The sequence below is a fragment of the Vicugna pacos genome, unplaced genomic scaffold (genome assembly GCF_048564905.1).
Source record: "Vicugna pacos unplaced genomic scaffold, VicPac4 scaffold_118, whole genome shotgun sequence".
NCBI lineage: Eukaryota > Metazoa > Chordata > Mammalia > Artiodactyla > Camelidae > Vicugna > Vicugna pacos.
In genome coordinates this window covers 49,685-121,773 of record NW_027328798.1, presented here as the reverse complement: position 1 = coordinate 121,773, position 72,089 = coordinate 49,685, and positions in this window count along the sequence as shown.

Sequence of the window (72,089 nt, the reverse complement as noted above, 5' to 3'; positions counted from 1 at the left end):
TGCCAACTCCACTCCATACATATATATGGGCAGGTACAAGCTCCAACTCGGTTTTACAGTGAAAACGGCAGGCACTTCAAACCGGCACTAGGAAACAGACTGAGAAACCAGAGTAAGGGTTTCTCCTGCAACCCTTTCCCTTTGTGCTGGATGAACGAACGTCTCTCCACATGCTCTGTTCTGATAGATAAGTGTGTGTTAAAGCCATACTTCACCTAGCTTGAGGGGAACACAAAGTTTCTTTTCAGTTGCAAACTCCACTCCATACATATATATGGGCAGGTACAAGCTCCAACTCGGTTTTACAGTGAAAACGGCAGGCACTTCAAACCGGCACTAGGAAACAGACTGAGAAACCAGAGTAAGGGTTTCAGCTTCAACCCGTTCCCTTTGTGCTGGATGAACGAACGTCTCTCCACATGCTCAGTTCTGAGAGATAAGTGTGTGTTAAAGCCGTACTTCACCTAGCTTGAAGGGAACACAAAGTTTCTTTTCAGTTGCAAACTCCACTCCATACATATATATGGGGAGGTACAAGCTCCAACTCGGCTTTACAGTGAAAACGGCAGGCACTTCAAACCGGAACTAGGAAACAGACTGAGAAACCAGAGTAAGGGTTTCTCCTGCAACCCGTTCCCTTTGTGCTGGATGAACGAACGTCTCTCCACATGCTCAGTTCTGAGAGATAAGTGTGTGTGAAAGCCGTCCTTCACCTAGCTTGACGGGAACACAAAGTTCCTTTTCATTTGCAAACTCCACTCCATACATATATATGGGGAGGTACAAGCTCTAACTCGGCTTTCCAGTGAAAACTGCAGGCACTTCAAACCGGCACTAGGAAACAGACTGAGAAACCAGAGTAAGGGTTTCTCCTGTAAACCGTTCCCTTTGTGCTGGATGAACGAACGTCTCTCCACATGCTCAGTTCTGAGAGATAAGTGTGTGTGAAAGCCGTCCCTCACCTAGCTTGAAGGGAACACAAAGTTTCTTTTCATTTGCCAACTCCATTCCATACATATATATGGGGAGGTACAAGCTCCAACTCGGCTTTACAGTGAAAACGGCAGGCACTTCAAATCGGCACTAGGAAACAGACTGAGAAACCAGAGTAAGGGTTTCTCCTGTAACCCGTTCCCTTTGTGCTGGATGAACGAACGTCTCTCCACATGCTCAGTTCTGAGAGATAAGTGTGTGTGAAAGCCGACTTCACCTAGCTTGAAGGGAACACAAAGTTTCTTTTCAGTTGCCAACTCCACTCCATACATATATATGGGGAGGTACAAGCTCCAACTCGGTTTTACAGTGAAAACGGCAGGCACTTCAAACCGGCACTAGGAAACAGACTGAGAAACCAGAGTAAGGGTTTCTCCTGCAAACCTTTCCCTTTGTGCTGGATGAACGAACGTCTCTCCACATGCTCAGTTCTGAGAGATAAGTGTGTGTGAAAGCCGTCCTTCACCTAGCTTGAAGGGAACACAAAGTTTCTTTTCAGTTGCCAACTCCACTCCATACATATATATGGGGAGGTACAAGCTCCAACTCGGCTTTACAGTGAAAACGGCAGGCACTTCAAACCGGCACTAGGAAACAGACTGCGAAACCAGAGTAAGGGTTTCTCCTGCAACCCTTTCCCTTTGTGATGGATGAACGAACGTCTCTCCACATGTTCAGTTCTGAGAGATAAGTGTGTGTGAAAGCCGTCCTTCACCTAGCTTGAAGGGAACACAAAGTTTCTTTTCAGTTGCCAACTCCACTCCATACATATATATGGGGAGGTACAAGCTCCAACTCGGCTTTACAGTGAAAACGGCAGGCACTTCAAACCGGCACTAGGAAACAGACTGAGAAACCAGATTAAGGGTTTCTCCTGCAACCGGTTCCCTTTGTGCTGGATGAACGAACGTCTCTCCACATGCTCAGTTCTGAGAGATAAGTGTGTGTGAATGCCGTCATTCACCTAGCTTGAAGGAAACACAAAGTTTGTTTTCAGTTGCAAAATCCACTCCATACATATATATGGGGTGGTACAAGCTCCAACTCGGCTTTACAGTGAAAACGGCAGGCACTTCAAACCGGCACTAGGAAACAGACTGAGAAACCAGAGTAAGGGTTTCTCCTGCAACCCGTTCCCTTTGTGCTGGATGAACGAACGTCTCTCCACATGCTCAGTTCTGAGAGATAAGTGTGTGTGAAAGCCGTCCTTCACCTAGCTTGAAGGGAACACAAGTTTCTTTTCAGTTTCCAACTCCACTCCATACATATATATGGGGAGGTACAATCTCCAACACGGTTTTACAGAGAAAACGGCATGCACTTCAAACCGGCAGTAGGAAACAGACTGAGAAACCAGAGTAAGGGTTTCTCCTGCAACCCGTTCCCTTTGTGCTGGATGAACGAACGTCTCTCCACATGCTCAGTTCTGAGAGATAAGTGTGTGTGAAAGCCGTCCTTCACCTAGCTTGAAGGGAACACAAAGTTTCTTTTCAGTTGCAAACTCCACTCCATACATATATATGGGGAGGTACAGTATCCAACTCGGTTTTACAGTGAAAACGGCATGCCCTTCAAACCGGCAGTAGGAAACAGACTGAGAAACCAGAGTAAGGGTTTCTCCTGCAACCCGTTCCCTTTGTGCTGGATGAACGAACGTCTCTCCACATGCTCAGTTCTGAGAGATAAGTGTGTGTGAAAGCCGTCCTTCACCTAGCTTGAAGGGAACACAAAGTTTCTTTTCAGTTGCCAACTCCACTCCATACATATATATGGGGAGGTACAAGCTCCAACTCGGTTTTACAGTGAAAACGGCAGGCACTTCAAACCGGCACTAGGAAACAGACTGAGAAACCAGAGTAAGGGTTTCTCCTGCAACCCGTTCCCTTTGTGCTGGATGAACGAACGTCTCTCCACATGCTCAATTCTGAGAGATAAGTGTGTGTGAAAGCCGTCCTTCACCTAGCTTGAAGGGAACACAAAGTTTCTTATCAGTTGCCAACTCCACTCCATACATATATATGGGGAGGTACAAGCTCCAACTCGGTTTTACAGTGAAAATGGCATGCCCTTCAAACCGGCAGTAGGAAACAGACTGAGAAACCAGAGTAAGGGTTTCTCCTGCAACCCGTTCCCTTTGTGCTGGATGAACGAACGTCTCTCCACATGCTCAGTTCTGAGAGATAAGTTTGTGTGAAAGCCGTCCTTCACCTAGCTTGAAGGGAACACAAAGTTTCTTTTCAGTTGCCAACTCCAATCCATACATATATATGGGGAGGTACAAGCTCAAACTCGGTTTTACAGTGAAAACGGCAGGCACTTCAAACCGGCACTAGGAAACAGACTGAGAAACCAGAGTAAGGGTTTCTCCTGCAACCCGTTCCTTTGTGCTGGATGAACGAACGTCTCTCCACATGCTCAGTTCTGAGAGATAAGTGTGTGTGAAAGCCGTTCTTCACCTAGCTTGAAGGGAACACAAAGTTTCTTTTCAGTTGCCAACTCCACTCCATACATATATATGGGGAGGTACAAGCTCCAACTCGTCTTTACAGTGAAAACGGCAGGCACTTCAAACCGGCACTAGGAAACAGACTGAGAAACCAGAGTAAGGGATTCTCCTGCAACCCGTTCCCTTTGTGCTGGATGAACGGACGTCTCTCCACATGCTCAGTTCTGAGAGATAAGTGTGTGTGAAAGCCGACCTTCACCTAGCTTGAAGGGAACACAAAGTTTCTTTCAGTTGCCAACTCCACTCCATACATATATATGGGGAGGTACAAGCTCCAACTCGGCTTTACAGTGAAAACGGCAGGCACTTCAAACCGGCAGTAGGAAACAGACTGAGAAACCAGAGTAAGGGTTTCCCCTGCAACCCGTTCCATTTGTGCTGGATGAACGAACGTCTCTCCACATGCTCAGTTCTGAGAGATAAGTGTGTGTGAAAGCCGTCCTTCACCTAGCTAGAAGGGAACACAAAGTTTCTTTTCAGTAGCCAACTCCTCTCCATACATATATATGGGGAGGTACAAGCTCCAACTAGGTTTTACAGTGAAAACGGCAGGCACTTCAAACCGGCACTAGGAAACAGACTGAGAAACCAGAGTAAGTGTTTCTCCTGGAACCCGTTCCCTTTGTGCTGGATGAACGAACGTCTCTCCACATGCTCAGTTCTGAGAGATAAGTGTGTGTGAAAGCCGTCCTTCACATAGCTTGAAGGGAACACAAAGTTTCTTTTCAGTTGCAAACTCCACTCCATACATATATATGGGGAGGTACAGTCTCCAACTCGGTTTTATAGTGAAAACGGCATGCCCTTCAAACCGGCAGTAGGAAACAGACTGAGAAACCAGAGTAAGGGTTTCTCCTGCAACCCGTTCCCTTTGTGCTGGATGAACGAACGTCTCTCCACATGCTCAGTTCTGAGAGATAAGTGTGTGTGAAAGCCGTCCTTCACCTAGCTTGAAGGGAACACAAAGTTTCTTTTCAGTTGCCAACTCCACTCCATACATATATATGGGGAGGTACAAGCTCCAACTCGGTTTTACAGTGAAAACGGCAGGCACTTCAAACCGGCACTAGGAAACAGACTGAGAAACCAGAGTAAGGGTTTCTCCTGCAACCCGTTCCTTTGTGCTGGATGAACGAACGTCTCTCCACATGCTCAGTTCTGAGAGATAAGTGTGTGTGAAAGCCGTCCTTCACCTAGCTTGAAGGGAACACAAAGTTTCTTTTCAGTTGCCAACTCCACTCCATACATATATATGGGGAGGTACAAGCTCCAACTCGTCTTTACAGTGAAAACGGCAGGCACTTCAAACCGGCACTAGGAAACAGACTGAGAAACCAGAGTAAGGGATTCTCCTGCAACCCGTTCCCTTTGTGCTGGATGAACGGACGTCTCTCCACATGCTCAGTTCTGAGAGATAAGTGTGTGTGAAAGCCGACCTTCACCTAGCTTGAAGGGAACACAAAGTTTCTTTCAGTTGCCAACTCCACTCCATACATATATATGGGGAGGTACAAGCTCCAACTCGGCTTTACAGTGAAAACGGCAGGCACTTCAAACCGGCAGTAGGAAACAGACTGAGAAACCAGAGTAAGGGTTTCCCCTGCAACCCGTTCCATTTGTGCTGGATGAACGAACGTCTCTCCACATGCTCAGTTCTGAGAGATAAGTGTGTGTGAAAGCCGTCCTTCACCTAGCTAGAAGGGAACACAAAGTTTCTTTTCAGTAGCCAACTCCTCTCCATACATATATATGGGGAGGTACAAGCTCCAACTAGGTTTTACAGTGAAAACGGCAGGCACTTCAAACCGGCACTAGGAAACAGACTGAGAAACCAGAGTAAGTGTTTCTCCTGGAACCCGTTCCCTTTGTGCTGGATGAACGAACGTCTCTCCACATGCTCAGTTCTGAGAGATAAGTGTGTGTGAAAGCCGTCCTTCACATAGCTTGAAGGGAACACAAAGTTTCTTTTCAGTTGCAAACTCCACTCCATACATATATATGGGGAGGTACAGTCTCCAACTCGGTTTTACAGTGAAAACGGCATGCCCTTCAAACCGGCACTAGGAAACAGACTGAGAAACCAGAGTAAGGGTTTCTCCTGCAACCCGTTCCCTTTGTGCTGGATGAACGAACGTCTCTCCACATGCTCAGTTCTGAGAGATAAGTGTGTGTGAAAGCCGTCCTTCACCTAGCTTGAAGGGAACACAAAGTTTCTTTTCAGTTGCCAACTCCACTCCATACATATATATGGGGAGGTACAAGCTCCAACTCGGTTTTACAGTGAAAACGGCAGGCACTTCAAACCGGCACTAGGAAACAGGCTGAGAAACCAGAGTAAGGGTTTCTCCTGCAACCCGTTCCCTTTGTGCTGGATGAACGAACGTCTCTCCACATGTTCAATTCTGATAGATAAGTGTGTGTGAAAGCCGTCCTTCACCTAGCTTGAAGGGAACACAAAGTTTCTTTTCAGTTGCCAACTCCACTCCATACATATATATGGGGAGGTACAAGCTCCAACTCGGTTTTACAGTGAAAACGGCATGCCCTTCAAACCGGCAGTAGGAAACAGACTGAGAAACCAGAGTAAGGGTTTCTCCTGCAACCCGTTCCCTTTGTGCTGGATGAACGAACGTCTCTCCACATGCTCAGTTCTGAGAGATAAGTTTGTGTGAAAGCCGTCCTTCACCTAGCTTGAAGGGAACACAAAGTTTCTTTTCAGTTGCCAACTCCAATCCATACATATATATGGGGAGGTACAAGCTCAAACTCGGTTTTACAGTGAAAACGGCAGGCACTTCAAACCGGCACTAGGAAACAGACTGAGAAACCAGAGTAAGGGTTTCTCCTGCAACCCGTTCCTTTGTGCTGGATGAACGAACGTCTCTCCACATGCTCAGTTCTGAGAGATAAGTGTGTGTGAAAGCCGTTCTTCACCTAGCTTGAAGGGAACACAAAGTTTCTTTTCAGTTGCCAACTCCACTCCATACATATATATGGGGAGGTACAAGCTCCAACTCGTCTTTACAGTGAAAACGGCAGGCACTTCAAACCGGCACTAGGAAACAGACTGAGAAACCAGAGTAAGGGATTCTCCTGCAACCCGTTCCCTTTGTGCTGGATGAACGGACGTCTCTCCACATGCTCAGTTCTGAGAGATAAGTGTGTGTGAAAGCCGACCTTCACCTAGCTTGAAGGGAACACAAAGTTTCTTTCAGTTGCCAACTCCACTCCATACATATATATGGGGAGGTACAAGCTCCAACTCGGCTTTACAGTGAAAACGGCAGGCACTTCAAACCGGCAGTAGGAAACAGACTGAGAAACCAGAGTAAGGGTTTCCCCTGCAACCCGTTCCATTTGTGCTGGATGAACGAACGTCTCTCCACATGCTCAGTTCTGAGAGATAAGTGTGTGTGAAAGCCGTCCTTCACCTAGCTAGAAGGGAACACAAAGTTTCTTTTCAGTAGCCAACTCCTCTCCATACATATATATGGGGAGGTACAAGCTCCAACTAGGTTTTACAGTGAAAACGGCAGGCACTTCAAACCGGAACTAGGAAACAGACTGAGAAACCACAGTAAGTGTTTCTCCTGGAACCCGTTCCCTTTGTGCTGGATGAACGAACGTCTCTCCACATGCTCAGTTCTGAGAGATAAGTGTGTGTGAAAGCCGTCCTTCACATAGCTTGAAGGGAACACAAAGTTTCTTTTCAGTTGCAAACTCCACTCCATACATATATATGGGGAGGTACAGTCTCCAACTCGGTTTTACAGTGAAAACGGCATGCCCTTCAAACCGGCAGTAGGAAACAGACTGAGAAACCAGAGTAAGGGTTTCTCCTGCAACCCGTTCCCTTTGTGCTGGATGAACGAACGTCTCTCCACATGCTCAGTTCTGAGAGATAAGTGTGTGTGAAAGCCGTCCTTCACCTAGCTTGAAGGGAACACAAAGTTTCTTTTCAGTTGCCAACTCCACTCCATACATATATATGGGGAGGTACAAGCTCCAACTCGGTTTTACAGTGAAAACGGCAGGCACTTCAAACCGGCACTAGGAAACAGACTGAGAAACCAGAGTAAGGGTTTATCCTGCAACCCGTTCCCTTTGTGCTGGATGAACGAACGTCTATCCACATGCTCAGTTCTGAGAGATAAGTGTGTGTGAAAGCCGTCCTTCACCTACCTTGAAGGGAACACAAAGTTTCTTTTCAGTTGCCAACTCCACTCCATACATATATATGGGGAGGTACAGTCTCCAACTCGGTTTTACAGTGAAAACGGCATGCCCTTCAAACCGGCAGTAGGAAACAGACTGAGAAACCAGAGTAAGGGTTTCTCCTGCAACCCGTTCCCTTTGTGCTGGATGAACGAACGTCTCTCCACATGCTCAGTTCTGAGAGATAAGTGTGTGTGAAAGCCGTCCTTCACCTAGCTTGAAGGGAACACAAAGTTTCTTTTCAGTTGCCAACTCCAATCCATACATATATATGGGGAGGTACAAGCTCCAACTCGGTTTTACAGTGAAAACGGCAGGCACTTCAAACCGGCAGTAGGAAACAGACTGAGAAACCAGAGTAAGTGTTTCTCCTGGAACCCGTTCCCTTTGTGCTGGATGAACGAACGTCTCTCCACATGCTCAGTTCTGAGAGATAAGTGTGTGTGAAAGCCGTCCTTAACCTAGCTTGAATGGAACACAAAGTTTCTTTTCAATTGCCAACTCCACTCCATACATATATATGGGGAGGTACAAGCTCCAACTCGGCTTTACCGTGAAAACTGCAGGCACTTCAAACCGGCACTAGGAAACAGACTGAGAAACCAGAGTAAGGGTTTCCCCTGTAAACCGTTCCCTTTGTGCTGGATGAACGAACGTCTCTCCACATGCTCAGTTCTGAGAGATAAGTGTGTGTGAAAGCCGTCCTTCACCTAGCTTGAAGGGAACACAAAGTTTCTTTTCAGTTGCCAACTCCAGTCCATACATATATATGGGGAGGTACAAGCTCCAACTCGGCTTTACAGTGAAAACGGCAGGCACTTCAAACCGGCACTAGGAAACAGACTGAGAATCCAGAGTAAGGGTTTCTCCTGCAACCCGTTCCCTTTGTGCTGGATGAACGAACGTCTCTCCACATGCTCAGTTCTTTGAGATAAGTGTGTGTGAAAGCCGTCCTTCAAATAGCTTGAAGGGAACACAAGTTTCTTTTCAGTTGCCAACTCCACTCCATACATATATATGGGGAGGTACAATCTCCAACTCGGTTTTACAGTGAAAACGGCATGCACTTCAAACCGGCAGTAGGAAACAGACTGAGAAACCAGAGTAAGGCTTTCTCCTGCAACCCGTTCCCTTTGTGCTGGATGAACGGACGTCTCTCCACATGCTCAGTTCTGAGAGATAAGTGTGTGTGAAAGCCGTCCTTCACCTAGCTTGAAGGGAACACAAAGTTTCTTTTCAGTTGCCAACTCCAATCCATACATATATATGGGGAGGTACAAGCTCCAACTCGGTTTTACAGTGAAAACGGCAGGCACTTCAAACCGGCACAAGGAAACAGACTGAGAAACCAGAGTAAGGGTTTCTCCTGCAACCCGTTCCTTTGTGCTGGATGAACGAACGTCTCTCCACATGCTCAGTTCTGAGAGATAAGTGTGTGTGAAAGCCGTCCTTCACCTAGCTTGAAGGGAACACAAAGTTTCTTTTCAGTTGCCAACTCCACCCCATACATATATATGGGGAGGTACAAGCTCCAACTCGTCTTTACAGTGAAAACGGCAGGCACTTCAAACCGGCACTAGGAAACAGACTGAGAAACCAGAGTAAGGGTTTCTCCTGCAACCCGTTCCCTTTGTGCTGGATGAACGGACGTCTCTCCACATGCTCAGCTCTGAGAGGTAAGTGTGTGTGAAAACCGACCTTCACCTAGCTTGAAGGGAACACAAAGTTTCTTTTCAGTTGCCAACTCCACTCCATACATATATATGGGGAGGTACAAGCTCCAACTCGGCTTTACAGTGAAAACGGCAGGCACTTCAAACCGGCAGTAGGAAACAGACTGAGAAACCAGAGTAAGGGTTTCTCCTGCAACCCGTTCCATTTGTGCTGGATGAACGAACGTCTCTCCACATGCTCAGTTCTGAGAGATAAGTGTGTGTGAAAGCCGTCCTTCACCTAGCTAGAAGGGAACACAAAGTTTCTTTTCAGTAGCCAACTCCACTCCATACATATATATGGGCAGGTACAAGCTCCAACTCGTCTTTACAGTGAAAACGGCAGGCACTTCAAACCGGCACTACGAAACAGACTGAGAAACCAGAGTAAGGGTTTCTCCTGCAACCCGTTCCCTTTGTGCTGGATGAACGAACGTCTCTCCACATGCTCAGTTCTGAGAGATAAGTGTGTGTGAAAGCCGTCCTTCACCTAGCTTGAAGGGAACACAAAGTTTCTTTTCAGTTGCCAACTCCACTCCATACATATATATGGGCAGGTACAAGCTCCAACCCTTTTTTACAGTGAAAACGGCAGGCACTTCAAACCGGCACTAGGAAACAGACTGAGAATCCAGAGTAAGGGTTTTTCCTGCAACCCGTTCCCTTTGTGCTGGATGAACGAACGTCTCTCCACATGCTCAGTTCTGAGAGATAAGTGTGTGTGAAAGCCGTCCTTCACCTAGCTTGAAGGGAACACAAAGTTTCTTTTCAGTTGCCAACTCCACTCCATACATATATATGGGGAAGTACAAGCTCCAACTCGGTTTTACAGTGAAAACGGCAGGCACTTCAAACCGGCACTAGGAAACTGACTGAGAAACCAGAGTAAGGGTTTCTCCTGCAACCCGTTCCTTTGTGCTGGATGAACGATCGTCTCTCCACATGCTCAGTTCTGAGAGATAAGTGTGTGTGAAAGCCGTCCTTCAACTAGCTTGAAGGGAACACAAAATTTCTTTTCAGTTGCAAACTCCACTCCATACATATATATGGGGAGGTACAAGCTCCAACTCGGCTTTACAGTGAAAACGGTAGGCACTTCAAACCGGCACTAGGAAACAGACTGAGAACCAGAGTTAGGGTATCTCCTGCAACCCGTTCCCTTTGTGCTGGATGAACGAACGTCTCTCCACATGCTCAGTTCTGAGAGATAAGTGTGTGTGAAAGCCGTCCTTCACCTAGCTTGAAGGGAACACAAAGTTTCTATTCAGTTGCAAACTCCACTCCACACATATATATGGGGAGGTACAAGCTCCAACTCGGTTTTACAGTGAAAACGGCTGGCACTTCAAACCGGCAGTAGGAAACAGACTGAGAAACCAGAGTAAGGGTTTCTCCTGCAACCCGTTCCTTTGTGCTGGATGAACGAACGTCTCTCCACATGCTCAGTTCTGAGAGATAAGTGTGTGTGAAAGCCGTCCTTCACCTAGCTTGAAGGGAACACAAAGTTTCTTTTCAGTTGCCAACACCACTCCATACATATATATGGGGAGGTACAAGCTCCAACTCGGCTTTACAGTGAAAACGGCAGGCACTTCAAACCGGCACTAGGAAACAGACTGAGAAACCAGAGTAAGGGTTTCTCCTGCAACCCGTTCCCTTTGTGCTGGATGAACGGACGTCTCTCCACATGCTCAGTTCTGAGAGATAAGTGTGTGTGAAAGCCGACCTTCACCTAGCTTGAAGGGAACACAAAGGTTCTTTTCAGTTGCCAACTCCACTCCATACATATATATGGGGAGGTACAAGCTCCAATTCGTCTTTACAGTGAAAACGGCAGGCACTTCAAACCGGCACTAGGAAACAGACTGAGAAACCAGAGTAAGGGTTTCCCCTGCAACCCGTTCCCTTTGTGCTGGATGAATAAACGTCTCTCCACATGCTCAGTTCTGAGAGATATGTGTGTGTGAAAGCCGTCCTTCACCTAGCTTGAAGGGAAAACAAAGTTTCTTTTCAGTTGCAAACTCCACTCCATACATATATATGGGGAGGTACAAGCTCCAACTCGGCTTTACAGTGAAAACGGCAGGCACTTCAAACCGGCACTAGGAAACAGACTGAGAAACCAGAGTAAGGGTTTCTAATGCAACCCGTTCCATTTGTGCTGGATGAACGAACGTCTCTCCACATGCTCAGTTCTGAGAGATAAGTGTGTGTGAAAGCCGTCCTTCACCTAGCTTGAAGGGAACACAAAGTTTCTTTTCAGTTGCCAACTCCACTCCATACATATATATGGGGACGTTCAAACTCCAACTCGGCTTTACAGTGAAAACGGCAGGCACTTCAAACCGGCAGTAGGAATCAGACTGAGAAACCAGAGTAAGGGTTTCTCCAGCAACCCGTTCCCTTTGTGCTGGATGAAAGAACGTCTCTCCACATGCTCAGTTCTGAGAGATAAGTGTGTGTGAAAGCCGTCCTTCACCTAGCTTGAAGGGAACACAAAGTTTCTTTTCAGTAGCCAACTCCAATCCATACATATATATGGGGAGGTACAAGCTCCAACTCGGTTTTACAGTGAAAACGGCAGGCACTTCAAACCGGCACTAGGAAACAGACTGAGAAACCAGAGTAAGGGTTTCTCCTGCAACCCGTTCCTTTGTGCTGGATGAGCTAACGTCTCTCCACATGCTCAGTTCTGAGAGATAAGTGTGTGTGAAAGCCGTCCTTCACCTAGCTTGAAGGGAACACAAAGTTTCTTTTCAGTGGCCAACTTCACTCCATACATATATATGGGCAGGTACAAGCTCCAACTCGGTTTTACAGTGAAAACGGCAGGCACTTCAAACCGGCACTACGAAACAGACTGAGAATCCAGAGTAAGGGTTTCTCCTGCAACCCGTTCCCTTTGTGCTGGATGAACGAACGTCTCTCCACATGCTCAGTTCTGAGAGATAAGTGTGTGTGAAAGCCGTCCTTCACCTATTTTGAAGGGAACACAAAGTTTCTTTTCAGTTGCCAACTCCACTCCATACATATATATGGGGACGTTCAAACTCCAACTCGGCTTTACAGTGAAAACGGGAGGCACTTCAAACCGGCATTAGGAATCAGACTGAGAAACCAGAGTAAGTGTTTCTCCTGCAAACCGTTCCCTTTGTGCTGGATGAACGAACGTCTCTCCACATGCTCAGTTCTGAGAGATAACTGTGTGTGAAAGCCGTCCTTCACCTAGCTTGAAGGGAACACAAAGTTTCTTTTCAGTGGCCAACTCCACTCCATACATATATATGGGCAGGTACAAGCTCCAAATCGTCTTTACAGTGAAAACGGCAGGCACTTCAAACCGGCACTAGGAAACAGACTGAGAAACCAGAGTAAGGGTTTCTCCTGCAACCCGTTCCCTTTGTGCTGGATGAACGGACGTCTCTCCACATGCTCAGTTCTGAGAGATAAATGTGTGTGAAAGCCGACCTTCACCTAGCTTGAAGGGAACACAAAGTTTCTTTTCAGTTGCCAACTCCACTCCATACATATATATGGGGATGTACAAGCTCCAACTCGTCTTTACAGTGAAAACGGCAGGCACTTCAAACCGGCACTAGGAAACAGACTGAGAAACCAGAGTAAGGGTTTCTCCTGCAACCCGTTCCCATTGTGCTGGATGAATAAACGTCTCTCCACATGCTCCGTTCTGAGAGATATGTTTGTGTGAAAGCCGTCCTTCACCTAGCTTGATGGGAAAACAAAGTTTCTTTTCAGTTGCAAACTCCACTCCATACATATATATGGGGAGGTACAAGCTCCAACTCGGCTTTACAGTGAAAACGGCAGGCACTTCAAACCGGCAGTAGGAAACAGACTGAGAAACCAGAGTAAGGGTTTCTCCTGCAACCCGTTCCATTTGTGCTGGATGAACGAACGTCTCTCCACATGCTCAGTTCTGAGAGATAAGTGTGTGTGAAAGCCGTCCTTCACCTAGCTAGAAGGGAACGCAAAGTTTCTTTTCAGTAGCCAACTCCACTCCATACATATATATGGGTAGGTACAAGCTCCAACTCGGTTTAACAGTGAAAACGGCAGGCACTTCAAACCGGCACTAGGAAACAGACTGAGAAACTAGAGTAAGGGTTTCTCCTGCAACCCGTTCCCTTTGTGCTGGATGAACGAACGTCTCTCCACATGCTCAGTTCTGAGAAATAAGTGTGTGTGAAAGCCGTCCTTCACCTAGCTTGAAGGGAACACAAAGTTTCTTTTCAGTTGCCAACTCCAATCCATACATATATATGGGGAGGTACAAGCTCCAACTCGGTTTTACAGTGAAAACGGCAGGCACTTCAAACCGGCACTAGGAAACAGACTGAGAAACCAGAGTATGGGTTTCTCCTGCAACCCGTTCCTTTGTGCTGGATGAACGAACGTCTCTCCACATGCTCAGTTCTGAGAGATAAGTGTGTGTGAAAGCCGTCCTTCACCTAGCTTGAAGGGAACACAAAGTTTCTTTTCAGTTGCCAACTCCACTCCATACATATATATGGGGAGGTACAAGCTCCAACACGTATTTACAGTGAAAACGGCAGGCACTTCAAACCGGCACTAGGAAACAGACTGAGAAACCAGAGTAAGGGTTTCTCCTGCAACCCGTTCCCTTTGTGCTGGATGAACGGACGTCTCTCCACATGCTCAGTTCTGAGAGATAAGTGTGTGTGAAAGCCGACCTTCACCTAGCTTGAAGGGAACACAAAGTTTCTTTTCAGTTGCCAACTCCACTCCATACATATATATGGGGAAGTACAAGCTCCAACTCGGCTTTACAGTGAAAACGGCAGGCACTTCAAACCGGCAGTAGGAAACAGACTGAGAAACCAGAGTAAGGGATTCTCCTGCAACCCGTTCCATTTGTGCTGGATGAACGAACGTCTCTCCACATGCTCAGTTCTGAGAGATAAGTGTGTGTGAAAGCCGTCCTTCACCTAGCTTGAAGGGAACACAAAGTTTCTTTTCAGTAGCCAACTCCACTCCATACATATATATGGGGAGGTACAAGCTCCAACTCGGTTTTACAGTGAAAACGGCAGGCACTTCAAACCGGCACTAGGAAACAGACTGAGAAACCAGAGTAAGGGTTTCTCCTGCAACCCGTTCCCTTTGTGCTGGATGAACGAACGTCTCTCCACATGCCCAGTTCTGAGAGATAAGTGTGTGTGAAAGCCGTCCTTCACCTAGCTTGAAGGGAACACAAAGTTTCTTTTCAGTTGCCAACTCCACTCCATACATATATATGGGCAGGTACAAGCTCCAACTCTTTTTTACAGTGAAAACGGCAGGCACTTCAAACCGGCACTAGGAAACAGACTGAGAAACCAGAGTAAGGGTTTTTCCTGCAACCCATTCCCTTTGTGCTGGATGAACGAACGTCTCTCCACATGCTCAGTTCTGAGAGATAAGTGTGTGTGAAAGCCGTCCTTCACCTAGCTTGAAGGGAACACAAAGTTTCTTTTCAGTTGCCAACTCCACTCCATACATATATATGGGCAGGTACAAACTCCAACTCGGTTTTACAGTGAAAACGGCAGGCACTTCAAACCGGCAGTAGGAAACAGACTGAGAAACCAGAGTAAGGGTTTCTCCTGCAACCGGTTCCCTTTGTGCTGGATGAACGAACGTCTCTCCACATGCTCAGTTCTGAGAGATAAGTGTGTGTGAAAGCCGTCCTTCACCTAGCTTGAAGGGAACACAAAGTTTCTTTTCAGTTGCAAACTCCACTCCATACATATATATGGGGTGGTACAAGCTCCAACTCGGCTTTACCGTGAAAACGGCAGGCACTTCAAACCGGCACTAGGAAACAGACTGAGAAACCAGAGTAAGGGTTTCTCCTGCAACCCGTTCCCTTTGTGCTGGATGAACGAACGTCTCTCCACATGCTCAGTTCTGAGAGATAAGTGTGTGTGAAAGCCGTCCTTCACCTAGCTTGAAGGGAACACAAGTTTCTTTTCAGTTGCCAACTCCACTCCATACATATATATGGGGAGGTACAATCTCCAACTCGGTTTTACAGTGAAAACGGCATGCACTTCAAACCGGCACTAGGAATCAGACTGAGAAACCAGAGTAAGGGTTTCTCCTGCAACCCGTTCCCTTTGTGCTGGATGAACGAACGTCTCTCCACATTCTCAGTTCTGAGAGATAAGTGTGTGTGAAAGCCGTCCTTCACCTAGCTTGAAGAGAACACAAAGTTTCTTTTCAGTTGCCAACTCCAATCCATACATATATATGGGGAGGTACAAGCTCCAAATCGGTTTTACAGTGAAAACGGCAGGCACTTCAAACCGGCACTAGGAAACAGACTGAGAAACCAGAGTAAGGGTTTCTCCTGCAACCCGTTCCCTTTGTGCTGGATGAACGAACGTCTCTCCACATGCTCAGTTCTGAGAGATAAGTGTGTGTGAAAGCCGTCCTTCACCTAGCTTGAAGGGAACACAAAGTTTCTTTTCAGTTGCCAACTCCACCCCATACATATATATGGGGAGGTACAAGCCCCAACTCGTCTTTACAGTGAAAACGGCAGGCACTTCAAACCGGCACTAGGAAACAGACTGAGAAACCAGAGTAAGGGTTTCTCCTGCAACCCGTTCCCTTTGTGCTGGATGAACGGACGTCTCTCCACATGCTCAGTTCTGAGAGATAAGTGTGTGTGAAAGCCGACCTTCACCTAGCTTGAAGGGAACACAAACTTTCTTTTCATTTGCCAACTCCACTCCATACATATATATGGGTAGGTAAAAGCTCCAACTCGGCTTTACAGTGAAATCGGCAGGCACTTCAACCCGGCAGTAGGGAACAGACTGACAAACCAGAGTAAGGGTTTCTCCTGCAACCAGTTCCATTTGTGCTGGATGAACGAACGTCTCTCCACATGCTCAGTTCTGAGAGATAAGTGTGTGTGAAAGCCGTCCTTCACCTAGCTAGAAGCGAACACAAAGTTTCTTTTCAGTAGCCAACTCCACTCCATACATATATATGGGCAGGTACAAGCTCCAACTCGGTTTTACAGTGAAAACGGCAGGCACTTCAAACCGGCACTAGGAAACAGACTGAGAAACCAGAGTAAGGGTTTCACCTGCAACCCGTTCCCTTTGTGCTGGATGAACGAACGTCTCTCCACATGCTCAGTTCTGAGAGATAAGTGTGTGTGAAAGCCGTCCTTCACCTAGCTTGAAGGGAACACAAAGTTTCTTTTCAGTTGCCAACTCCAATCCATACATATATATGGGGAGGTACAAGCACCAACTCGGTTTTACAGTGAAAACGGCAGGCACTTCAAACCGGCACTAGGAAACAGACTGAGAAACCAGAGTAAGTGTTTCTCCTGGAACCCGTTCCCTTTGTGCTGGATGAACGAACGTCTCTCCACATGCTCAGTTCTGAGAGATAAGTGTGTGTGAAAGCCGTCCTTCACCTAGCTTGAATGGAACACAAAGTTTCTTTTCAATTGCCAACTCCACTCCATACATATATATGGGGAGGTACAAGCTCCAACTCGGCCTTACCGTGAAAACGGCAGGCACTTCAAACCGGCACTAGGAAACAGACTGAGAAACCAGAGAAAGGGTTTCCCCTGTAACCCGTTCCCTTTGTGCTGGATGAACGAACGTCTCTCCACATGCTCAGTTCTGAGAGATAAGTGTGTGTGAAAGCCGTCCTTCACCTAGCTTGAAGGGAACACAAAGTTTCTTTTCAGTTGCCAACTCCAGTCCATACATATATATGGGGAGGTACAAGCTCCAACTCGGCTTTACAGTGAAAACGGCAGGCACTTCAAACCGGCACTAGGAAACAGACTGAGAAACCAGAGTAAGGGTTTCTCCTGCAAACCGTTCCCTTTGTGCTGGATGAACGAACGTCTCTCCACATGCTCAGTTCTGAGAGATAAGTGTGTGTGAAAGCCGTCCTTCACCTAGCTTGAAGGGAACACAAGTTTCTTTTCAGTTGCCAACTCCACTCCATACATATATATGGCGAGGTACAATCTCCAACTCGGTTTTACAGTGAAAACGGCATGCACTTCAAACCGGCAGTAGGAAACAGACTGAGAAACCAGAGTAACGGTTTCTCCTGCAACCCGTTCCCTTTGTGCTGGATGAACGAACGTCTCTCCACATGCTCAGTTCTGAGAGATAAGTGTGTGTGAAAGCCGTCCTTCACCTAGCTTGAAGGGAACACAAAGTTTCTTTTCAGTTGCAAACTCCACTCCATACATATATATGGGGAGGTACAAGCTCCAACTCGGCTTTACCGTGAAAACGGCAGGCACTTCAAACCGGCACTAGGAAACAGACTGAGAAACCAGAGTAAGGGTTTCTCCTGCAACCCGTTCCCTTTGGGCTGGATGAACGAACGTCTCTCCACATGCTCAGTTCTGAGAGATAAGTGTGTGTGAAAGCCGTCCTTCACCTTGCTTGAAGGGAACACAAAGTTTCTTTTCAGTTGCCAACTCCACCCCATACATATATATGGGGAGGTACAAGCCCCAACTCGTCTTTACAGTGAAAACGGCAGGCACTTCAAACCGGCACTAGGAAACAGACTGAGAAACCAGAGTAAGGGTTTCTCCTGCAACCCGTTCCCTTTGTGCTGGATGAACGGACGTCTCTCCACATGCTCAGTTCTGAGAGATAAGTGTGTGTGAAAGCCGACCTTCACCTAGCTTGAAGGGAACACAAACTTTCTTTTCATTTGCCAACTCCACTCCATACATATATATGGGTAGGTAAAAGCTCCAACTCGGCTTTACAGTGAAATCGGCAGGCACTTCAACCCGGCAGTAGGGAACAGACTGACAAACCAGAGTAAGGGTTTCTCCTGCAACCAGTTCCATTTGTGCTGGATGAACGAACGTCTCTCCACATGCTCAGTTCTGAGAGATAAGTGTGTGTGAAAGCCGTCCTTCACCTAGCTAGAAGCGAACACAAAGTTTCTTTTCAGTAGCCAACTCCACTCCATACATATATATGGGCAGGTACAAGCTCCAACTCGGTTTTACAGTGAAAACGGCAGGCACTTCAAACCGGCACTAGGAAACAGACTGAGAAACCAGAGTAAGGGTTTCACCTGCAACCCGTTCCCTTTGTGCTGGATGAACGAACGTCTCTCCACATGCTCAGTTCTGAGAGATAAGTGTGTGTGAAAGCCGTCCTTCACCTAGCTTGAAGGGAACACAAAGTTTCTTTTCAGTTGCCAACTCCAATCCATACATATATATGGGGAGGTACAAGCACCAACTCGGTTTTACAGTGAAAACGGCAGGCACTTCAAACCGGCACTAGGAAACAGACTGAGAAACCAGAGTAAGTGTTTCTCCTGGAACCCGTTCCCTTTGTGCTGGATGAACGAACGTCTCTCCACATGCTCAGTTCTGAGAGATAAGTGTGTGTGAAAGCCGTCCTTCACCTAGCTTGAATGGAACACAAAGTTTCTTTTCAATTGCCAACTCCACTCCATACATATATATGGGGAGGTACAAGCTCCAACTCGGCCTTACCGTGAAAACGGCAGGCACTTCAAACCGGCACTAGGAAACAGACTGAGAAACCAGAGAAAGGGTTTCCCCTGTAACCCGTTCCCTTTGTGCTGGATGAACGAACGTCTCTCCACATGCTCAGTTCTGAGAGATAAGTGTGTGTGAAAGCCGTCCTTCACCTAGCTTGAAGGGAACACAAAGTTTCTTTTCAGTTGCCAACTCCAGTCCATACATATATATGGGGAGGTACAAGCTCCAACTCGGCTTTACAGTGAAAACGGCAGGCACTTCAAACCGGCACTAGGAAACAGACTGAGAAACCAGAGTAAGGGTTTCTCCTGCAAACCGTTCCCTTTGTGCTGGATGAACGAACGTCTCTCCACATGCTCAGTTCTGAGAGATAAGTGTGTGTGAAAGCCGTCCTTCACCTAGCTTGAAGGGAACACAAGTTTCTTTTCAGTTGCCAACTCCACTCCATACATATATATGGCGAGGTACAATCTCCAACTCGGTTTTACAGTGAAAACGGCATGCACTTCAAACCGGCAGTAGGAAACAGACTGAGAAACCAGAGTAACGGTTTCTCCTGCAACCCGTTCCCTTTGTGCTGGATGAACGAACGTCTCTCCACATGCTCAGTTCTGAGAGATAAGTGTGTGTGAAAGCCGTCCTTCACCTAGCTTGAAGGGAACACAAAGTTTCTTTTCAGTTGCAAACTCCACTCCATACATATATATGGGGAGGTACAAGCTCCAACTCGGCTTTACCGTGAAAACGGCAGGCACTTCAAACCGGCACTAGGAAACAGACTGAGAAACCAGAGTAAGGGTTTCTCCTGCAACCCGTTCCCTTTGGGCTGGATGAACGAACGTCTCTCCACATGCTCAGTTCTGAGAGATAAGTGTGTGTGAAAGCCGTCCTTCACCTTGCTTGAAGGGAACACAAAGTTTCTTTTCAGTTGCCAACTCCACTCCATACATATATATGGGGAGGTACAATCTCCAACTCGGTTTTACAGTGAAAACGGCATGCACTTCAAACCGGCAGTAGGAAACAGACTGAGAAACCAGAGTAAGGGTTTCTCCTGCAACCCGTTCCCTTTGTGCTGGATGAACGAACGTCTCTCCACATGCTCAGTTCTGAGAAATAAGTGTGTGTGAAAGCCGTCCTTCACCTAGCTTGAAGGGAACACAAAGTTTCTTTTCAGTTGCCAACTCCACTCCATACATATATATGGGGAGGTACAATCCCCAACTCGGTTTTACAGTGAAAACGGCAGGCACTTCAAACCGGCACTAGGAAACAGACTGAGAAACCAGAGTAAGGGTTTCTCCTGCAACCCGTTCCCTTTGTGCTGGATGAACGAACGTCTCTCCACATGCTCAGTTCTGAGAGATAAGTGTGTGTGAAAGCCGTCCTTCACCTAGCTTGAAGGGAACACAAAGTTTCTTTCAGTTGCAAACTCCACTCCATACATATATATGGGGAGGTACAAGCTCCAACTCGGTTTTACAGTGAAAACGGCAGGCACTTCAAACCGGCACTAGGAAACAGACTGAGAAACCAGAGTAAGGGTTTCTCCTGCAACCCGTTCCCTTTGTGCTGGATGAACGAACGTCTCTCCACATGCTCAGTTCTGAGAGATAAGTGTGTGTGAAAGCCGTCCTTCACATACCTTTAAGGGAACACAATGTTTCTTTTCAGTTGCCAACTCCACTCCACACATATATATGGGGTGGTACAAGCTCCAACTCGGCTTTACAGTGAAAACGGCAGGCACTTCAAACCGGCACTAGGAAACAGACTGAGAAACCAGAGTAAGGGTTTCTCCTGCAACCCGTTCCCTTTTTGCTGGATGAACGAACGTCTCTCCACATGCTCAGTTCTGAGAGATAAGTGTGTGTGAAAGCCGTCCTTCACCTAGCTTGAAGGGAACACAAAGTTTCTTTTCAGTTGCCAACTCCACTCCACACATATATATGGGGTGGTACAAGATCCAACTCGGCTTTACAGTGAAAACCGCAGGCACTTCAAACCGGCACTAGGAAACAGACTGAGAAACCAGAGTAAGGGTTTCTCCTGCAACCCGTTCCCTTTGTGCTGGATGAACGAACGTCTCTCCACATGCTCAGTTCTGAGAGATAATTGTGTGTGAAAGCCGTCCTTCACCTAGCTTGAAGGGAACACAAAGTTTCTTTTCAGTTGCAAACTCCAATCCACACATATATATGGTGAGGTTCAAGCTCCAACTCGGTTTTACAGTGAAAACGGCAGGCACTTCAAACCGGCACCAGGAAACAGACTGAGAAACCAGAGTAAGGGTTTCTCCTGCAACCCTTTCCCTTTGTGCTGGATGAACGAACGTCTCTCCAAATGCTCAGTTCTGAGAGATAAGTGTGTGTGAAAGCCGTCCTTCACCTAGCTTGAAGGGAACACAAAGTTTCTTTTCAGTTGCCAACTCCACTCCATACATATATATGGGGAGGTACAAGCTCCAACTCGGCTTTACAGTGAAAACGGCAGGCACTTCAAACCGGCACTAGGAAACAGACTGAGAAACCAGAGAAAGGGTTTCTCCTGCAACCCGTTCCCTTTGTGCTGGATGAACGAACGTCTCTCCACATGCTCAGTTCTGAGAGATAAGTGTGTGTGAAAGCCGTCCTTCAACTAGCTTGAAGGGAACACAAAGTTTCTTTTCAGTTGCCAACTCCACTCCATACATATATATGGGGAGGTCAATCTCCAACTCGGTTCTACAGTGAAAACGGCATGCACTTCAAACACGCAGTAGGAAACAGACTGAGAAACCAGAGTAAGGGTTTCTCCTGCAACCCGTTCCCTTTGTGCTGGATGAACGAACGTCTCTCCACATGCTCAGTTCTGAGAGATAAGTGTGTGTGAAAGCCGTCCTTCACCTAGCTTGAAGGGAACACAAAGTTTCTTTTCAGTTGCAAACTCCACTCCATACATATATATGGGGAGGTACAAGCTCCAAATCGGCTTTACCGTGAAAACGGCAGGCACTTCAAACCGGCACTAGGAAACAGACTGAGAAACCAGAGTAAGGGTTTCACCGGCAACCCGTTCCCTTTGTGCTGGATGAACGAACGTCTCTCCACATGCTCAGTTCTGAGAGATAAGTGTGTGTGAAAGCCGTCCTTCACCTAGCTTGAAGGGAACACAAAGTTTCTTTTCAGTTGCCAACTCCACTCCATACATATATATGGGGAGGTACAAGCTCCAACTCGGTTTTACAGTGAAAACGACAGGCACTTCAAACCGGCACTAGGAAACAGACTGAGAAACCAGAGTAAGGGTTTCTCCTGCAACCCGTTCCCTTTGTGCTGGATGAACGAACGTCTCTCCACATGCTCAGTTCTGAGAGATAAGTGTGTGTGAAAGCCGTCCTTCACCTAGCTTGAAGGGAACACAAAGTATCTTTTCAGTTGCAAACTCCACTCCATACATATATATGGGGAGGTCCAAGCTTCAACTCGGCTTTACAGTGAAAACGGCAGGCACTTCAAACCGGCAGTAGGAAACAGACTGAGAAACCAGAGTAAGGGTTTCCCCTGCAACCCGTTCCCTTTGTGCTGGATGAACGAACGTCTCTCCACATGCTCAGTTCTGAGAGATAAGTGTGTGTGAAAGCCGTTCTTCACCTAGCTTGAAGGGAACACAAAGTTTCTTTTCAGTTGCAAACTCCACTCCATACATATATATGGGGAGGTACAAGCTCCAACTCGGTTTTACAGTGAAAACGGCAGGCACTTCAAACCGGCAGTAGGAAACAGACTGAGAAACCAGAGTAAGGGTTTCTCCTGCAACCGGTTCCCTTTGTGCTGGATGAACGAACGTCTCTCCACATGCTCAGTTCTGAGAGATAAGTGTGTGAGAAAGCCGCCCTTCACCTAGCTTGAAGGGAACACAAAGTGTGTTTTCAGTTGCCAACTCCACTCCACACATATATATGGGGTGGTACAAGCTCCAACTCGGCTTTACAGTGAAAACGGCAGGCACTTCACACCGGCACTAGGAAACAGACTGAGAAACCAGAGTAAGGGTTTCTCCTGCAACCCGTTCCCTTTGTGCTGGATGAACGAACGTCTCTCCACATGCTCAGTTCTGAGAGATAATTGTGTGTGAAAGCCGTCCTTCACCTAGCTTGAAGGGAACACAAAGTTTCTTTTCAGTTGCAAACTCCACTCCACACATATATATGGGGAGGTTCAAGCTCCAACTCGGCTTTACAGTGAAAACGGCAGGCACTTCAAACCGGCACTAGGAAACAGACTGAGAAACCATAGTAAGGGTTTCTCCTGCAACCCGTTCCCTTTGTGCTGGATGAACGAACGTCTCTCCACATGCTCAGTTCTGAGAGATAAGTGTGTGTTAAAGCCGTCCTTCACCTAGCTTGAAGGGAACACAAAGTTTCTTTTCAGTTGCAAACACCACTCCGCACATATATATGGGGAGGTACAAGCTCCAACTCGGCTTTACAGTGAAAACGGCAGGCACTTCAAACCGGCACTAGGAAACAGACTGAGAAACCAGAGTAAGGGTTTCTCCTGCAACCCGTTCCCTTTGTGCTCGATGAACGAACGTCTCTCCACATGCTCAGTTCTGAGAGAAAAGTGTGTGTGAAAGCCGTCCTTCACCTAGCTTGACGGGAACACAAAGTTTCTTTTCAGATGCAAACTCCACTCCATACATATATATGGGGAGGTACAATCTCTAACTCGGCTTTACAGTGAAAACGGCAGGCACTTCAAACCGGCACTAGGAAACAGACTGAGAAACCAGAGTAAGGGTTTCTCCTGTAACCCGTTCCCTTTGTGCTGGATGAACGAACGTCTCTCCACATGCTCAGTTCTGAGAGATAAGTGTGTGTGAAAGCCGTCCTTCACCTAGCTTGAAGGGAACACAAAGTTTCTTTTCAGTTGCCAACTCCACTCCATACATATATATGGGGAGGTACAAGCTCCAACTCGGTTTTACAGTGAAAACGGCAGGCACTTCAAACCGGCACTAGGAAACAGACTGAGAAACCAGAGTAAGGGTTTCACCTGCAAACCGTTCCATTTGTGCTGGATGAACGAACGTCTGTCCACATGCTCAGTTCTGAGAGATAATTGTGTGTGAAAGCCGTCCTTCACCTAGCTTGAAGGGAACACAAAATTTCTTTTCAGATGCCAACTACACTCCATAAATATATATGGGGTGGTACAAGCTCCAACTCGGTTTTACAGTGAAAACGGCAGGCACTTCAAACCGGCAGTAGGAAACAGACTGAGAAACCAGAGTAAGGGTTTCTCCTGCAACCCGTTCCCTTTGTGCTGGATGAACGAACGTCTCTCCACATGCTCAGTTCTGAGAGATAAGTGTGTGTGAAAGCCGTCCTTAACCTAGCTTGAGGGGAACACAAAGTTTCTTTTCAGTTGCCAACTCCACTCCATACATATATATGGGGAGGTACAAGCTCCAACTCGGTTTTACAGTGAAAACGGCAGGCACTTCAAACCGGCACTAGGAAACAGACTGAGAAACCAGAGTAAGGGTTTCTCCTGCAACCCGTTCCATTTGTGCTGGATGAACGATCGTCTCTCCACATGCTCAGTTCTGAGAGATAAGTGTGTGTGAAAGCCGTCCTTCACCTAGCTTGAAGGGAACACAAAATTTCTTTTCAGTTGCAAACTCCACTCCATACATATATATGGGGAGGTACAAGCTCCAACTCGGCTTTACAGTGAAAACGGCAGGCACTTCAAACCGGCACTAGGAAACAGACTGAGAACCAGAGTTAGGGTTTCTCCTGCAACCCGTTCCCTTTGTGCTGGATGAACGAACGTCTCTCCACATGCTCAGTTCTGAGAGATAAGTGTGTGTGAAAGCCGTCCTTCACCTAGCTTGAAGGGAACACAAAGTTTCTTTTCAGATGCCAACTCCACTCCATACATATATATGGGGAGGTACAAGCTCCAACTCGGCTTTACAGTGAAAACTGCAGGCACTTCAAACCGGCAGTAGGAAACAGACTGAGAAACCAGAGTAAGGGTTTCTCCTGCAACCCGTTCCCTTTGTGCTGGATGAACGAACGTCTCTCCACATGCTCAGTTCTGAGAGATAAGTGTGTGTGAAAGCCGTCCTTCACCTAGCTTGACGGGAACACAAAGTTTCTTTTCAGTTGCAAACTCCACTCCATACATATATATGGGGGTACAAGCTCTAACTCGGCTTTACAGTGAAAACGGCAGGCACTTCAAATCGGCACTAGGAAACAGACTGAGAAACCAGAGTAAGGGTTTCTCCTGTAACCCGTTCCCTTTGTGCTGGATGAACGAACGTCTCTCCACATGCTCAGTTCTGAGAGATAAGTGTGTGTGAAAGCCGACTTCACCTAGCTTGAAGGGAACACAAAGTTTCTTTTCAGTTGCCAACTCCACTCCATACATATATATGGGGAGGTACAAGCTCCAACTCGGTTTTACAGTGAAAACGGCAGGCACTTCAAACCGGCACTAGGAAACAGACTGAGAAACCAGAGTAAGGGTTTCTCCTGCAAACCTTTCCCTTTGTGCTGGATGAACGAACGTCTCTCCACATGCTCAGTTCTGAGAGATAAGTGTGTGTGAAAGCCGTCCTTCACCTAGCTTGAAGGGAACACAAAGTTTCTTTTCAGTTGCCAACTCCACTCCATACATATATATGGGGAGGTACAAGCTCCAACTCGGCTTTACAGTGAAAACGGCAGGCACTTCAAACCGGCACTAGGAAACAGACTGCGAAACCAGAGTAAGGGTTTCTCCTGCAACCCGTTCCCTTTGTGATGGATGAACGAACGTCTCTCCACATGTTCAGTTCTGAGAGATAAGTGTGTGTGAAAGCCGTCCTTCACCTAGCTTGAAGGGAACACAAAGTTTCTTTTCAGATGCCAACTCCACTCCATACATATATATGGGGAGGTACAAGCTCCAACTCGGCTTTACAGTGAAAACGGCAGGCACTTCAAACCGGCACTAGGAAACAGACTGAGAAACCAGAGTAAGGGTTTCTCCTGCAACCCGTTCCCTTTGTGCTGGATGAACGAACGTCTCTCCACATGATCAGTTCTGAGAGATAAGTGTGTGTGAAAGCCGTCCTTCACCTAGCTTGAAGGGAACACCAAGTTTCTTTTCAGTTGCAAACTCCACTCCATACATATATATGGGGAGGTACAAGCTCCAACTCGGCTTTACAGTGAAAACGGCAGGCACTTCATACCGGAACTAGGAAACAGACTGAGAAACCAGAGTAAGGGTTTCTCCTGCAACCCGTTCCCTTTGTGCTGGATGAACGAAAGTCTCTCCACATGCTCAGTTCTGAGAGATAAGTGTGTGTGAAAGCCGTCCTTCACCTTGCTTGAAGGGAACACAAAGTTTCTTTTCAGTTGCAAACTCCACTCCACACATATATATGGGGAGGTACAAGCTCCAACTCGGTTTTACAGTGAAAACGGCAGGCACTTCAAACCGGCACTAGGAAACAGACTGAGAAACCAGAGTAAGGGTTTCTCCTGCAAACCGTTCCCTTTGTGCTGGATGAACGAACGTCTCTCCTCATGCTCAGTTCTGAGAGATAAGTGTGTGTGAAAGCCGTCATTCACCTAGCTTGACGGGAACACAAAGTTCCTTTTCATTTGCAAACTCCACTCCATACATATATATGGGGAGGTACAAGCTCTAACTCGGCTTTCCAGTGAAAACTGCAGGCACTTCAAACCGGCACTAGGAAACAGACTGAGAAACCAGAGTAAGGGTTTCACCTGTAAACCGTTCCCTTTGTGCTGGATGAACGAACGTCTCTCCACATGCTCAGTTCTGAGAGATAAGTGTGTTTGAAAGCCGTCCCTCACCTAGCTTGAAGGGAACACAAAGTTTCTTTTCATATGCCAACTCCACTCCATACATATATATGGGGAGGTACAAGCTCCAACTCGGCTTTACAGTGAAAACGGCAGGCACTTCAAACCGGCACTAGGAAACAGACTGAGAAACCAGAGTAAGGGTTTCTCCTGCAACCGGTTCCCTTTGTGCTGGATGAACGAACGTCTCTCCACATGCTCAGTTCTGAGAGATAAGTGTGTGTGAATGCCGTCATTCACCTAGCTTGAAGGAAACACAAAGTTTGTTTTCAGTTGCAAAATCCACACCATACATATATATGGGGTGGTACAAGCTCCAACTCGGCTTTACAGTGAAAACGGCAGGCACTTCAAACCGGCACTAGGAAACAGACTGAGAAACCAGAGTAAGGGTTTCTCCTGCAACCCGTTCCCTTTGTGTTTAATGAACGAACGTCTCTCCACATGCTCAGTTCTGAGAGATAAGTGTGTGTGAAAGCCGTCCTTCACCTAGCTTGACGGGAACACAAAGTTTCTTTTCAGTAGCAAACTACACTCCATACATATATATGGGGAGGTACAAGCTCTAACTAGGCTTTACAGTGAAAACGGCAGGCACTTCAAACCGGCACTAGGAAACAGACTAAGAAACCAGAGTAAGGGTTTCTCCTGCAACCCGTTCCCTTTGAGCTGGATGAACGAACGTCTCTTCACATGCTCAGTTCTGAGAGATAAGTGTGTGTGAAAGCCGTCCTTCACCTAGCTTGAAGGGAACACAAAGTTTCTTTTCAGTTGCAAACTCCACTCCATACATATATATGGGCAGGTACAAGCTCCAACTCGGTTTTACAGTGAAAACGGCAGGCACTTCAAACCGGCACTAGGAAACAGACTGAGAAACCAGAGTAAGGGTATCTCCTGCAACCCGTTCCCTTTGTGCTGGATGAACGAACGTCTCTCCACATGCTCAGTTCTGAGAGATAAGTGTGTGTGAAAGCCGTCCTTCACCTAGCTTGAAGGGAACACAAAATTTCTTTTCAGTTGCCAACTCCACTCCATACATATATATGGGCAGGTACAAGCTCCAACTCGGTTTTACAGTGAAAACGGCAGGCACTTCAAACCGGCACTAGGAAACAGACTGAGAAACCAGAGAAAGGGTTTCTCCTGCAACCCTTTCCCTTTGTGCTGGATGAACGAACGTCTCTCCACATGCTCTGTTCTGATAGATAAGTGTGTGTTAAAGCCATACTTCACCTAGCTTGAGGGGAACACAAAGTTTCTTTTCAGTTGCAAACTCCACTCCATACATATATATGGGCAGGTACAAGCTCCAACTCGGTTTTACAGTGAAAACGGCAGGCACTTCAAACCGGCACTAGGAAACAGACTGAGAAACCAGAGTAAGGGTTTCAGCTTCAACCCGTTCCCTTTGTGCTGGATGAACGAACGTCTCTCCACATGCTCAGTTCTGAGAGATAAGTGTGTGTTAAAGCCGTACTTCACCTAGCTTGAAGGGAACACAAAGTTTCTTTTCAGTTGCAAACTCCACTCCATACATATATATGGGGAGGTACAAGCTCCAACTCGGCTTTACAGTGAAAACGGCAGGCACTTCAAACCGGAACTAGGAAACAGACTGAGAAACCAGAGTAAGGGTTTCTCCTGCAACCCGTTCCCTTTGTGCTGGATGAACGAACGTCTCTCCACATGCTCAGTTCTGAGAGATAAGTGTGTGTGAAAGCCGTCCTTCACCTAGCTTGACGGGAACACAAAGTTCCTTTTCATTTGCAAACTCCACTCCATACATATATATGGGGAGGTACAAGCTCTAACTCGGCTTTCCAGTGAAAACTGCAGGCACTTCAAACCGGCACTAGGAAACAGACTGAGAAACCAGAGTAAGGGTTTCTCCTGTAAACCGTTCCCTTTGTGCTGGATGAACGAACGTCTCTCCACATGCTCAGTTCTGAGAGATAAGTGTGTGTGAAAGCCGTCCCTCACCTAGCTTGAAGGGAACACAAAGTTTCTTTTCATTTGCCAACTCCATTCCATACATATATATGGGGAGGTACAAGCTCCAACTCGGCTTTACAGTGAAAACGGCAGGCACTTCAAATCGGCACTAGGAAACAGACTGAGAAACCAGAGTAAGGGTTTCTCCTGTAACCCGTTCCCTTTGTGCTGGATGAACGAACGTCTCTCCACATGCTCAGTTCTGAGAGATAAGTGTGTGTGAAAGCCGACTTCACCTAGCTTGAAGGGAACACAAAGTTTCTTTTCAGTTGCCAACTCCACTCCATACATATATATGGGGAGGTACAAGCTCCAACTCGGCTTTACAGTGAAAACGGCAGGCACTTCAAACCGGCACTAGGAAACAGACTGAGAAACCAGATTAAGGGTTTCTCCTGCAACCGGTTCCCTTTGTGCTGGATGAACGAACGTCTCTCCACATGCTCAGTTCTGAGAGATAAGTGTGTGTGAATGCCGTCATTCACCTAGCTTGAAGGAAACACAAAGTTTGTTTTCAGTTGCAAAATCCACTCCATACATATATATGGGGTGGTACAAGCTCCAACTCGGCTTTACAGTGAAAACGGCAGGCACTTCAAACCGGCACTAGGAAACAGACTGAGAAACCAGAGTAAGGGTTTCTCCTGCAACCCGTTCCCTTTGTGCTTAATGAACGAACGTCTCTCCACATGCTCAGTTCTGAGAGATAAGTGTGTGTGAAAGCCGTCCTTCACCTAGCTTGACGGGAACACAAAGTTTCTTTTCAGTAGCAAACTACACTCCATACATATATATGGGGAGGTACAAGCTCTAACTAGGCTTTACAGTGAAAACGGCAGGCACTTCAAACCGGCACTAGGAAACAGACTAAGAAACCAGAGTAAGGGTTTCTCCTGCAACCCGTTCCCTTTGAGCTGGATGAACGAACGTCTCTTCACATGCTCAGTTCTGAGAGATAAGTGTGTGTGAAAGCCGTCCTTCACCTAGCTTGAAGGGAACACAAAGTTTCTTTTCAGTTGCAAACTCCACTCCATACATATATATGGGCAGGTACAAGCTCCAACTCGGTTTTACAGTGAAAACGGCAGGCACTTCAAACCGGCACTAGGAAACAGACTGAGAAACCAGAGTAAGGGTATCTCCTGCAACCCGTTCCCTTTGTGCTGGATGAACGAACGTCTCTCCACATGCTCAGTTCTGAGAGATAAGTGTGTGTTAAAGCCGTCCTTCACCTAGCTTGAAGGGAACACAAAATTTCTTTTCAGTTGCCAACTCCACTCCATACATATATATGGGCAGGTACAAGCTCCAACTCGGTTTTACAGTGAAAACGGCAGGCACTTCAAACCGGCACTAGGAAACAGACTGAGAAACCAGAGTAAGGGTTTCTCCTGCAACCCGTTCCCTTTGTGCTGGATGAACGAACGTCTCTCCACATGCTCTGTTCTGATAGATAAGTGTGTGTTAAAGCCATACTTCACCTAGCTTGAGGGGAACACAAAGTTTCTTTTCAGTTGCAAACTCCACTCCATACATATATATGGGCAGGTACAAGCTCCAACTCGGTTTTACAGTGAAAACGGCAGGCACTTCAAACCGGCACTAGGAAACAGACTGAGAAACCAGAGTAAGGGTTTCACCTTCAACCCGTTCCCTTTGTGCTGGATGAACGAACGTCTCTCCACATGCTCAGTTCTGAGAGATAAGTGTGTGTTAAAGCCGTACTTCACCTAGCTTGAAGGGAACACAAAGTTTCTTTTCAGTTGCAAACTCCACTCCATACATATATATGGGGAGGTACAAGCTCCAACTCGGCTTTACAGTGAAAACGGCAGGCACTTCAAACCGGAACTAGGAAACAGACTGAGAAACCAGAGTAAGGGTTTCTCCTGCAACCCGTTCCCTTTGTGCTGGATGAACGAACGTCTCTCCACATGCTCAGTTCTGAGAGATAAGTGTGTGTGAAAGCCGTCCTTCACCTAGCTTGACGGGAACACAAAGTTCCTTTTCATTTGCAAACTCCACTCCATACATATATATGGGGAGGTACAAGCTCTAACTCGGCTTTCCAGTGAAAACTGCAGGCACTTCAAACCGGCACTAGGAAACAGACTGAGAAACCAGAGTAAGGGTTTCTCCTGTAAACCGTTCCCTTTGTGCTGGATGAACGAACGTCTCTCCACATGCTCAGTTCTGAGAGATAAGTGTGTGTGAAAGCCGTCCCTCACCTAGCTTGAAGGGAACACAAAGTTTCTTTTCATTTGCCAACTCCACTCCATACATATATATGGGGAGGTACAAGCTCCAACTCGGCTTTACAGTGAAAACGGCATGCACTTCAAACCGGCACAGGGAAACAGCCTGAGAAACCAGAGTAAGGGTTTCTCCTGCAACCCGTTCACTTTGTGCTGGATGAACGAACGTCTCTCCACATGCTCAGTTCTGAGAGATAAGTGTGTGTGAAAGCCGTCCTTCACCTAGCTTGAAGGGAACACAAAGTTTCTTTTCAGTTGCCAACTCTACTCCATACATATATATGGGGAGGTACAAGCTCCAACTCGGCTTTACAGTGAAAACGGCAGGCACTTCAAACCGGCACTAGGAAACAGACTGAGAAACCAGAGTAAGGGTTTCTCCTGCAACCCGTTCCCTTTGTGCTGGATGAACGAACGTCTCTCCACATGCTCAGTTCTGAGAGATAAGTGTGTGTGAATGCCATCATTCACCTAGCTTGAAGGAAACACAAAGTTTGTTTTCAGTTGCAAAATCCACTCCATACATATATATGGGGTGGTACAAGCTCCAACTCGGCTTTACAGTGAAAACGGCAGGCACTTCAAACCGGCACTAGGAAACAGACTGAGAAACCAGAGTAAGGGTTTCTCCTGCAACCCGTTCCCTTTGTGCTGGATGAACGAACGTCTCTCCACATGCTCAGTTCTGAGAGATAAGTGTGTGTTAAAGCCGTACTTCACCTAGCTTGAAGGGAACACAAAGTTTCTTTTCAGTTGCAAACTCCACTCCATACATATATATGGGGAGGTACAAGCTCCAACTCGGCTTTACAGTGAAAACGGCAGGCACTTCAAACCGGAACTAGGAAACAGACTGAGAAACCAGAGTAAGGGTTTCTCCTGCAACCCGTTCCCTTTGTGCTGGATGAACGAACGTCTCTCCACATGCTCAGTTCTGAGAGATAAGTGTGTGTGAAAGCCGTCCTTCACCTAGCTTGACGGGAACACAAAGTTCCTTTTCATTTGCAAACTCCACTCCATACATATATATGGGGAGGTACAAGCTCTAACTCGGCTTTCCAGTGAAAACTGCAGGCACTTCAAACCGGCACTAGGAAACAGACTGAGAAACCAGAGTAAGGGTTTCTCCTGTAAACCGTTCCCTTTGTGCTGGATGAACGAACGTCTCTCCACATGCTCAGTTCTGAGAGATAAGTGTGTGTGAAAGCCGTCCCTCACCTAGCTTGAAGGGAACACAAAGTTTCTTTTCATTTGCCAACTCCACTCCATACATATATATGGGGAGGTACAAGCTCCAACTCGGCTTTACAGTGAAAACGGCATGCACTTCAAACCGGCACAGGGAAACAGCCTGAGAAACCAGAGTAAGGGTTTCTCCTGCAACCCGTTCACTTTGTGCTGGATGAACGAACGTCTCTCCACATGCTCAGTTCTGAGAGATAAGTGTGTGTGAAAGCCGTCCTTCACCTAGCTTGAAGGGAACACAAAGTTTCTTTTCAGTTGCCAACTCTACTCCATACATATATATGGGGAGGTACAAGCTCCAACTCGGCTTTACAGTGAAAACGGCAGGCACTTCAAACCGGCACTAGGAAACAGACTGAGAAACCAGAGTAAGGGTTTCTCCTGCAACCCGTTCCCTTTGTGCTGGATGAACGAACGTCTCTCCACATGCTCAGTTCTGAGAGATAAGTGTGTGTGAATGCCATCATTCACCTAGCTTGAAGGAAACACAAAGTTTGTTTTCAGTTGCAAAATCCACTCCATACATATATATGGGGTGGTACAAGCTCCAACTCGGCTTTACAGTGAAAACGGCAGGCACTTCAAACCGGCACTAGGAAACAGACTGAGAAACCAGAGTAAGGGTTTCTCCTGCAACCCGTTCCCTTTGTGCTGGATGAACGAACGTCTCTCCACATGCTCAGTTCTGAGAGATAAGTGTGTGTGAAAGCCGTCCTTCACCGAGCTTGACGGGAACACAAAGTTTCTTTTCAGTTGCAAACTCCACTCCATACATATATATGGGGAGGTACAAGCTATAACTAGGCTTTACAGTGAAAACGGCAGGCACTTCAAACCGGCAATAGGAAACAGACTAAGAAACCAGAGTAAGGGTTTCTCCTGCAACCCGTTCCCTTTGAGCTGGATGAACGAACGTCTCTTCACATGCTCAGTTCTGAGAGATAAGTGTGTGTGAAAGCCGTCCTTCACCTAGCTTGAAGGGAACACAAAGTTTCTTTTCAGTTGCAAACTCCACTCCATACATATATATGGGCAGGTACAAGCTCCAACTCGGTTTTACAGTGAAAACGGCAGGCACTTCAAACCGGCACTAGGAAACAGACTGAGAAACCAGAGTAAGGGTATCTCCTGCAACCCGTTCCCTTTGTGCTGGATGAACGAACGTCTCTCCACATGCTCAGTTCTGAGAGATAAGTGTGTGTGAAAGCCGTCCTTCACCTAGCTTGAAGGGAACACAAAATTTCTTTTCAGTTGCCAACTCCACTCCATACATATATATGGGCAGGTACAAGCTCCAACTCGGTTTTACAGTGAAAACGGCAGGCACTTCAAACCGGCAGTAGGAAACAGACTGAGAAACCAGAGTAAGGGTTTCTCCTGCAACCCGTTCGCTTTGTGCTGGATGAACGAACGTCTCTCCACATGCTCTGTTCTGATAGATAAGTGTGTGTGAAAGCCGTCCCTCACCTAGCTTGAAGGGAACACAAAGTTTCTTTTCAGTTGCAAACTCCACTCCATACATATATATGGGCAGGTACAAGCTCCAACTCGGTTTTACAGTGAAAACGGCAGGCACTTCAAACCGGCACTAGGAAACAGCCTGAGAAACCAGAGTAAGGGTTTCTCCTTCAACCCGTTCCCTTTGTGCTGGATGAACGAACGTCTCTCCACATGCTCAGTTCTGAGAGATAAGTGTGTGTTAAAGCCGTACTTCACCTAGCTTGAAGGGAACACAAAGTTTCTTTTCAGTTGCAAACTCCACTCCATACATATATATGGGGAGGTACAAGCTCCAACTCGGCTTTACAGTGAAAACGGCAGGCACTTCAAACCGGCACTAGGAAACAGACTGAGAAACCAGAGTAAGGGTTTCTCCTGCAACCCGTTCCCTTTGTGCTGGATGAACGAACGTCTCTCCACATGCTCAGTTCTGAGAGATAAGTGTGTGTGAAAGCCGTCCTTCACCTAGCTTGAAGGGAACACAAAGTTTCTTTTCAGTTGCCAACTCCACTCCATACATATATATGGGGAGGTACAAACTCCAACTCGGCTTTACAGTGAAAACGGCAGGCACTTCAAACCGGCCCTAGGAAACAGACTGAGAAACCAGAGTAAGGGTTTCTCCTGCAGCCCGTTCCCTTTGTGCTGGATGAACGAACGTCTCTCCACATGCTCAGTTCTGAGAGATAAGTGTGTGTGAAAGCCGTCCTTCACCTACCTTGAAGGGAACACAAAGTTTCTTTTCAGTTGCCAACTCCATTCCATACATATATATGGGCAGGTACAAGCTCCAACTCGGTTTTACAGTGAAAACGGCAGGCACTTCAAACCGGAAGTAGGAATCAGACTGAGAAACCAGAGTAAGGGTTTCTCCTGCAACCCGTTCCCTTTGTGCTGGATGAACGAACGTCTCTCCACATGCTCAGTTCTGAGAGATAAGTGTGTGTGAAAGCCGTCCTTCACCTAGCTTGAAGGGAACACAAAGTTTCTTTTCAGTTGCAAACTCCACTCCATACATATATATGGGGAGGTACAAGCTCTAACACGGCTTTACAGTGAAAACGGCAGGCACTTCAAACCGGCACTAGGAAACAGACTGAGAATCCAGAGTAATGGTTTCTCCTGTAAACCGTTCCCTTTGTGCTGGATGAACGAAAGTCTCTCCACATGCTCAGTTCTGAGAGATAAGTGTGTGTGAAAGCCTTCACCTAGCTTGAAGGGAACACAAAGTTTCTTTTCAGTTGCCAACTCTACTCCATACATATATATGGGGAGGTACAAGCTCCAATTCGGCTTTACAGTGAAAACGGCAGGCACTTCAAACCGGCACTAGGAAACAGACTGAGAAACCAGAGTAAGGGTTTCTCCTGCAACCCGTTCCCTTTGTGCTGGATGAACGAACGTCTCTCCACATGCTCAGTTCTGAGAGATAATTGTGTGTGAATGCCGTCATTCACCTAGCTTGAAGGAAACACAAAGTTTGTTTTCAGTTGCAAACTCCACTCCATACATATATATGGGGAGGTACAAGCTCCAACTCGGCTTTACAGTGAAAACGGCAGGCACTTCAAACCGGCACTAGGAAACAGACTGAGAAACCAGAGTAAGGGTTTCTCCTGCAACCCGTTCCCTTTGTGCTGGATGAACGAACGTCTCTCCACATGCACAGTTCTGAGAGATAAGTGTGTGTGAAAGCCGTCCTTCACCTAGCTTGAAGGGAACACAAAGTTTCTTTTCAGTTGCCAACTCCACTCCATACATATATATGGACAGGTACAAGCTCCAACTCGGTTTTACAGTGAAAACGGCAGGCACTTCAAACCGGCAGTAGGAAACAGACTGAGAAACCAGAGTAAGGGTTTCTCCTGCAACCCGTTCCCTTTGTGCTGGATGAACGAACGTCTCTCCACATGCTCAGTTCTGAGAGATAAGTGTGTGTTAAAGCCGTACTTCACCTAGCTTGAAGGGAACACAAAGTTTCTTTTCAGTTGCAAACTCCACTCCATACATATATATGGGCAGGTACAAGCTCCAACTCGGTTTTACAGTGAAAACGGCAGGCACTTCAAACCGGCACTAGGAAACAGACTGAGAAACCAGAGTAAGGGTTTCTCCTGCAACCCGTTCCCTTTGTGCTGGATGAACGAACGTCTCTCCACATGCTCAGTTCTGAGAGATACGTGTGTGTGAAAGCCGTCCTTCACCTAGCTTGAAGGGAAAACAAAGTTTCTTTTCAATTGCCAACTCCATTCCATACATATATATGGGGAGGTACAAGCTCTAACTAGGCTTTACAGTGAAAACGGCAGGCACTTCAAACCGGCACTAGGAAACAGACTGAGAAACCAGAGTAAGGGTTTCTCCTGCAACCCGTTCCCTTTGTGCTGGATGAACGAACGTCTCTTCACATGCTCAGTTCTGAGAGATAAGTGTGTGTGAAAGCCGTCCTTCACCTAGCTTGAAGGGAACACAAAGTTTCTTTTCAGTTGCAAACTCCACTCCATACATATATATGGGCAGGTACAAGCTCCAACTCGGTTTTACAGTGAAAACGGCAGGCACTTCAAACCGGCACTAGGAAGCAGACTGAGAAACCAGAGTAAGGGTATCTCCTGCAACCCGTTCCCTTTGTGCTGGATGAACGAACGTCTCTCCACATGCTCAGTTCTGAGAGATAAGTGTGTGTGAAAGCCGTCCTTCACCTAGCTTTAAGGGAACACAAAGTTTCTTTTCAGTTGCCAACTCCACTCCATACATATATATGGGCAGGTACAAGCTCCAACTCGGTTTTACAGTGAAAACGGCAGGCACTTCAAACCGGCACTAGGAAACAGACTGAGAAACCAGAGTAAGGGTTTCTCCTGCAACCCGTTCCCTTTGTGCTGGATGAACGAACGTCTCTCCACATGCTCAGTTCTGAGAGATAAGTGTGTGTTAAAGCCGTACTTCACCTAGCTTGAATGGAACACAAAGTTTCTTTTCAGTTGCAAACTCCACTCCATACATATATATGGGCAGGTACAAGCTCCAACTCGGTTTTACAGTGAAAACGGCAGGCACTTCAAACCGGCACTAGGAAACAGACTGAGAAACCAGAGTAAGGGTTTCTCCTGCAACCCGTTCCCTTTGTGCTGGATGAACGAACGTCTCTCCACATGCTCAGTTCTGAGAGATACGTGTGTGTGAAAGCCGTCCTTCACCTATCTTGAAGGGAAAACAAAGTTTCTTTTAAATTGCCAACTCCACTCCATACATATATATGGGCAGGTACAAGCTCCAACTCAGTTTTACAGTGAAAACGGCAGGCACTTCAAACCGGCACTAGGAAACAGACTGAGAAAGGAGAGTAAGGGTTTCCCCTGCAACCCGTTCCCTTTGTGCTGGATGAACGAACGTCTCTCCACATGCTCAGTTCTGAGAGAAAAGTGTGTGTGAAAGCCGTCCTTCACCTAGCTTGAAGGGAACACAAAGTTTCTTTTCAGTTGCCAACTCCACTCCATACATATATATGGGGAGGTACAAGCTCCAACTCTTTTTTACAGTGAAAACGGCAGGCACTTCAAACTGGCACTAGGAAACAGACTGAGAAACCAGAGTAAGGGTTTCTCCTGCAACCCGTTCCCTTTGTGCTGGATGAACGAACGTCTCTCCACATGCTCAGTTCTGAGAGATAAGTGTGTGTGAAAGCCGTCGTTCACCTAGCTTGAAGGGAACACAAAGTTTCTTTTCAGTTGCCAACTCCACTCCATACATATATATGGGCAGGTACAAGCTCCAACTCGGTTTTACAGTGAAAACGGCAGGCACTTCAAACCGGCACTAGGAAACAGACTGAGAAACCAGAGTAAGGGTTTCTCCTGCAACCCGTTCCCTTTGTGCTGGATGAACGAACGTCTCTCCACATGCTCAGTTCTGAGAGATAAGTGTGTGTTAAAGCCGACCTTCACCTAGCTTGAAGGGAACACAAAGTTTCTTTTCAGTTGCCAACTCCACTCCATACATATATATGGGCATGTACAAGCTCCAACTCGGTTTTACAGTGAAAACGGCAGACACTTCAAACCGGCACTAGGAAACAGACTGAGAAACCAGAGTAAGGGTTTCTCCTGCAACCCGTTCCCTTTGTGCTGGATGAACGAACGTCTCTCCACATGCTCAGTTCTGAGAGATAAGTGTGTGTGAAAGCCGTCGTTCACCTAGCTTGAAGGGAACACAAAGTTTCTTTTCAGTTGCCAACTCTACTCCATACATATATATGGGCAGGTACAAGCTCCAACTCGGTTTTACAGTGAAAACGGCAGGCACTTCAAACCGGCACTAGGAAACAGACTGAGATACCAGAGTAAGAGTTTCTCCTGCAACCAGTTCCCTTTGTGCTGGATGAACGAACGTCTCTCCACATGCTCAGTTCTGAGAGATAAGTGTGTGTGAAAGCCGTCCTTCACCTAGATTGAAGGGAAAACAAAGTTTCTTTTCAGTTGCCAACTCCACTCCATACATATATATGGGGAGGTACAAGCTCCAACTCGGTTTTACAGTGAAAACGGCAGGCACTTCAAACCGGCACTAGGAAACAGACTGAGAAACCCGAGAAAGGGTTTCTCCTGCAACCCGTTCCCTTTGTGCTGGATGAACGAACGTCTCTCCACATGCTCAGTTCTGAGAGATAAGTGTGTGTGAAAGCCGTCGTTCACCTAGCTTGAAGGGAACACAAAGTTTCTTTTCAGTTGACAACTCCACTCCATACATATATATGGGCAGGTACAAGCTCCAACTCGGTTTTACAGTGAAAACGGCAGGCACTTCAAACCGGCACTAGGAAACAGACTGAGAAACCTGAGTAAGGGTTTCTCCTGCAACCCGTTCCCTTTGTGCTGGATGAACGAACGTCTCTCCACATGCTCAGTTCTGAGAGATAAGTGTGTGTTAAAGCCGACCTTCACCTAGCTTGAAGGGAACACAAAGTTTCTTTTCAGTTGCCAACTCCACTCCATACATATATATGGGCAGGTACAAGCTCCAACTCGGTTTTACAGTGAAAACGGCAGACACTTCAAACCGGCACTAGGAAACAGACTGAGAAACCAGAGTAAGGGTTTCTCCTGCAACCCGTTCCCTTTGTGCTGGATGAACGAACGTCTCTCCACATGCTCAGTTCTGAGAGATAAGTGTGTGTGAAAGCCGTCCTTCACCTAGCTTGAAGGGAACACAAAGTTTCTTTTCAGTTGCCAACTCTACTCCATACATATATATGGGGAGGTACAAGTTCCAACTCGGCTTTACAGTGAAAACGGCAGGCACTTCAAACCGGCACTAGGAAACAGACTGAGAAACCAGAGTAAGGGTTTCTCCTGCAACCCGTTCCCTTTGTGCTGGATGAACGAACGTCTCTCCACATGCTCAGTTCTGAGAGATAATTGTGTGTGAATGCCGTCATTCACCTAGCTTGAAGGAAACACAAAGTTTGTTTTCAGTTGCAAACTCCACTCCATACATATATATGGGGAGGTACAAGCTCCAACTCGGCTTTACAGTGAAAACGGCAGGCACTTCAAACCGGCACTTGGAAACAGACTGAGAAACCAGAGTAAGGGTTTCTCCTGCAACCCGTTCCCTTTGTGCTGGATGAACGAACGTCTCTCCACATGCACAGTTCTGAGAGATAAGTGTGTGTGAAAGCCGTCCTTCACCTAGCTTGAAGGGAACACAAAGTTTCTTTTCAGTTGCCAACTCCACTCCATACATATATATGGGCAGGTACAAGCTCCAACTCGGTTTTACAGTGAAAACGGCAGGCACTTCAAACCGGCAGTAGGAAACAGACTGAGAAACCAGAGTAAGGGTTTCTCCTGCAACCCGTTCCCTTTGTGCTGGATGAACGAACGTCTCTCCACATGCTCAGTTCTGAGAGATAAGTGTGTGTTAAAGCCGTACTTCACCTAGCTTGAAGGGAACACAAAGTTTCTTTTCAGTTGCAAACTCCACTCCATACATATATATGGGCAGGTACAAGCTCCAACTCGGTTTTACAGTGAAAACGGCAGGCACTTCAAACCGGCACTAGGAAACAGACTGAGAAACCAGAGTAAGGGTTTCTCCTGCAACCCGTTCCCTTTGTGCTGGATGAACGAACGTCTCTCCACATGCTCAGTTCTGAGAGATACGTGTGTGTGAAAGCCGTCCTTCACCTAGCTTGAAGGGAAAACAAAGTTTCTTTTCAATTGCCAAATCCATTCCATACATATATATGGGGAGGTACAAGCTCTAACTAGGCTTTACAGTGAAAACGGCAGGCACTTCAAACCGGCACTAGGAAACAGACTGAGAAACCAGAGTAAGGGTTTCTCCTGCAACCCGTTCCCTTTGTGCTGGATGAACGAACGTCTCTTCACATGCTCAGTTCTGAGAGATAAGTGTGTGTGAAAGCCGTCCTTCACCTAGCTTGAAGGGAACACAAAGTTTCTTTTCAGTTGCAAACTCCACTCCATACATATATATGGGCAGGTACAAGCTCCAACTCGTTTTTACAGTGAAAACGGCAGGCACTTCAAACCGGCACTAGGAAGCAGACTGAGAAACCAGAGTAAGGGTATCTCCTGCAACCCGTTCCCTTTGTGCTGGATGAACGAACGTCTCTCCACATGCTCAGTTCTGAGAGATAAGTGTGTGTGAAAGCCGTCCTTCACCTAGCTTTAAGGGAACACAAAGTTTCTTTTCAGTTGCCAACTCCACTCCATACATATATATGGGCAGGTACAAGCTCCAACTCGTTTTTACAGTGAAAACGGCAGGCACTTCAAACCGGCACTAGGAAACAGACTGAGAAACCAGAGTAAGGGTTTCTCCTGCAACCCGTTCCCTTTGTGCTGGATGAACGAACGTCTCTCCACATGCTCAGTTCTGAGAGATAAGTGTGTGTTAAAGCCGTACTTCACCTAGCTTGAAGGGAACACAAAGTTTCTTTTCAGTTGCAAACTCCACTCCATACATATATATGGGCAGGTACAAGCTCCAACTCGGTTTTACAGTGAAAACGGCAGGCACTTCAAACCGGCACTAGGAAACAGACTGAGAAACCAGAGTAAGGGTTTCTCCTGCAACCCGTTCCCTTTGTGCTGGATGAACGAACGTCTCTCCACATGCTCAGTTCTGAGAGATACGTGTGTGTGAAAGCCGTACTTCACCTATCTTGAAGGGAAAACAAAGTTTCTTTTCAATTGCCAACTCCATTCCATACATATATATGGGGAGGTACAAGCTCTAACTAGGCTTTACAGTGAAAACGGCAGGCACTTCAAACCGGCACTAGGAAACAGACTGAGAAACCAGAGTAAGGGTTTCTCCTGCAACCCGTTCCCTTTGTGCTGGATGAACGAACGTCTCTTCACATGCTCAGTTCTGAGAGATAAGTGTGTGTGAAAGCCGTCCTTCACCTAGCTTGAAGGGAACACAAAGTTTCTTTTCAGTTGCAAACTCCACTCCATACATATATATGGGCAGGTACAAGCTCAAACTCGGTTTTACAGTGAAAACGGCAGGCACTTCAAACCGGCACTAGGAAGCAGACTGAGAAACCAGAGTAAGGTTATCTCCTGCAACCCGTTCCCTTTGTGCTGGATGAACGAACGTCTCTCCACATGCTCAGTTCTGAGAGATAAGTGTGTGTGAAAGCCGTCCTTCACCTAGCTTTAAGGGAACACAAAGTTTCTTTTCAGTTGCCAACTCCACTCCATACATATATATGGGCAGGTACAAGCTCCAACTCGGTTTTACAGTGAAAACGGCAGGCACTTCAAACCGGCACTAGGAAACAGACTGAGAAACCAGAGTAAGGGTTTCTCCTGCAACCCGTTCCCTTTGTGCTGGATGAACGAACGTCTCTCCACATGCTCAGTTCTGAGAGATAAGTGTGTGTTAAAGCCGTACTTCACCTAGCTTGAAGGGAACACAAAGTTTCTTTTCAGTTGCAAACTCCACTCCATACATATATATGGGCAGGTACAAGCTCCAACTCGGTTTTACAGTGAAAACGGCAGGCACTTCAAACCGGCACTAGGAAACAGACTGAGAAACCAGAGTAAGGGTTTCTCCTGCAACCCGTTCCCTTTGTGCTGGATGAACGAACGTCTCTCCACATGCTCAGTTCTGAGAGATACGTGTGTGTGAAAGCCGTCCTTCACCTATCTTGAAGGGAAAACAAAGTTTCTTTTAAATTGCCAACTCCACTCCATACATATATATGGGCAGGTACAAGCTCCAACTCAGTTTTACAGTGAAAACGGCAGGCACTTCAAACCGGCACTAGGAAACAGACTGAGAAAGGAGAGTAAGGGTTTCCCCTGCAACCCGTTCCCTTTGTGCTGGATGAACGAACGTCTCTCCACATGCTCAGTTCTGAGAGAAAAGTGTGTGTGAAAGCCGTCCTTCACCTAGCTTGAAGGGAACACAAAGTTTCTTTTCAGTTGCCAACTCCACTCCATACATATATATGGGGAGGTACAAGCTCCAACTCTTTTTTACAGTGAAAACGGCAGGCACTTCAAACTGGCACTAGGAAACAGACTGAGAAACCAGAGTAAGGGTTTCTCCTGCAACCCGTTCCCTTTGTGCTGGATGAACGAACGTCTCTTCACATGCTCAGTTCTGAGAGATAAGTGTGTGTGAAAGCCGTCCTTCACCTAGCTTGAAGGGAACACAAAGTTTCTTTTCAGTTGCCAACTCCACTCCATACATATATATGGGCAGGTACAAGCTCCAACTCGGTTTTACAGTGAAAACGGCAGGCACTTCAAACCGGCACTAGGAAACAGACTGAGAAACCAGAGTAAGGGTTTCTCCTGCAACCCGTTCCCTTTGTGCTGGATGAACGAACGTCTCTCCACATGCTCAGTTCTGAGAGATACGTGTGTGTGAAAGCCGTCCTTCACCTATCTTGAAGGGAAAACAAAGTTTCTTTTAAATTGCCAACTCCACTCCATACATATATATGGGCAGGTACAAGCTCCAACTCGGTTTTACAGTGAAAACGGCAGGCACTTCAAACCGGCACTAGGAAACAGACTGAGAAAGGAGAGTAAGGGTTTCCCCTGCAACCCGTTCCCTTTGTGCTGGATGAACGAACGTCTCTCCACATGCTCAGTTCTGAGAGAAAAGTGTGTGTGAAAGCCGTCCTTCACCTAGCTTGAAGGGAACACAAAGTTTCTTTTCAGTTGCCAACTCCACTCCATACATATATATGGGGAGGTACAAGCTCCAACTCTTTTTTACAGTGAAAACGGCAGGCACTTCAAACTGGCACTAGGAAACAGACTGAGAAACCAGAGTAAGGGTTTCTCCTGCAACCCGTTCCCTTTGTGCTGGATGAACGAACGTCTCTTCACATGCTCAGTTCTGAGAGATAAGTGTGTGTGAAAGCCGTCCTTCACCTAGCTTGAAGGGAACACAAAGTTTCTTTTCAGTTGCCAACTCCACTCCATACATATATATGGGCAGGTACAAGCTCCAACTCGGTTTTACAGTGAAAACGGCAGGCACTTCAAACCGGCACTAGGAAACAGACTGAGAAACCAGAGTAAGGGTTTCTCCTGCAACCCGTTCCCTTTGTGCTGGATGAACGAACGTCTCTCCACATGCTCAGTTCTGAGAGATAAGTGTGTGTTAAAGCCGACCTTCACCTAGCTTGAAGGGAACACAAAGTTTCTTTTCAGTTGCCAACTCCACTCCATACATATATATGGGCAGGTACAAGCTCCAACTCGGTTTTACAGTGAAAACGGCAGACACTTCAAACCGGCACTAGGAAACAGACTGAGAAACCAGAGTAAGGGTTTCTCCTGCAACCCGTTCCCTTTGTGCTGGATGAACGAACGTCTCTCCACATGCTCAGTTCTGAGAGATAAGTGTGTGTGAAAGCCGTCGTTCACCTAGCTTGAAGGGAACACAAAGTTTCTTTTCAGTTGCCAACTCCACTCCATACATATATATGGGCAGGTACAAGCTCCAACTCGGTTTTACAGTGAAAACGGCAGGCACTTCAAACCGGCACTAGGAAACAGACTGAGATACCAGAGTAAGAGTTTCTCCTGCAACCAGTTCCCTTTGTGCTGGATGAACGAACGTCTCTCCACATGCTCAGTTCTGAGAGATAAGTGTGTGTGAAAGCCGTCCTTCACCTAGATTGAAGGGAAAACAAAGTTTCTTTTCAGTTGCCAACTCCACTCCATACATATATATGGGGAGGTACAAGCTCCAACTCGGTTTTACAGTGAAAACGGCAGGCACTTCAAACCGGCACTAGGAAACAGACTGAGAAACCCGAGTAAGGGTTTCTCCTGCAACCCGTTCCCTTTGTGCTGGATGAACGAACGTCTCTCCACATGCTCAGTTCTGAGAGATAAGTGTGTGTGAAAGCCGTCGTTCACCTACCTTGAAGGGAACACAAAGTTTCTTTTCAGTTGACAACTCCACTCCATACATATATATGGGCAGGTACAAGCTCCAACTCGGTTTTACAGTGAAAACGGCAGGCACTTCAAACCGGCACTAGGAAACAGACTGAGAAACCAGAGTAAGGGTTTCTCCTGCAACCCGTTCCCTTTGTGCTGGATGAACGAACGTCTCTCCACATGCTCAGTTCTGAGAGATAAGTGTGTGTTAAAGCCGACCTTCACCTAGCTTGAAGGGAACACAAAGTTTCTTTTCAGTTGCCAACTCCACTCCATACATATATATGGGCAGGTACAAGCTCCAACTCGGTTTTACAGTGAAAACAGCAGACACTTCAAACCGGCACTAGGAAACAGACTGAGAAACCAGAGTAAGGGTTTCTCCTGCAACCCGTTCCCTTTGTGCTGGATGAACGAACGTCTCTCCACATGCTCAGTTCTGAGAGATAAGTGTGTGTGAAAGCCGTCCTTCACCTAGCTTGAAGGGAACACAAAGTTTCTTTTCAGTTGCCAACTCTACTCCATACATATATATGGGGAGGTACAAGCTCCAACTCGGCTTTACAGTGAAAACGGCAGGCACTTCAAACCGGCACTAGGAAACAGACTGAGAAACCAGAGTAAGGGTTTCTCCTGCAACCCGTTCCCTTTGTGCTGGATGAACGAACGTCTCTCCACATGCTCAGTTCTGAGAGATAATTGTGTGTGAATGCCGTCATTCACATAGCTTGAAGGAAACACAAAGTTTGTTTTCAGTTGCAAACTCCACTCCATACATATATATGGGGAGGTACAAGCTCCAACTCGGCTTTACAGTGAAAACGGCAGGCACTTCAAACCGGCACTAGGAAACAGACTGAGAAACCAGAGTAAGGGTTTCTCCTGCAACCCGTTCCCTTTGTGCTGGATGAACGAACGTCTCTCCACATGCACAGTTCTGAGAGATAAGTGTGTGTGAAAGCCGTCCTTCACCTAGCTTGAAGGGAACACAAAGTTTCTTTTCAGTTGCCAACTCCACTCCATACATATATATGGGCAGGTACAAGCTCCAACTCGGTTTTACAGTGAAAACGGCAGGCACTTCAAACCGGCAGTAGGAAACAGACTGAGAAACCAGAGTAAGGGTTTCTCCTGCAACCCGTTCCCTTTGTGCTGGATGAACGAACGTCTCTCCACATGCTCAGTTCTGAGAGATAAGTGTGTGTTAAAGCCGTACTTCACCTAGCTTGAAGGGAACACAAAGTTTCTTTTCAGTTGCAAACTCCACTCCATACATATATATGGGCAGGTACAAGCTCCAACTCGGTTTTACAGTGAAAACGGCAGGCACTTCAAACCGGCACTAGGAAACAGACTGACAAACCAGAGTAAGGGTTTCTCCTGCAACCCGTTCCCTTTGTGCTGGATGAACGAACGTCTCTCCACATGCTCAGTTCTGAGAGATACGTGTGTGTGAAAGCCGTCCTTCACCTAGCTTGAAGGGAAAACAAAGTTTCTTTTCAATTGCCAACTCCATTCCATACATATATATGGGGAGGTACAAGCTCTAACTAGGCTTTACAGTGAAAACGGCAGGCACTTCAAACCGGCACTAGGAAACAGACTGAGAAACCAGAGTAAGGGTTTCTCCTGCAACCCGTTCCCTTTGTGCTGGATGAACGAACGTCTCTTCACATGCTCAGTTCTGAGAGATAAGTGTGTGTGAAAGCCGTCCTTCACCTAGCTTGAAGGGAACACAAAGTTTCTTTTCAGTTGCAAACTCCACTCCATACATATATATGGGCAGGTACAAGCTCCAACTCGGTTTTACAGTGAAAACGGCAGGCACTTCAAACCGGCACTAGGAAGCAGACTGAGAAACCAGAGTAAGGGTATCTCCTGCAACCCGTTCCCTTTGTGCTGGATGAACGAACGTCTCTCCACATGCTCAGTTCTGAGAGATAAGTGTGTGTGAAAGCCGTCCTTCACCTAGCTTTAAGGGAACACAAAGTTTCTTTTCAGTTGCCAACTCCACTCCATACATATATATGGGCAGGTACAAGCTCCAACTCGGTTTTACAGTGAAAACGGCAGGCACTTCAAACCGGCACTAGGAAACAGACTGAGAAACCAGAGTAAGGGTTTCTCCTGCAACCCGTTCCCTTTGTGCTGGATGAACGAACGTCTCTCCACATGCTCAGTTCTGAGAGATAAGTGTGTGTTAAAGCCGTACTTCACCTAGCTTGAAGGGAACACAAAGTTTCTTTTCAGTTGCAAACTCCACTCCATACATATATATGGGCAGGTACAAGCTCCAACTCGGTTTTACAGTGAAAACGGCAGGCACTTCAAACCGGCACTAGGAAACAGACTGAGAAACCAGAGTAAGGGTTTCTCCTGCAACCCGTTCCCTTTGTGCTGGATGAACGAACGTCTCTCCACATGCTCAGTTCTGAGAGATACGTGTGTGTGAAAGCCGTCCTTCACCTATCTTGAAGGGAAAACAAAGTTTCTTTTAAATTGCCAACTCCACTCCATACATATATATGGGCAGGTACAAGCTCCAACTCAGTTTTACAGTGAAAACGGCAGGCACTTCAAACCGGCACTAGGAAACAGACTGAGAAAGGAGAGTAATGTTTTCCCCTGCAACCCGTTCCCTTTGTGCTGGATGAACGAACGTCTCTCCACATGCTCAGTTCTGAGAGAAAAGTGTGTGTGAAAGCCGTCCTTCACCTAGCTTGAAGGGAACACAAAGTTTCTTTTCAGTTGCCAACTCCACTCCATACATATATATGGGGAGGTACAAGCTCCAACTCTTTTTTACAGTGAAAACGGCAGGCACTTCAAACTGGCACTAGGAAACAGACTGAGAAACCAGAGTAAGGGTTTCTCCTGCAACCCGTTCCCTTTGTGCTGGATGAACGAACGTCTCTTCACATGCTCAGTTCTGAGAGATAAGTGTGTGTGAAAGCCGTCCTTCACCTAGCTTGAAGGGAACACAAAGTTTCTTTTCAGTTGCCAACTCCACTCCATACATATATATGGGCAGGTACAAGCTCCAACTCGGTTTTACAGTGAAAACGGCAGGCACTTCAAACCGGCACTAGGAAACAGACTGAGAAACCAGAGTAAGGGTTTCTCCTGCAACACGTTCCCTTTGTGCTGGATGAACGAACGTCTCTCCACATGCTCAGTTCTGAGAGATAAGTGTTTGTGAAAGCGGTCCTTCACCTAGATTGAAGAGAAAACAAAGTTTCTTTTCAGTTGCCAACTCCACTCCATACATATATATGGGGAGGTACAAGCTCCAACTAGGTTTTACAGTGAAAACGGCAGGCACATCAAACCGGCACTAGGAAACAGACTGAGAAACCAGAGTAAGGGTTTCTCCTGCAAACCGTTCACTTTGTGCTGGATGAACGAACGTCTCTCCACATGCTCAGTTCTGAGAGATAAGTGTGTGTGAAAGCCGTCGTTCACCTAGCTTGAAGGGAACACAAAGTTTCTTTTCAGTTGCCAACTCCACTCCATACATATATATGGGCAGGTACAAGCTCCAACTCGGTTTTACAGTGAAAACGGCAGGCACTTCAAACCGGCACTAGGAAACAGACTGAGAAACCAGAGTAAGGGTTTCTCCTGCAACCCGTTCCCTTTGTGCTGGATGAACGAACGTCTCTCCACATGCTCAGTTCTGAGAGATAAGTGTGTGTTTAAGCCGACCTTCACCTAGCTTGAAGGGAACACAAAGTTTCTTTTCAGTTGCCAAATCCACTCCATACATATATATGGGCAGGTACAAGCTCCAACTCGGTTTTACAGTGAAAACGGCAGACACTTCAAACCGGCACTAGGAAACAGACTGAGAAACCAGAGTAAGGGTTTCTCCTGCAACCCGTTCCCTTTGTGCTGGATGAACGAACGTCTCTCCACATGCTCAGTTCTGAGAGATAAGTGTGTGTGAAAGCCGTCGTTCACCTAGCTTGAAGGGAACACAAAGTTTCTTTTCAGTTGCCAACTCCACTCCATACATATATATGGGCAGGTACAAGCTCCAACTCGGTTTTACAGTGAAAACGGCAGGCACTTCAAACCGGCACTAGGAAACAGACTGAGATACCAGAGTAAGAGTTTCCCCTGCAACCAGTTCCCTTTGTGCTGGATGAACGAACGTCTCTCCACATGCTCAGTTCTGAGAGATAAGTGTGTGTGAACGCCGTCCTTCACCTAGATTGAAGGGAAAACAAAGTTTCTTTTCAGTTGCCAACTCCACTCCATACATATATATGGGGAGGTACAAGCTCCAACTCGGTTTTACAGTGAAAACGGCAGGCACTTCAAACCGGCACTAGGAAACAGACTGAGAAACCCGAGTAAGGGTTTCTCCTGCAACCCGTTCCCTTTGTGCTGGATGAACGAACGTCTCTCCACATGCTCAGTTCTGAGAGATAAGTGTGTGTGAAAGCCGTCGTTCACCTAGCTTGAAGGGAACACAAAGTTTCTTTTCAGTTGACAACTCCACTCCATACATATATATGGGCAGGTACAAGCTCCAACTCGGTTTTACAGTGAAAACGGCAGGCACTTCAAACCGGCACTAGGAAACAGACTGAGAAACCAGAGTAAGGGTTTCTCCTGCAACCCGTTCCCTTTGTGCTGGATGAACGAACGTCTCTCCACATGCTCAGTTCTGAGAGATAAGTGTGTGTTAAAGCCGACCTTCACCTAGCTTGAAGGGAACACAAAGTTTCTTTTCAGTTGCCAACTCCACTCCATACATATATATGGGCAGGTACAAGCTCCAACTCGGTTTTACAGTGAAAACGGCAGACACTTCAAACCGGCACTAGGAAACAGACTGAGAAACCAGAGTAAGGGTTTCTCCTGCAACCCGTTCCCTTTGTGCTGGATGAACGAACGTCTCTCCACATGCTCAGTTCTGAGAGATAAGTGTGTGTGAAAGCCGTCCTTCACCTAGCTTGAAGGGAACACAAAGTTTCTTTTCAGTTGCCAACTCCACTCCATACATATATATGGGCAGGTACAAGCTCCAACTCGGTTTTACAGTGAAAACGGCAGGCACTTCAAACCGGCACTAGGAAACAGACTGAGATACCAGAGTAAGAGTTTCTCCTGCAACCAGTTCCCTTTGTGCTGGATGAACGAACGTCTCTCCACATGCTCAGTTCTGAGAGATAAGTGTGTGTGAAAGCCGTCCTTCACCTAGATTGAAGGGAAAACAAAGTTTCTTTTCAGTTGCCAACTCCACTCCATACATATATATGGGGAGGTACAAGCTCCAACTCGGTTTTACAGTGAAAACGGCAGGCACTTCAAACCGGCACTAGGAAACAGACTGAGAAACCCGAGTAAGGGTTTCTCCTGCAACCCGTTCCCTTTGTGCTGGATGAACGAACGTCTCTCCACATGCTCAGTTCTGAGAGATAAGTGTGTGTGAAAGCCGTCCTTCACCTAGCTTGACGGGAACACAAAGTTTCTTTTCAGTAGCCAACTCCACTCCATACATATATATGGGCAGGTACAAGCTCCAACACTGTTTTACAGTGAAAACGGCAGGCACTTCAAACCGGCACTAGGAAACAGACTGAGAAACCAGAGTAAGGGTTTCTCCTGCAAACCGTTCCCTTTGTGCTGGATGAACGAACGTCTCTCCACATGCTCAGTTCTGAGAGATAAGTGTGTGTGAAAGCCGTCCTTCACCTAGCTTGAAGGGAACACAAAGTTTCTTTTCAGTTGCAAACTCCACTCCATACATATATATGGGCAGGAACAAGCTCCAACTCGGTTTTACAGTGAAAACGGCAGACACTTCATACCGGCACTAGGAAACAGACTGAGAAACCAGAGTAAGGGTTTCTCCTGCAACCCGTTCCCTTTGTGCTGGATGAACGAACGTCTCTCCACATGCTCAGTTCTGAGAGATACGTGTGTGTGAAAGCCGTCCTTCACCTAGCTTGAAGGGAACACAAAGTTTCTTTTCAGTTGCAAACTCCACTCCATACATTTATATGGGGAGGTACAAGCTCCAAATCGGTTTTACAGCGAAAACGGCAGGCACTTCAAACCGGCACTAGGAAACAGACTGAGAACGGAGAGTAATGGTTTCCCCTGCAACCCGTTCTCTTAGTGCTGGATGAACGAACGTCTCTCCACATGCTCAGTTCTGAGAGATAAGTGTGTGTGAAAGCCGTCCTTCACCTATTTTGAAGGGAACACAATGTTTCTTTTCAGTTGCCAACTCCACTCCATACATATATATGGGGAGGTACAAGCTCCAACTCGGTTTTACAGTGAAAACGGCAGGCACTTCAAACCGGCACTAGGAAACAGACTGAGAAACCAGAGTAAGGGTTTCTCCTGCAACCCGTTCCCTTTGTGCTGGATGAACGAACGTCTCTCCACATGCTCAGTTCTGAGAGATAAGTGTGTGTGAAAGCCGTCCTTCACCTAGCTTGAACTGAACACAAAGTTTCTTTTCAGTTGCCAACTCCACTCCATACATATATATGGGCAGGTACAAGCTCCAACTCGGTTTTACAGTGAAAACGGCAGGCACTTCAAACCGGCACTAGGAAACAGACTGAGAAACCAGAGTAAGGGTTTCTCCTGCAACCCGTTCCCTTTGTGCTGGATGAAAGAACGTCTCTCCACATGCTCAGTTCTGAGAGATAAGTGTGTGTGAAAGCCGTCCTTCACCTAGCTTGAAGGGAACACAAAGTTTCTTTTCAGTTGCCAACTCCACTCCATACATATATATGGGGAGGTACAAGCTCCAACTCGTCTTTACAGTGAAAACGGCAGGTACTTCAAACCGGCACTAGGAAACAGACTGAGAAACCAGAGTAAGGGTTTCTCCTGCAACCCGTTCCCTTTGTGCTGGATGAACGGACGTCTCTCCACATACTCAGTTCTGAGAGATAAATGTGTGTGAAAGCCGTCCTTCACCTAGCTTGAAGGGAACACAAAGTTTCTTTTCAGTATCCAACTCCACTCCATACATATATATGGGCAGGTACAAGCTCCAACACTGTTTTACAGTGAAAACGGCAGGCACTTCAAACCGGCACTAGGAAACAGACTGAGAAACCAGAGTAAGGGTTTCTCCTGCAAACCGTTCCATTTGTGCTGGATGAACGAACGTCTCTCCACATGCTCAGTTCTGAGAGATAAGTGTGTGTGAAAGCCGTCCTTCACCTAGCTTGAAGGGAACACAAAGTTTCTTTTCAGTTGCAAACTCCAATCCATACATATATATGGGGAGGTACAAGCTCCAACTCGGTTTTACAGTGAAAACGGCAGGCACTTCAAACCGGCACTAGGAAACAGACTGAGAAACCAGAGTAAGGGTTTCTCCTGCAACCCGTTCCCTTAGTGCTGGATGAACGAACGTCTCTCCACATGCTCAGTTCTGAGAGATAAGTGTGTGTGAAAGCCGACCTTCACCTAGCTTGAAGGGAACACAAAGTTTCTTTTCAGTTGCCAACTTCACTCCATACATATATATGGGGAGGTACAAGCTCCAACTCGGTTTTACAGTGAAAACGGCAGGCACTTCAAACCGGCAGTAGGAAACAGACTGAGAAACCAGAGTAAGGGTTTCTCCTGCAACCCGTTCCCTTTGTGCTGGATGAACGAACGTCTCTCCACATGCTCAGTTCTGAGAGATAAGTGTGTGTGAAAGCCGTCCTTCACCTAGCTTGAAGGGAACACAAAGTTTCTTTTCAGTTGCCAACTCCAATCCATACATATATATGGGGAGGTACAAGCTCCAACTCGGTTTTACAGTGAAAACGGCAGGCATTTCAAACCGGAACTAGGAAACAGACTGAGAAACCAGAGTAAGTGTTTCTCCTGGAACCCGTTCCCTTTGTGCTGGATGAACGAACGTCTCTCCACATGCTCAGTTCTGAGAGATAAGTGTGTGTGAAAGCCGTCCTTCACCTAGCTTGAAGGGAACACAAAGTTTCTTTTCAGTTGCCAACTCCACTCCATACATATATTTGGGGAGGTACAACCTCCAACTCGGCTTTACAGTGAAAACGGCAGGCACTTCAAACCGGCACTAGGAAACAGACTGAGAAACCAGAGTAAGGGTTTCTCCTGCAACCCGTTCCCTTTGTGCTGGATGAACGAACGTCTCTCCACATGCTCAGTTCTGAGAGATAAGTGTGTGTGAAAGCCGTCCTTCACCTAGCTTGAAGGGAACACAAAGTTTGTTTTCAGTTGCAAACTCCACTCCATACATATATATGGGGAGGTACAAACTCCAACTCGGTTTTACAGTGAAAACGGCAGGCACTTCAAACCGGCACTAGGAAACAGACTGAGAAACCAGAGTAAGGGTTTCTCCTGCAACCCGTTCCCTTTGTGCTGGATGAACGAACGTCTCTCCACATGCTCAGTTCTGAGAGATAAGTGTGTGTGAAAGCCGACCTTCACCTAGCTTGAAGGGAACACAAAGTTCCTTTTCAGTTGCCAACTCCACTCCATACATATATAAGGGCAGGTACAAGCTCCAACTCGGCTTTACAGTGAAAACGGCAGGCACTTCAAACCGGCACTAGGAAACAGACTGAGAAACCAGAGTAAGGGTTTCTCCTGCAACCCGTTCCCTTTGTGCTGGATGAACGAACGTCTCTCAACATGCTCAGTTCTGAGAGATAAGTGTGTGTGAAAGCCGTCCTTCACCTAGCTTGAAGGGAACACAAAGTTTCTTTTCAGTTGCAAACTCCACTCCACACATATATATGGGGAGGTACAAGCTCCAACTCGGTTTTACAGTGAAAACGGCAGGCACTTCAAACCGGCACTACGAAACAGACTGAGAAACCAGAGTAAGGGTTTCTCCTGCAAACCGTTCCCTTTGTGCTGGATGAACGAACGTCTCTCCACATGCTCAGTTCTGAGAGATAAGTGTGTGTGAAAGCCGTCCTTCACCTAGCTTGACGGGAACACAAAGTTCCTTTTCATTTGCAAACTCCACTCCATACATATATATGGGGAGGTACAAGCTCTAACTCGGCTTTACAGTGAAAACGGCAGGCACTTCAAACCGGCACTAGGAAACAGACTGAGAAACCAGAGTAAGGGTTTCTACTGTAAACCGTTCCCTTTGTGCTGGATGAACGAACGTCTCTCCACATGCTCAGTTCTGAGAGATAAGTGTGTGTGAAAGCCGTCCCTCACCTAGCTTGAAGGGAACACAAAGTTTCTTTTCAGTTGCCAACTCCACTCCATACATATATATGGGGAGGTACAAGCTCCAACTCGGCTTTACATTGAAAACGGAAGGCACTTCAAACCGGCACTGGGAAACAGCCTGAGAAACCAGAGTAAGGGTTTCTCCTGCATCCCGTTCCCTTTGTGCTGGATGAACGAACGTCTCTCCACATGCTCAGTTCTGAGAGATAAGTGTGTGTGAAAGCCGTCCTTCACCTAGCTTGAAGGGAACACAAAGTTTCTTTTCAGTTGCCAACTCCACTTCATACATATATTTGGGGAGGTACAAGCTCCAACTCGGCTTTACAGTGAAAACGGCAGGCACTTCAAACCGGCACTAGGAAACAGACTGAGAAACCAGAGTAAGGGTTTCTCCTGCAAACCGTTCCCTTTGTGCTGGATGAACGAACGTCTCTCCACATGCTCAGTTCTGAGAGATAAGTGTGTGTGAAAGCCGTCCTTCACCTAGCTTGAAGGGAACACAAAGTTTCTTTTCAGTTGCCAACTCCACTCCATACATATATATGGGGAGGTACAAGCTCCAACTCGGTTTTACAGTGAAAACGGCAGGCACTTCAAACCGGCACTAGGAAACAGACTGAGAAACCAGAGTAAGGGTTTCTCCTGCAACCCGTTCCCTTTGTGCTGGATGAACGAACGTCTCTCCACATGCTCAGTTCTGAGAGATAAGTGTGTGTGAAAGCCGTCCTTCACCTAGCTTGAAGGGAAAACCAAGTTTCTTTTCAAATGCCAACTCCACTCCATACATATATATGGGGAGGTACAAGCTCCAACTCGGTTTTACAGTGAAAACGGCAGGCACTTCAAACCGGCACTAGGAAACAGACTGAGAAACCAGAGTAAGGGTTTCCCCTGCAACCCGTTCCCTTTGTGCTGGATGAACGAACGTCTCTCCACATGCTCAGTGCTGAGAGATTAGTGTGTGTGAAAGCCGTCCTTCACATAGCTTGAAGGGAACACAAAGTTTCTTTTCAGTTGCCAACTCCACTCCATACATATATATGGGGAGGTACAAGCTCCAACTCGGTTTTACAGTGAAAACGGCAGGCACTTCAAACCGGCTCTAGGAAACAGACTGAGAAACCAGAGTAAGGGTATCTCCTGCAACCCGTTCCCTTTGTGCTGGATGAACGAACGTCTCTCCACATGCTCAGTTCTGAGAGATAAGTGTGTGTTAAAGCCGTCCTTCACTTAGCTTGAAGGGAACACAAAGTTTGTTTTCAGTTGCAAACTCCACTCCATACATATATATGGGCAGGTACAAGCTCCAACTCGGTTTTACAGTGAAAACGGCAGGCACTTCATACCGGCACTAGGAAACAGACTGAGAAAGGAGAGTAAGGGTTTCACCTGCAACCCGTTCCCTTTGTGCTGGATGAACGAACGTCTCTCCACATGCTCAGTTCTGAGAGAAAAGTGTGTGTGAAAGCCGTCCTTCACCTAGCTTGAAGGGAACACAAAGTTTCTTTTCAGTTGCCAACTCCACTCCATACATATATATGGGGAGGTACAACCTCCAACTCGGTTTTACAGTGAAAACGGCAGGCACTTCAAACTGGCACTAGGAAACAGACTGAGAAACCAGAGTAAGGGTTTCTCCTGCAACCCGTTCCCTTTGTGCTGGATGAACGAACGTCTCTTCACATGCTCAGTTCTGAGAGATAAGTGTGTGTGAAAGCCGTCCTTCACCTAGCTTGAAGGGAACACAAAGTTTCTTTTCAGTTGCCAACTCCACTCCATACATATATATGGGCAGGTACAAGCTCCAACTCGGTTTTACAGTGAAAACGGCAGGCACTTCAAACCGGCACTAGGAAACAGACTGAGAAAGCAGAGTAATGGTTTCCCCTGCAACCCGTTCCCTTTGTGCTGGATGAACGAACGTCTCTCCACATGCTCAGTTCTGAGAGATTAGTGTGTGTGAAAGCCGTCCTTCACCTAGCTTGAAGGGAACACAAAGTTTCTTTTCAGTTGCCAACTCCACTCCATACATATATATGGGGAGGTACAATCCCCAACTCGGTTTTACAGTGAAAACGGCAGGCACTTCAAACCGACACTAGGAAACAGACTGAGAAACCAGAGTAAGGGTATCTCCTGCAACCCGTTCCCTTTGTGCTGGATGAACGAACGTCTCTCCACATGCTCAGTTCTGAGAGATAAGTGTGTGTGAAAGCCGTCCTTCACCTAGCTTGAAGGGAACACAAAGTTTCTTTTCAGTTGCAAACTCCACTCCATACATATATATGGGCAGGTACAAGCTCCAACTCGGTTTTACAGTGAAAACGGCAGGCACTTCAAACCGGCACTAGGAAACAGACTGAGAAACCAGAGTAAGGGTTTCTCCTGCAACCCGTTCCCTTTGTGCTGGATGATCGAACGTCTCTCCACATGCTCAGTTCTGAGAGATAAGTGTGTGTGAAAGCCGTCCTTCACCTAGCTTGAAGGGAACACAAAGTTTCTTTTCAGTTGCAAACTCCACTCCATACATATATATGGGCAGGTACAAGCTCCAACTCGGTTTTACAGTGAAAACGGCAGGCACTTCAAACCGGCAGTAGGAAACAGACTGAGAAACCAGAGTAAGGGTTTCTCCTGCAACCCGTTCCCTTTGTGCTGGATGAACGAACGTCTCTCCACATGCTCAGTTCTGAGAGATAAGTGTGTGTTAAAGCCGTACTTCACCTAGCTTGAAGGGAACACAAAGTTTCTTTTCAGTTACAAACTCCACTCCATACATATATATGGGCAGGTACAAGCTCCAACTCGGTTTTACAGTGAAAACGGCAGGCACTTCAAACCGGCACTAGGAAACAGACTGAGAAACCAGAGTAAGGGTTTCTCCTGCAACCCGTTCCCTTTGTGCTGGATGAACGAACGTCTCTCCACATGCTCAGTTCTGAGAGATACGTGTGTGTGAAAGCCGTCCTTCACCTAGCTTGAAGGGAAAACAAAGTTTCTTTTCAATTGCCAACTCCATTCCATACATATATATGGGGAGGTACAAGCTCTAACTAGGCTTTACAGTGAAAACGGCAGGCACTTCAAACCGGCACTAGGAAACAGACTGAGAAACCAGAGTAAGGGTTTCTCCTGCAACCCGTTCCGTTTGTGCTGGATGAACGAACGTCTCTTCACATGCTCAGTTCTGAGAGATAAGTGTGTGTGAAAGCCGTCCTTCACCTAGCTTGAAGGGAACACAAAGTTTCTTTTCAGTTGCAAACTCCACTCCATACATATATATGGGCAGGTACAAGCTCCAACTCGGTTTTACAGTGAAAACGGCAGGCACTTCAAACCGGCACTAGGAAGCAGACTGAGAAACCAGAGTAAGGGTATCTCCTGCAACCCGTTCCCTTTGTGCTGGATGAACGAACATCTCTCCACATGCTCAGTTCTGAGAGATAAGTGTGTGTGAAAGCCGTCCTTCACCTAGCTTTAAGGGAACACAAAGTTTCTTTTCAGTTGCCAACTCCACTCCATACATATATATGGGCAGGTACAAGCTCCAACTCGGTTTTACAGTGAAAACGGCAGGCACTTCAAACCGGCACTAGGAAACAGACTGAGAAACCAGAGTAAGGGTTTCTCCTGCAACCCGTTCCCTTTGTGCTGGATGAACGAACGTCTCTCCACATGCTCAGTTCTGAGAGATAAGTGTGTGTTAAAGCCGTACTTCACCTAGCTTGAAGGGAACACAAAGTTTCTTTTCAGTTGCAAACTCCACTCCATACATATATATGGGCAGGTACAAGCTCCAACTCGGTTTTACAGTGAAAACGGCAGGTACTTCAAACCGGCACTAGGAAACAGACTGAGAAACCAGAGTAAGGGTTTCTCCTGCAACCCGTTCCCTTTGTGCTGGATGAACGAACGTCTCTCCACATGCTCAGTTCTGAGAGATACGTGTGTGTGAAAGCCGTCCTTCACCTATCTTGAAGGGAAAACAAAGTTTCTTTTAAATTGCCAACTCCACTCCATACATATATATGGGCAGGTACAAGCTCCAACTCAGTTTTACAGTGAAAACGGCAGGCACTTCAAACCGGCACTAGGAAACAGACTGAGAAAGGAGAGTAATGTTTTCCCCTGCAACCCGTTCCCTTTGTGCTGGATGAACGAAAGTCTCTCCACATGCTCAGTTCTGAGAGAAAAGTGTGTGTGAAAGCCGTCCTTCACCTAGCTTGAAGGGAACACAAAGTTTCTTTTCAGTTGCCAACTCCACTCCATACATATATATGGGGAGGTACAAGCTCCAACTCTTTTTTACAGTGAAAACGGCAGGCACTTCAAACTGGCACTAGGAAACAGACTGAGAAACCAGAGTAAGGGTTTCTCCTGCAACCCGTTCCCTTTGTGCTGGATGAACGAACGTCTCTTCACATGCTCAGTTCTGAGAGATAAGTGTGTGTGAAAGCCGTCCTTCACCTAGCTTGAAGGGAACACAAAGTTTCTTTTCAGTTGCCAACTCCACTCCATACATATATATGGGCAGGTACAAGCTCCAACTCGGTTTTACAGTGAAAACGGCAGGCACTTCAAACCGGCACTAGGAAACAGACTGAGAAACCAGAGTAAGGGTTTCTCCTGCAACACGTTCCCTTTGTGCTGGATGAACGAACGTCTCTCCACATGCTCAGTTCTGAGAGATAAGTGTTTGTGAAAGCCGTCCTTCACCTAGATTGAAGAGAAAACAAAGTTTCTTTTCAGTTGCCAACTCCACTCCATACATATATATGGGGAGGTACAAGCTCCAACTAGGTTTTACAGTGAAAACGGCAGGCACATCAAACCGGCACTAGGAAACAGACTGAGAAACCAGAGTAAGGGTTTCTCCTGCAAACCGTTCACTTTGTGCTGGATGAACGAACGTCTCTCCACATGCTCAGTTCTGAGAGATAAGTGTGTGTGAAAGCCGTCGTTCACCTAGCTTGAAGGGAACACAAAGTTTCTTTTCAGTTGCCAACTCCACTCCATACATATATATGGGCAGGTACAAGCTCCAACTCGGTTTTACAGTGAAAACGGCAGGCACTTCAAACCGGCACTAGGAAACAGACTGAGAAACCAGAGTAAGGGTTTCTCCTGCAACCCGTTCCCTTTGTGCTGGATGAACGAACGTCTCTCCACATGCTCAGTTCTGAGAGATAAGTGTGTGTTAAAGCCGACCTTCACCTAGCTTGAAGGGAACACAAAGTTTCTTTTCAGTTGCCAACTCCACTCCATAAATATATATGGGCAGGTACAAGCTCCAACTCGGTTTTACAGTGAAAACGGCAGACACTTCAAACCGGCACTAGGAAACAGACTGAGAAACCAGAGTAAGGGTTTCTCCTGCAACCCGTTCCCTTTGTGCTGGATGAACGAACGTCTCTCCACATGCTCAGTTCTGAGAGATAAGTGTGTGTGAAAGCCGTCGTTCACCTAGCTTGAAGGGAACACAAAGTTTCTTTTCAGTTGCCAACTCCACTCCATAAATATATATGGGCAGGTACAAGCTCCAACTCGGTTTTACAGTGAAAACGGCAGGCACTTCAAACCGGCACTAGAAAACAGACTGAGATACCAGAGTAAGAGTTTCTCCTGCAACCAGTTCCCTTTGTGCTGGATGAACGAACGTCTCTCCACATGCTCAGTTCTGAGAGATAAGTGTGTGTGAAAGCCGTCCTTCACCTAGATTGAAGGGAAAACAAAGTTTCTTTTCAGTTGCCAACTCCACTCCATACATATATATGGGCAGGTACAAGCTCCAACTCGGTTTTACAGTGAAAACGGCAGGCACTTCAAACCGGCACTAGGAAACAGACTGAGAAACCCGAGTAAGGGTTTCTCCTGCAACCCGTTCCCTTTGTGCTGGATGAACGAACGTCTCTCCACATGCTCAGTTCTGAGAGATAAGTGTGTGTGAAAGCCGTCGTTCACCTAGCTTGAAGGGAACACAAAGTTTCTTTTCAGTTGACAACTCCACTCCATACATATATATGGGCAGGTACAAGCTCCAACTCGGTTTTACAGTGAAAATGGCAGGCACTTCAAACCGGCACTAGGAAACAGACTGAGAAACCAGAGTAAGGGTTTCTCCTGCAACCCGTTCCCTTTGTGCTGGATGAACGAACGTCTCTCCACATGCTCAGTTCTGAGAGATAAGTGTGTGTTAAAGCCGACCTTCACCTAGCTTGAAGGGAACACAAAGTTTCTTTTCAGTTGCCAACTCCACTCCATACATATATATGGGCAGGTACAAGCTCCAACTCGGTTTTACACTGAAAACGGCAGACACTTCAAACCGGCACTAGGAAACAGACTGAGAAACCAGAGTAAGGGTTTCTCCTGCAACCCGTTCCCTTTGTGCTGGATGAACGAACGTCTCTCCACATGCTCAGTTCTGAGAGATAAGTGTGTGTGAAAGCCGTCCTTCACCTAGATTGAAGGGAAAACAAAGTTTCTTTTCAGTTGCCAACTCCACTCCATACATATATATGGGGAGGTACAAGCTCCAACTCGGTTTTACAGTGAAAACGGCAGGCACTTCAAACCGGCACTAGGAAACAGACTGAGAAACCCGAGTAAGGGTTTCTCCTGCAACCCGTTCCCTTTGTGCTGGATGAACGAACGTCTCTCCACATGCTCAGTTCTGAGAGATAAGTGTGTGTGAAAGCCGTCCTTCACCTAGCTTGACGGGAACACAAAGTTTCTTTTCAGTAGCCAACTCCACTCCATACATATATATGGGCAGGTACAAGCTCCAACACTGTTTTACAGTGAAAACGGCAGGCACTTCAAACCGGCACTAGGAAACAGACTGAGAAACCAGAGTAAGGGTTTCTCCTGCAAACCGTTCCCTTTGTGCTGGATGAACGAACGTCTCTCCACATGCTCAGTTCTGAGAGATAAGTGTGTGTGAAAGCCGTCCTTCACCGAGCTTGAAGGGAACACAAAGTTTCTTTTCAGTTGCAAACTCCACTCCATACATATATATGGGCAGGAACAAGCTCCAACTCGGTTTTACAGTGAAAACGGCAGACACTTCATACCGGCACTAGGAAACAGACTGAGAAACCAGAGTAAGGGTTTCTCCTGCAACCCGTTCCCTTTGTGCTGGATGAACGAACGTCTCTCCACATGCTCAGTTCTGAGAGATACGTGTGTGTGAAAGCCGTCCTTCACCTAGCTTGAAGGGAACACAAAGTTTCTTTTCAGTTGCAAACTCCACTCCATACATTTATATGGGGAGGTACAAGCTCCAAATCGGTTTTACAGCGAAAACGGCAGGCACTTCAAACCGGCACTAGGAAACAGACTGAGAACGGAGAGTAATGGTTTCCCCTGCAACCCGTTCTCTTAGTGCTGGATGAACGAACGTCTCTCCACATGCTCAGTTCTGAGAGATAAGTGTGTGTGAAAGCCGTCCTTCACCTATTTTGAAGGGAACACAATGTTTCTTTTCAGTTGCCAACTCCACTCCATACATATATATGGGGAGGTACAAGCTCCAACTCGGTTTTACAGTGAAAACGGCAGGCACTTCAAACCGGCACTAGGAAACAGACTGAGAAACCAGAGTAAGGGTTTCTCCTGCAACCCGTTCCCTTTGTGCTGGATGAACGAACGTCTCTCCACATGCTCAGTTCTGAGAGATAAGTGTGTGTGAAAGCCGTCCTTCACCTAGCTTGAACTGAACACAAAGTTTCTTTTCAGTTGCCAACTCCACTCCATACATATATATGGGCAGGTACAAGCTCCAACTCGGTTTTACAGTGAAAACGGCAGGCACTTCAAACCGGCACTAGGAAACAGACTGAGAAACCAGAGTAAGGGTTTCTCCTGCAACCCTTTCCCTTTGTGCTGGATGAAAGAACGTCTCTCCACATGCTCAGTTCTGAGAGATAAGTGTGTGTGAAAGCCGTCCTTCACCTAGCTTGAAGGGAACACAAAGTTTCTTTTCAGTTGCCAACTCCACTCCATACATATATATGGGGAGGTACAAGCTCCAACTCGTCTTTACAGTGAAAACGGCAGGTACTTCAAACCGGCACTAGGAAACAGACTGAGAAACCAGAGTAAGGGTTTCTCCTGCAACCCGTTCCCTTTGTGCTGGATGAACGGACGTCTCTCCACATACTCAGTTCTGAGAGATAAATGTGTGTGAAAGCCGTCCTTCACCTAGCTTGAAGGGAACACAAAGTTTCTTTTCAGTAGCCAACTACACTCCATACATATATATGGGCAGGTACAAGCTCCAACACTGTTTTACAGTGAAAACGGCAGGCACTTCAAACCGGCACTAGGAAACAGACTGAGAAACCAGAGTAAGGGTTTCTCCTGCAAACCGTTCCATTTGTGCTGGATGAACGAACGTCTCTCCACATGCTCAGTTCTGAGAGATAAGTGTGTGTGAAAGCCGTCCTTCACCTAGCTTGAAGGGAACACAAAGTTTCTTTTCAGTTGCAAACTCCACTCCATACATATATATGGGGAGGTACAAGCTCCAACTCGGTTTTACAGTGAAAACGGCAGGCACTTCAAACCGGCACTAGGAAACAGACTGAGAAACCAGAGTAAGGGTTTCTCCTGCAACCCGTTCCCTTTGTGCTGGATGAACGAACGTCTCTCCACATGCTCAGTTCTGAGAGATAAGTGTGTGTGAAAGCCGACCTTCACCTAGCTTGAAGGGAACACAAAGTTTCTTTTCAGTTGCCAACTTCACTCCATACATATATATGGGGAGGTACAAGCTCCAACTCGGTTTTACAGTGAAAACGGCAGGCACTTCAAACCGGCAGTAGGAAACAGACTGAGAAACCAGAGTAAGGGTTTCTCCTGCAACCCGTTCCCTTTGTGCTGGATGAACGAACGTCTCTCCACATGCTCAGTTCTGAGAGATAAGTGTGTGTGAAAGCCGTCCTTCACCTAGCTTGAAGGGAACACAAAGTTTCTTTTCAGTTGCCAACTCCAATCCATACATATATATGGGGAGGTACAAGCTCCAACTCGGTTTTACAGTGAAAACGGCAGGCATTTCAAACCGGAACTAGGAAACAGACTGAGAAACCAGAGTAAGTGTTTCTCCTGGAACCCGTTCCCTTTGTGCTGGATGAACGAACGTCTCTCCACATGCTCAGTTCTGAGAGATAAGTGTGTGTGAAAGCCGTCCTTCACCTAGCTTGAAGGGAACACAAAGTTTCTTTTCAGTTGCCAACTCCACTCCATACATATATTTGGGGAGGTACAACCTCCAACTCGGCTTTACAGTGAAAACGGCAGGCACTTCAAACCGGCACTAGGAAACAGACTGAGAAACCAGAGTAAGGGTTTCTCCTGCAACCCGTTCCCTTTGTGCTGGATGAACGAACGTCTCTCCACATGCTCAGTTCTGAGAGATAAGTGTGTGTGAAAGCCGTCCTTCACCTAGCTTGAAGGGAACACAAAGTTTGTTTTCAGTTGCAAACCCCACTCCATACATATATATGGGGAGGTACAAACTCCAACTCGGTTTTACAGTGAAAACGGCAGGCACTTCAAACCGGCACTAGGAAACAGACTGAGAAACCAGAGTAAGGGTTTCTCCTGCAACCCGTTCCCTTTGTGCTGGATGAACGAACGTCTCTCCACATGCTCAGTTCTGAGAGATAAGTGTGTGTGAAAGCCGACCTTCACCTAGCTTGAAGGGAACACAAAGTTCCTTTTCAGTTGCCAACTCCACTCCATACATATATAAGGGGAGGTACAAGCTCCAACTCGGCTTTACAGTGAAAACGGCAGGCACTTCAAACCGGCACTAGGAAACAGACTGAGAAACCAGAGTAAGGGTTTCTCCTGCAACCCGTTCCCTTTGTGCTGGATGAACGAACGTCTCTCCACATGCTCAGTTCTGAGAGATACGTGTGTGTGAAAGCCGTCCTTCACCTAGCTTGAAGGGAACACAAAGTTTCTTTTCAGTTGCAAACTCCACTCCATACATATATATGGGCAGGTACAAGCTCCAACTCGGTTTTACAGTGAAAACGGCAGGCACTTCAAACCGGCAGTAGGAAACAGACTGAGAAACCAGAGTAAGGGTTTCTCCTGCAACCCGTTCCCTTTGTGCTGGATGAACGAACGTCTCTCAACATGCTCAGTTCTGAGAGATAAGTGTGTGTGAAAGCCGTCCTTCACCTAGCTTGAAGGGAACACAAAGTTTCTTTTCAGTTGCAAACTCCACTCCACACATATATATGGGGAGGTACAAGCTCCAACTCGGTTTTACAGTGAAAACGGCAGGCACTTCAAACCGGCACTACGAAACAGACTGAGAAACCAGAGTAAGGGTTTCTCCTGCAAACCGTTCCCTTTGTGCTGGATGAACGAACGTCTCTCCACATGCTCAGTTCTGAGAGATAAGTGTGTGTGAAAGCCGTCCTTCACCTAGCTTGACGGGAACACAAAGTTCCTTTTCATTTGCAAACTCCACTCCATACATATATATGGGGAGGTACAATCTCTAACTCGGCTTTACAGTGAAAACGGCAGGCACTTCAAACCGGCACTAGGAAACAGACTGAGAAACCAGAGTAAGGGTTTCTACTGTAAACCGTTCCCTTTGTGCTGGATGAACGAACGTCTCTCCACATGCTCAGTTCTGAGAGATAAGTGTGTGTGAAAGCCGTCCCTCACCTAGCTTGAAGGGAACACAAAGTTTCTTTTCAGTTGCCAACTCAACTCCATACATATATATGGGGAGGTACAAGCTCCAACTCGGCTTTACATTGAAAACGGAAGGCACTTCAAACCGGCACTGGGAAACAGCCTGAGAAACCAGAGTAAGGGTTTCTCCTGCATCCCGTTCCCTTTGTGCTGGATGAACGAACGTCTCTCCACATGCTCAGTTCTGAGAGATAAGTGTGTGTGAAAGCCGTCCTTCACCTAGCTTGAAGGGAACACAAAGTTTCTTTTCAGTTGCCAACTCCACTTCATACATATATTTGGGGAGGTACAAGCTCCAACTCGGCTTTACAGTGAAAACGGCAGGCACTTCAAACCGGCACTAGGAAACAGACTGAGAAACCAGAGTAAGGGTTTCTCCTGCAAACCGTTCCCTTTGTGCTGGATGAACGAACGTCTCTCCACATGCTCAGTTCTGAGAGATAAGTGTGTGTGAAAGCCGTCCTTCACCTAGCTTGAAGGGAACACAAAGTTTCTTTTCAGTTGCCAACTCCACTCCATACATATATATGGGGAGGTACAAGCTCCAACTCGGTTTTACAGTGAAAACGGCAGGCACTTCAAACCGGCACTAGGAAACAGACTGAGAAACCAGAGTAAGGGTTTCTCCTGCAACCCGTTCCCTTTGTGCTGGATGAACGAACGTCTCTCCACATGCTCAGTTCTGAGAGATAAGTGTGTGTGAAAGCCGTCCTTCACCTAGCTTGAAGGGAAAACCAAGTTTCTTTTCAAATGCCAACTCCACTCCATACATATATATGGGGAGGTACAAGCTCCAACTCGGTTTTACAGTGAAAACGGCAGGCACTTCAAACCGGCACTAGGAAACAGACTGAGAAACCAGAGTAAGGGTTTCCCCTGCAACCCGTTCCCTTTGTGCTGGATGAACGAACGTCTCTCCACATGCTCAGTGCTGAGAGATTAGTGTGTGTGAAAGCCGTCCTTCACATAGCTTGAAGGGAACACAAAGTTTCTTTTCAGTTGCCAACTCCACTCCATACATATATATGGGGAGGTACAAGCTCCAACTCGGTTTTACAGTGAAAACGGCAGGCACTTCAAACCGGCTCTAGGAAACAGACTGAGAAACCAGAGTAAGGGTATCTCCTGCAACCCGTTCCCTTTGTGCTGGATGAACGAACGTCTCTCCACATGCTCAGTTCTGAGAGATAAGTGTGTGTTAAAGCCGTCCTTCACTTAGCTTGAAGGGAACACAAAGTTTGTTTTCAGTTGCAAACTCCACTCCATACATATATATGGGCAGGTACAAGCTCCAACTCGGTTTTACAGTGAAAACGGCAGGCACTTCATACCGGCACTAGGAAACAGACTGAGAAAGGAGAGTAAGGGTTTCACCTGCAACCCGTTCCCTTTGTGCTGGATGAACGAACGTCTCTCCACATGCTCAGTTCTGAGAGAAAAGTGTGTGTGAAAGCCGTCCTTCACCTAGCTTGAAGGGAACACAAAGTTTCTTTTCAGTTGCCAACTCCACTCCATACATATATATGGGGAGGTACAACCTCCAACTCGGTTTTACAGTGAAAACGGCAGGCACTTCAAACTGGCACTAGGAAACAGACTGAGAAACCAGAGTAAGGGTTTCTCCTGCAACCCGTTCCCTTTGTGCTGGATGAACGAACGTCTCTTCACATGCTCAGTTCTGAGAGATAAGTGTGTGTGAAAGCCGTCCTTCACCTAGCTTGAAGGGAACACAAAGTTTCTTTTCAGTTGCCAACTCCACTCCATACATATATATGGGCAGGTACAAGCTCCAACTCGGTTTTACAGTGATAACGGCAGGCACTTCAAACCGGCACTAGGAAACAGACTGAGAAAGCAGAGTAATGGTTTCCCCTGCAACCCGTTCCCTTTGTGCTGGATGAACGAACGTCTCTCCACATGCTCAGTTCTGAGAGATTAGTGTGTGTGAAAGCCGTCCTTCACCTAGCTTGAAGGGAACACAAAGTTTCTTTTCAGTTGCCAACTCCACTCCATACATATATATGGGGAGGTACAATCCCCAACTCGGTTTTACAGTGAAAACGGCAGGCACTTCAAACCGACACTAGGAAACAGACTGAGAAACCAGAGTAAGGGTATCTCCTGCAACCCGTTCCCTTTGTGCTGGATGAACGAACGTCTCTCCACATGCTCAGTTCTGAGAGATAAGTGTGTGTGAAAGCCGTCCTTCACCTAGCTTGAAGGGAACACAAAGTTTCTTTTCAGTTGCAAACTCCACTCCATACATATATATGGGCAGGTACAAGCTCCAACTCGGTTTTACAGTGAAAACGGCAGGCACTTCAAACCGGCACTAGGAAACAGACTGAGAAACCAGAGTAAGGGTTTCTCCTGCAACCCGTTCCCTTTGTGCTGGATGATCGAACGTCTCTCCACATGCTCAGTTCTGAGAGATAAGTGTGTGTGAAAGCCGTCCTTCACCTAGCTTGAAGGGAACACAAAGTTTCTTTTCAGTTGCAAACTCCACTCCATACATATATATGGGCAGGTACAAGCTCCAACTCGGTTTTACAGTGAAAACGGCAGGCACTTCAAACCGGTACTAGGAAACAGACTGAGAAACCAGAGTAAGGGTTTCTCCTGCAACCCGTTCCCTTTGTGCTGGATGAACGAACGTCTCTTCACATGCTCAGTTCTGAGAGATAAGTGTGTGTGAAAGCCGTCCTTCACCTAGCTTGAAGGGAACACAAAGTTTCTTTTCAATTGCCAACTCCACTCCATACATATATATGGGGAAGTACAAGTTCCAACTCGGTTTTACAGTGAAAACGGCAGGCACTTCAAACCGGCACTAGGAAACAGACTGAGACAGGATAGTAAGGGTTTCCCCTGCAAACCGTTCCCTTTGTGCTGGATGAACGAACGTCTCTCCACATGCTCAGTTCTGAGAGAAAAGTGTGTGTGAAAGCCGTCCTTCACCTAGCTTGAAGGGAACACAAAGTTTCTTTTCAGTTGCCAACTCCACTCCATACATATATATGGGCAGGTACAAGCTCCAACTCGGTTTTACAGTGAAAACGGCAGGCACTTCAAACCGGCACTAGGAAACAGACTGAGAAACCAGAGTAAGGGTTTCTCCTGAAACCCGTTCCCTTTGTGCTGGATGAAGGAACGCCTCTCCACATGCTCAGTTCTGAGAGATAAGTGTGTGTGAAAGCCGTCCTTCACCTAGATTGAAGGGAAAACAAAGTTTCTTTTCAGTTGCCAACTCCACTCCATACATATATATGGGGAGGTACAAGCTCCAACTCGGTTTTACAGTGAAAACGGCAGGCACTTCAAACTGACACTAAGAAACAGACTGGGAAACCAGAGTAAGGGTTTCTCCTGCAACCCGTTCCCTTTGTGCTGGATGAACGAACGTCTCTCCACATGCTCAGTTCTGAGAGATAAATGTGTTTGAAACCCGTCCTTCACCTAGCTTGAAGGGAACACAAAGTTTCTTTTCAGTTGCAAACTCCACTCCATACATATATATGGGCAGGTACAAGCTCCAACTCGGTTTTACAATGAAAACGGCAGGCACTTCAAACCGGCACTAGGAAACAGACTGAGAAACCAGAGTAAGGGTTTCCCCAGCAACCCGTTCCCTTTGTGCTGGATGAACGAACGTCTCTCCACATGCTCAGTTCTGAGAGATAAGTGTGTGTGAAAGCCGTCCTTCACCTAGCTTGAAGGGAACACAAAGTTTCTTTTCAGTTGCAAACTCCACTCCATACATATATATTGGCAGGTACAAGCTCCAACTCGGCTTTACAGTGAAAACGGCAGGCACTTCAAACCGGCACTAGGAAACAGACTGAGAAACCAGAGTAAGGGTTTCTCCTGCAACAGGTTCCCTTTGTGCTGGATGAACGAACGTCTCTCCACATGCTCAGTTCTGAGAGATAAGTGTGTGTGAAAGCCGTCCTTCACCTAGCTTGAAGGGAACACAAAGTTTCTTTTCAATTGCCAACTCCACTCCATACATATATATGGGGAGGTACAAGCTCCAACTCGGTTTTACAGTGAAAACGGCAGGCACTTCAAACCGGCACTAGGAAACAGACTGAGAAAGGAGAGTAAGGGTTTCCCCTGCAACCGGTTCCCTTTGTGCTGGATGAACGAACGTCTCTCCACATGCTCAGTTCTGACAGAAAAGTGTGTGTGAAAGCCGTCCTTCACCTAGCTTGAAGGGAACACAAAGTTTCTTTTCAGTTGCCAACTCCACTCCATACATATATATGGGGAGGTACAAGCTGCAACTCGGTTTTACAGTGAAAACGGCAGGCACTTCAAACTGGCACTAGGAAACAGACTGAGAAACCAGAGTAAGGGTTTCTCCTGCAACCCGTTCCGTTTGTGCTGGATGAACGAACGTCTCTTCACATGCTCAGTTCTGAGAGATAAGTGTGTGTGAAAGCCGTCCTTCACCTAGCTTGAAGGGAACACAAAGTTTCTTTTCAGTTGCCAACTCCACTCCATACATGTATATGGGCAGGTACAAGCTCCAACTCGGTTTTACAGTGAAAACGGCAGGCACTTCAAACCGGCACTAGGAAACAGACTGAGAAACCAGAGTAAGGGTTTCTCCTGCAACCCGTTCCCTTTGTGCTGGATGAACGAACGTCTCTCCACATGCTCAGTTCTGAGAGATAAGTGTGTGTGAAAGCCGTCCTTCACCTAGATTGAAGGGAAAACAAAGTTTCTTTTCAGTTGCCAACTCCACTCCATACATATATATGGGGAGGTACAAGCTCCAACTCGGTTTTACAGTGAAAACGGCAGGCACTTCAAACCGGCACTAGGAAAAAGACTGAGAAACCAGAGTAAGGGTTTCTCCTGCAACCCGTTCCCTTTGTGCTGGATGAACGAACGCCTCTCCACATGCTCAGTTCTGAGAGATAAGTGTGTGTGAAAGCCGTCCTTCACCTACCTTGAAGGGAACACAAAGTTTCTTTTCAGTAGCCAACTCCACTCCATACATATATATGGGCAGGTACAAGCTCCAACACTGTTTTACAGTGAAAACGGCAGGCACTTCAAACCGGCACTAGGAAACAGACTGAGAAACCAGAGTAAGGGTTTCTCCTGCAAACCGTTCCCTTTGTGCTGGATGAACGAACGTCTCTCCACATGCTCAGTTCTGAGAGATAAGTGTGTGTGAAAGCCGTCCTTCACCTAGCTTGAAGGGAACACAAAGTTTCTTTTCAGTTGCAAACTCCACTCCATACATATATATGGGCAGGAACAAGCTCCAACTCGGTTTTACAGTGAAAACGGCAGACACTTCATACCGGCACTAGGAAACAGACTGAGAAACCAGAGTAAGGGTTTCTCCTGCAACCCGTTCTCTTTGTGCTGGATGAACGAACGTCTCTCCACATGCTCAGTTCTGAGAGATAAGTGTGTGTGAAACCCGTCATTCACCTAGCTTGAAGGGAACACAAAGTTTCTTTTCAGTTGCAAACTCCACTCCATACAGTTATTTTGGGAGGTACAAGCTCCAAATCGGTTTTACAGTGAAAACGGCAGGCACTTCAAACCGGCACTAGGAAACAGACTGAGAAAGGAGAGTAATGGTTTCCCCTGCAACCCGTTCTCTTTGTGCTGGATGAACGAACGTTTCTCCACATGCTCAGTTCTGAGAGATAAGTGTGTGTGAAAGCCGTCCTTCACATAGCTTGAAGGGAACACAATGTTTCTTTTCAGTTGCCAACTCCACTCCATACATATATATGGGGAGGTACAAGCTCCAACTCGGTTTTACAGTGAAAACGGCAGGCACTTCAAACCGGCACTAGGAAACAGACTGAGAAAGGAGAGTAAGGGTTTCCCCTGCAACCCGTTCCCTTTGTGCTGGATGAACGAACGTCTCTCCACATGCTCAGTTCTGAGAGAAAAGTGTGTGTGAAAGCCGTCCTTCACCTAGCTTGAAGGGAACACAAAGTTTCTTTTCAGTTGCCAACTCCACTCCATACATATATATGGCTAGGTACAAGCTCCAACTCGGTTTTACAGTGAAAATGGCAGGCACTTCAAACTGGCACTAGGAAACAGACTGAGAAACCAGAGTAAGGGTTTCTCCTGCAACCCGTTCCCTTTGTGCTGGATGAACGAACGTCTCTTCACATGCTCAGTTCTGAGAGATAAGTGTGTGTGAAAGCCGTCCTTCACCTAGCTTGAAGGGAACACAAAGTTTCTTTTCAGTTGCCAACTCCACTCCATACATGTATATGGGCAGGTACAAGCTCCAACTCGGTTTTACAGTGAAAACGGCAGGCACTTCAAACCGGCACTAGGAAACAGACTGAGAAATCAGAGTAAGGGTTTCTCCTGCAACCCGTTCCCTTTGTGCTGGATGAAAGAACGTCTCTCCACATGCTCAGTTCTGAGAGATAAGTGTGTGTGAAACCCGTCCTTCACCTAGATTGAAGGGAAAACAAAGTTTCTTTTCAGTTGCCAACTCCACTCCATACATATATATGGGGAGGTACAAGCTCCAACTCGGTTTTACAATGAAAACGGCAGGCACTTCAAACCGGCACTAGGAAACAGACTGAGAAACCAGAGTAAGGGTTTCTCCTGCAACCCGTTCCCTTTTTGCTGGATGAACGACCGTCTCTCCACATGCTCAGTTCTGAGAGATAAGTGTGTGTGAAAGCCGTCCTTCACCTAGCTTGAAGGGAACACAAAGTTTCTTTTCAGTAGCCAACTCCACTCCATACATATATATGGGCAGGTACAAGCTCCAACACTGTTCTACAGTGAAAACGGCAGGCACTTCAAACCGGCACTAGGAAACAGACTGTGAAACCAGAGTAAGGGTTTCTCCTGCAAACCGTTCCCTTTTTGCTGGATGAACGACCGTCTCTCCACATGCTCAGTTCTGAGAGATAAGTGTGTGTGAAAGCCGTCCTTCACCTAGATTGAAGGGAAAACAAAGTTTCTTTTCAGTTGCCAACTCCACTCCATACATATATATGGGGAGGTACAAGCTCCAACTCGGTTTTACAGTGAAAACGGCAGGCACTTCAAACTGACACTAAGAAACAGACTGGGAAACCAGAGTAAGGGTTTCTCCTGCAACCCGTTCCCTTTGTGCTGGATGAACGAACGTCTCTCCACATGCTCAGTTCTGAGAGATAAATGTGTTTGAAACCCGTCCTTCACCTAGCTTGAAGGGAACACAAAGTTTCTTTTCAGTTGCAAACTCCACTCCATACATATATATGGGCAGGTACAAGCTCCAACACTGTTCTACAGTGAAAACGGCAGGCACTTCAAACCGGCACTAGGAAACAGACTGTGAAACCAGAGTAAGGGTTTCTACTGCAAACCGTTCCCTTTGTGCTGGATGAACGAACGTCTCTCCACATGCTCAGTTCTGAGAGATAAGTGTGTGTGAAAGCGGTCCTTCACCTTGCTTGAAGGGAACACAAAGTTTCTTTTCAGTTGCAAACTCCACTCCATACATATATATGGGGAGGTACAAGCTCCAACTCGGTTTTGCAGTGAAAACGGCAGACACTTCATACCGGCACTAGGAAACAGACTGAGAAACCAGAGTAAGGGTTTCTCCTGCAACCCGTTCCCTTTGTGCTGGATGAACGAACGTCTCTCCACATGCTCAGTTCTGAGAGATAAGTGTGTGTGAAAGCCGTCATTCACCTAGCTTGAAGGGAACACAAAGTTTCTTTTCAGTTGCAAACACCACTCCATACATATATATGGGGAGGTACAAGCTCCAACTCGGTTTTACAGTGAAAACGGCAGGCACTTCAAACCGGAACTAGGAAACAGAATGAGAAAGGAGAGTAAGGGTTTCCCCTGCAACCCGTTCCCTTTGTGCTGGATGAACG